The 71,334-nt window shown below is 48.9% G+C and overlaps 1 protein-coding gene across 3 annotated transcripts; it reads right to left on the bottom strand.

Moving 5' to 3' along the window:
* Positions 1-918: 918 nt before the first annotated feature.
* Positions 919-48,114, bottom strand: TBX5 (T-box transcription factor 5). Of its 3 annotated transcripts, none has more exons than XM_077159926.1 (9): positions 47,818-48,114; positions 43,476-43,658; positions 41,636-41,730; positions 39,305-39,424; positions 38,414-38,561; positions 34,886-35,038; positions 27,903-27,994; positions 11,747-11,973; positions 919-3,098 (listed from the first exon to the last, which is right to left on the bottom strand). In XM_077159926.1, the coding sequence occupies exons 2-9, from the start codon at positions 43,620-43,622 to the stop codon at positions 2,524-2,526; spliced, it is 1,557 nt and encodes a 518-aa protein (XP_077016041.1). In that variant the 5' UTR covers positions 43,623-43,658; positions 47,818-48,114; the 3' UTR covers positions 919-2,523. The 3 variants fall into 3 exon arrangements, with proteins under 3 accessions (XP_077016041.1, XP_077016039.1, XP_077016040.1); XM_077159924.1 differs by having other exon boundaries at positions 43,476-43,663; XM_077159925.1 differs by lacking the exon at positions 47,818-48,114 and adding an exon at positions 45,303-45,856 and having other exon boundaries at positions 43,476-43,663.
* Between the last annotated feature and the right edge of the window lie 23,220 nt (positions 48,115-71,334).

Consider the following 71,334-nt stretch of genomic DNA (forward strand, 5'->3'; position numbering starts at 1 on the left):
ATGGGTGATGCCCTTCTGAAAGAATACAACCAACTATCTTGTGTAGCTGGTAAATTCATTTGGAGGGTAATTTCTTCTAAGGCAATTTTTTTTAAAATTGGACCCATCGTAATGCAAACCCATTTAGAGTGCTGTCAGATCCCAGTCAGTTAAACTTCACTAATTCAGTCTCTGTGGAGACAGGAAGGCCATTGGCCTAGTTTCTCCAATGTGTGTGAAAGATGCTGAATTGTCATTTCCTTGTAATTAATTCACACTTCTCAGCGTTCTTTGCCTAGAGAAGGTCCTGCGGGACCTGATTAAGTGAACAATTTGTAATCAATAAGCCGAGTGTTTTGGTTTCAACGGGACATGACATTTTTAAGTGTTCTTGATCATTTGAGGGATGTGGGCATCAAAATGATAAAGACGGGAAAAAACGCAATTTGTGTTTACTTGCCAATTTGCCGCTCTGCTCTGTCGCACATGCATTATACAGGACAGACTCACAAATGCCACATTTGTAGGTCTTAAATAGACATCTGGCCCACTGGTGATCCATACAGCTGTTTGCATCGGGACTCTCAACACACATGATTCCAGCAATTATTTCAGAGAAAGAGACTCTTAAGGAAAACAAGAGCTAGGGCAAGGTATAGTATGGCAGATATCATTTTTCAATCAGTTGGGATTCCTAACCATTTGCCTTTTCAAATGCCAATACAATTTCAATTAAAGCAAATACCTGCATTCCGGAGATGTAAACCGTTGGATAAATATTTTCAGTCCCATCACCCCCAAGTACACTGGATTCTAGACACCCCTAAGAGCAGCAGGGAAAAGCAGATGGGGTGAAAAATTCACATCTAAAACAACCACCCCTTTTGATTTCCTCCACCGAATTTCCCCTCTATTCAGTCAGACAAAAGAATAGGGAAAAATAAAATGGGTGTCCAAGTCCTTGTACTTTTTTAAGCACATGGTATTTATTAGGCATTAATTGGCACACAAATATACGGACCGAGTACTTCATTCTCACCCTCCCCCCACTTAGCAACATAAAAGAGACATAATCACTTAAAGACGCTCATGTACAAACAGACACTCGCTCACATATTTGGACATCCTCAACCTCCCATAATTACCCTGTTCTCTTTATTAGGGTCAGTTTAAAAAAAAAAATTAAAAAAAAAAAAGCAAAGCACATTTGAAAGAAGGAAGGAAAAAAAAAACATACAAACTTGGTTTTGAGTATCAATAAAATTAAAAGCTCTTGGCCAGCTCCCATGCTGGATTTCATTTCATGTTATTACTTAATTAGAACTCCTATTTATAAATAAATAGTACCAGTAAAATATTACATCTGAAGAACCCTGCAATAACGTTTTACTTACACACTCTGTTTTTTAACATTGTTTTCTGCTTCCCATAAATGCAGTTTTGTGTCAGCATTTGGTGTCGGGCTGATTTCTTTGGAGAGGCACCGTTGGTGAGCATGTCTTGCCTCTTGGAATTTTGGAGTTAGCTTTGCATCCAGGTTGAGTCATCAGTGATGGGAGGTTTGGAAGTTGGGGCCGGCTTTGTTTTTTATCGGGACGAATATTTATTTTGGCCTTTTCAGGACTCTTGTCAGCACGGAGCTTGCTCCTGCTTATCACAGTTCTGCCCGCATGTAAACCAGGGCTTTTTAAGTTTTTCAAAGCAAGCTTTCCGGTCGGGAAGCTATAGGCCACGTTCTAACAACAGACGGCTGGAAAAGACAGAGCTGGGAAGACGGTGGTGCTCAGATAGAGACCCAGATGGAGCCAATGTTTTCCCAACGGCTAGGCGGAGGGCACTGAACACCCCCGTAAGGCTGATGGCCTTACGAAGAAGAGAAGCTGGGGCTTAGGGAACCGCTACAGAAACGTGACGATGGCAGAGGTAGGTACTTCTCTTAGTCAAGGGGAGGCTGTGACTGCAGGTTTCGGGAGTAGTTTATTGGCAGGGGGGGAGGGAGAGCCCCACAAGTATATATTTTGAAACACACTCGCCTCGGACCTTCCCAAAATAAGGGACTGGGTCCCGTTAAGAGAATCGGAAGAAAAAAATATATTATTATTTATTATATAACAATGTCAACATTAACACCAGGACGGGAGAAGGTTCCAACTACACGCTGGCAGGAAGCGCTCAATGAGGCAAGACTTTTCGGAGACCAAAGAGAGGAGGTGGGCACTCGGCAGGGGGCAGTGAGAATGGGCCTGGCTGACCAGTGTGGCGTTTGTGGGGGGGGGCGGGAGGCATCTTTTTTTTTTGGTGATTTTTTTTTTTTTGCTCTTTTTTTTTTTTTTAAGTTTTGAGACAAAACAATAAAGTCACATTTTTTGAATTGTGGTTTCAAGCTACTGATTAGATCAGTGTCCAGCAGTCTTGAGTGCAGACGTGAACATTGGGTGAACTCAACAGTCTTGTCCGTGAGGTTCTCTCTGCTCGCTCTTTCTCTCTCTCTTTCTCTTTCTCCCTCTCTCTCCAGCAAACGTCTGTTGCAAAGCAGGCCACCCTTTAGCTGTTCTCACCCCACTCTGGCACCATGCCAACTCCATGCACCGAGTGGTACTGGTGTGGGGAGAGGGTCCTTGGCACCCCGTGAGAATAGAGGAACTCAGGGGGCTGAAGGCCACCGGGGGACTGGAGGCCAGTCTGAGGTCCACACTGCCTGACCACAGGCTGGTGGGCCACGGAGGTCTGGTGCTGGAACATACCCTCTCCGAGCTGTGGGGAGCCATGGTTGGCCACGCCAGCCAGCCGGGGGACCAGGGGCCCCGAGGTGAAGTGAGCGGAGAAGTGCTGATAGGACAGCCTGTCCATGGGCTGCACCGTGGTGACGGTGCAGCTGCTGTAGGAGGGCATGGCGGGCCACGTATTGCAGCTGATGTCCTCCAGGCTGGGCACTGGCTCGCTAGGCGGCGCGGAGCTGGCATACATGCAGGCCTGCCTCTGGGCCGATTCGGTCCTGTAGGAGGCGCTCAGGCCCTGCTGCTGCGGGTAGCTGGGCCGGTAGAAAGGGTCCTCTTCGCTGGGCGACGTCTCCATGTAGGGCTTCTTATAGGGATGCTCTGTGGTGGAACACTCCTCATCTGCTCAGACAGGAAGAGAGAGACCAATGAGGCCTGAGAGGCAGAAGCAGCCACGTGGCCAAAGCACTGCAGAATTATGTCTAGGAGGCCGTGTGCAGCAACCTCCAGGCTGAGCAAAAGGGGTGGACTGTCATGGTGAAGGCCTTGGGCTATGGAGTTCTAGGCAAGCAGTTTGGCCTTTCTGACCTCGGATTCTTCAACTACAAAATGGCAAGGATAATACTAACACTTCCCGCAAAGGAGAGTGTTGAGAATTAAATGACAAAACATATATTAAATGTTTAGCTGGGGGCCTGGCACTCAGAAACACTCAATAAACAGCAATTATTATCATTATCTTCCCTCCTTCTCAGTATGTAAAACCCATGATGGTAGGGCACTGTCTGTCTTATCCGTCACTGTATCTCCAGAACCTGATACACACCTAGTAATAGTTGTCAAAGAAGTAATAATAATTATTATTATTATTATATCAACAACAACAATAAAAACAAAACATTTGTATGGCATTTACTCTGCTTGGTGCTGTTCAAAATGATCTCTATAAAGTAACCCATTTAATCCTCACAACAACCCCATGAGGTGGGTTCATTTATTATCACCACTTTACAGAAGAGAGAAGTAAGGCACAGAGAGGTTAAGAAACTAGCCCAAGGTCTCATATGGCTGATATATAGTGAAGTCAGGATTAGAAGCCAGGTTGTCTGGACACAAAATCCCTGCTCTTCACCACTATACTAGTTAGAGAAGTCACGCAATAAATATGCACAGGATGGATGATGGATGGATGAACAGATGGACAGATGTGTGGACGAATGGATGGGAACCTGAATGAATTCCAAAATCCCTGCCTGATACCTTACAAAAGCAAGGACCCAGTTTATATTTGTTTAGCCCGTACAAAATCACATGTTACTTTTTTTCCTTGCTATGCAAGTCACTTCCTTTCTCTCTGCAGCAGTTACCCCTGCCTAAAACAGCAGTGTTAAGGCAGTGGGGATAGCTCTATCTTTGAAAGAGGGTCTTCTTTAACAACTTTGAGATCATGGAGCCCTTTGGGAACTGGCAAAATCACAGTGCTATCACCTTAAAAAAAAATGCACTGAAGCACAAAGTGTTGGAAACGGCATGCACCTACAAAGTTTTGCATGCAACTTCGAGGCATTCAAGGACGCCCTTACACCCAGACACCATGTGACAAAGCCTAGACACACCTGCGTTTGAGGCTGGCTCTTCTATTTATCATCTCTGTGACACAAGCAGGCTCTCTCTCCTCCTGGAGACTCAGAGTCACAGTTAGTACTTACCTCAGCGGGTGGCTAATAATTAAACAGGATTGTGCATGTAAATTCTCTGCCTTGGAGAAGGCTTTCTACCATTGAAATCTGCTATTGTTACAGTCACCTTCATGGCCAGCCCAATCCATTTAAACCACATCTCCAGCTCTTTCCTTCAGAGGAAACAACACTTGGGAATTCCTACCAAGGTGTAGACCTCAACACGGATTCATTCCTTAGCTGGAATTTTACCCTCCAATCTGGAAATTTTCTTTCCTCATCTTCCAATCTCTTTCTAATCAAAAAAAAAAAAAAAGTTAAGGAATTAAGATTATCTCTGCAGGCAGTGAGAAAAACAACACACTGGGGCGTGCATGCAATTCCTAATGATGGCCAGTGCCGGGAGGGAAGGGACAGGACTAAGCACCGGGAGGAGATAGTAGCTGTTCTGCATTGAGCACCTACTAAGTGATCTTACTCTAACCTCGCAGTAATCCTTAAGGTTGCTGCTCTCATTCCCATTTCCTAGGTAGAAACTGAGGTTCGGGGAGGTGACTTGCCCAAACCATCCAGCCGGGAAGGAGCAGAGGCTGGAATGGGGGTCTGACTGCCTCTGCCTTCGAAACCTTGCTTCCGGCTCTCTCAGTTTCTTCCCTCCACCTCTCCCATCCAATCTTCCCACGGATATTTACTGAGCACCTCCCGTGGGCCAGGCACTGTGCAGGTGCTGGGACAGAACATCAAACAAGGCAGACAGGGCCCTGACCTCTGTGTTCCCCTCCACCCGGCTCCACCCCCCTGAGCAGCGAGTGAGGGTGGCTGGCACCCTGTGCCTGGAAGGCACCCTTGGGTGCAGAGCTGCAACTGAGCCATTCCGCCCACAGTAAATCCTGTGGCTTTGGACTGGAATATAGAACAGCTCCCCGGCCCAGGGAGGGTTAGCTTGGGGTTGGATTCCACCAAACACCTCCTCTTGCATCATTCTCCAAGTCCTTACAGGGAAGTCAAAAGTGTTTCCTGAACAGAACATGCCTATACTACCCGCTTAAGAATAAGCGAACTTATTTTTAGTTATTCTTTCTGGGACACATCTGGGACCCATAGGGGGCCCAAACGTCTGAATAACAGCAACAAAAAAAGTGAAAGATGCAGTCACTCCCCCAGGTGTTTTATCTATATCATGCCAACCATCCAGACACTTGAAAAACATCCAGATGATCCAGTGGCCCCATTTTCACCTGCAACTGGGCAGGGTTTTTTTTTTCTTTTTGGCATCTTGGAGTCACTGCTACAGCCGACTTGTTTTTGTCTTCACCACCTCCTCCCTTGATTCCTTCCCTTCCATTCCTCCTCCCACCCCCCAGATCCATAAATCTGAATGTTTTCCATTGTTGCTGGAATCACAACCTTTGGGTTTTCCATTTCACCAGGGCGTCCCTTTCTCAATAATAATAATAATAGAAAGTACAGCTGGAGGGTACCCTTGGCAAAAGACAAAAAAAAAAGATGAAGAAGGCAAACTAACAATTCCCAAGTTTCTGATCCCCTTCCAGATTTGTTACAAGGAAAAAAGGAAGAATAATATGAAAAAAAAGGCTGGAGCACATTTTGGAAAATTGTTAAATTATACATTCCGGCCTTTAATACCCCCAAGATCTGCTGCAGAGCCCTGAGGAAAACTGGATGTTGGCTTATTGATGAAAGCGAGCCCTGAGCATTCTCAAATTCCTCTCGGGCCTCATCACATTGTAAAGAAATTCCGAAGCAAGGATCCAAATTTCAGGTCAGTCATGATAAATGCTCTGGATGTAATCTCGGTGGTGTTTATTTTGGTTATGCTTTGGTTCCCTTCTTTTCATTGGGAGCCCAATAGCTGCTGAATTGCAAAGGCTTCTCCACAGCCAAGTCACGTTCAACTTCCATGGTTGGGGAATGGGCTGGAGTGGAGGGGCAAGTCTTGACACAGCATATGCACAACTCGTTTTCAGAAAGCAGTATATTAAAAGCGGTTATTTGTACACCAGCTCTTTTGAACCCAATGGAGTCTCTGATGACCAAAAACTCTTCCGATTCTGACCATCAATCACTGCAGGGCATTGTGGGAAAACTCTGGTTCCTGGCATTTTTCTAGATACTTTTGATTCTAGATAAAGTGGTTCGGGTGACAAGGTCAGAGCTCAGGTTTTGGGGCACAGCGACGGCTCTGAAGCCCCCTAGCTATGTGCCCTTGGGCAGCTGACTGAGCTGTTTCAACCTCAGTTTTCTGGACTGTAAATGGAGATACTATCTAAATTTCTTTGTTCACTTGACCGTAAATGAGGATAATATCTAAATTTCTTGTGAGAATTAAATGAGATAATTATAAGAATGGTCTAGTTTCCTTCCATCCTCCCTTCCTAGCACATAAAGTAAAAGATTATCTGCCCAATTATCCCTCTACTGTCCTTTCCTTCTTCTTTCTCTTGGAAGGTTTCACTGATTGCTCTGTGAAGGTCGGCCAATACTCAGAGGTATTTGGGTGGATTCCAGAGCTGGAAAGCACACAGAGTCACTTTCAAATCACTAATCCCATTAAGCAAATGTTTTCACATTTCCAAAATGGGTCATTTCCCTTGCCCTTGAGTTCATTCAGACCAAAGCTTGACAATCAGCCTCTCCACAGACCCTGGGATCCGGAGTGAAGAACTGCCACCCCCTGGCTGAGGGAACTTCAGCACGTCGGCCCTGCTGACGCCCCAAACGGTGCTCTTCCTGACAGACACCCCAACCTTCCATCTTCCAACCCATTAGGTTGAGGACATGAGAAGGTGATGACCTTTGACCCTTATGAGTTGACTGATTTTTCGGGTGTCTCTCCATGCTCTTAGCTTAAGTGGAAATGAGAAGGACTCACATGGTATTGCAGGAAGATCTCCAACTGGGAATGAAAAGATCCAGGTTCACATTTCACTTAACCACAATCTGAAATAATTACATCTATTTGCTCAGAATTTTGCATCTCCCTCTGTTAGAATACAGGTTTCAAGAGAACAGGGGCCTGTTCCCTCTTGTACTGCACTGTATCCCGAGCACCCATCACAGTTCCCAGGACACAGCAAATTCCCACTCAATATCTACATGATGAATGAGCCTCCCACCCTGCCACCCACCAGCCACATTACCTTGGGAGTCTAACCCAAACTCTTAGTCTCTGCTTGCTCCCTGCAAAATGGGGGTGGTGGGTATCTCTGCTAGTACAAAGATCGCAGTGAGGATCCAGTGAAGGAAAGGATGTGCAACAGCTCTTAAAGACATACAGCACCAAGTACATGCCCCCTGCAAAACCCCTTACAACATCCAATTTCCCCATCCCTCCCAACCTCTGACTGCCCTTTGAATATCCAGTTCGGAAAATGGCTTTGCCCCAAAAAACTTTATTTGGGTTGCCTTTGGTTTAAAAGGGGGAAAGTCAGTGTGGGAGGGGAGAAAGAAAGGCAGGCGAGTGCTCTCCCAGACTCCCCGGGGTCCTAGATTTGATTGAGTGGCATTGATAAAAGACCTTCCCGGCTTTCTTGGCTCAATCCGTCGGGAGAGATAGTTTGGAGACAGCCAGGTCCAAACACAAGGGAGCCCCCTGCCCTGCCTGGCCCTTTGACATTTCAGGGGACCTCGGCCTCCCTCCTGGACTCATTGGAGAGGAGACAGACAATGAGGGGAAGTCAGATAGTGGGGCCGGCAGGGGCCAGGGGGGAAACCACCCATGCACTTATCACTTAGTGGGAATCCTAAACTGGAAGGAAACCTCCACCGATGCCTTATCGCTTTACAATGTGGAGGCTGATGATGAATTGCTTTTTGTTGTCTCTGAGGCAGGACAGACAGAGCTCAGTTGGAATGTTCCTGTCACTGGGAGCCCGCGCTTGGGGGTGAGGGGGTAAGTGAGAAGGGCAGAGGTTTCTGGAAAGGTGAAAGGAGTTCCGCAGGGGGTCCGGCCCTCGGTGTGAATTCCAGGTCCCAAATTACTCAATCTCCCCGAGCCTCAGTTTCCGCATCTGCGAAGGAGGGGTAGTTCTTCACCTCGTTATCTGCAAACAGTCACCAGGTGCCGCTTCCACCAGCAGCTGATCCCTGCCCCCGACACCCCAGCCTGAGCCACTGTCATCTCCACCTCAGACACCGCCAGGGCCTCAACAGATTCTCCGACATCCAATCCTAGTCCCCTCCACTCACGGCAGAGCCACCGCTTAAAAGTGAAAACCTAATCATGTCCCTCAGGGGTCCAAAACCCTCCAGCGAAGTCCACTGGTGTCAGGGTAAAGAAGCCCTGAGGAACTGACGAGGGGTGGTCTCTGCCTTTCTCTCCAGCCTCTTTCCCACCGCTTTCCCCCTCACTCTGTGCTCCAGCCACACCAGACTTTCTCCACTCTCCAAAGCTGGGCAGGCTCTCCTACATACAAGGCGCTTCACGCACACTTCTCGCTCCCCTTGTCCCCTCCTCTTCTCCCATCCAACTCTTGCTCTTCTTGGATCTCAGCCTAAATGCTTCCCTGATGCCCTACCCTAGTCTGATACCCTAGTTTCATGTTCGTCAGCACTTTGACTTTGCCTTTATAACATCAGATCAGGATTTTAATTAAAAACAAGTATATAACTAGTTGTATCATGTCCGGCCTGCTTGCAACAGTGTGAGCCTCCTAAAGACAGGCTGGTGGCTGGATAATGGTCAGTGAACGTTTAAATGTATCGGGCACTGTTCTAGGTGCTTTACCAGCATTATCTCATTTCATACATACCATCCCTACAGGGTAGGTGCTATTGTTATCTCCATCTTGCCGAAAAGGTAGTTAAAGCCCAGAAAGGTGTAGCAACCTGCCCATGGTCACACAGCTGGAAAATGTCAGCTATGGTGATTGTTGCAGCAACGGAGCCATCCTCCCCTCTACCACCTGCTCCACTTTCCCCAGTGGCCACCCTGATCCGATCTTGGGTTTGCCAGAGGACCCAGTCAAGCACTCTCTGTAAGTAACTGCTGACATCATCTAAAGAGATTCACTAGCCTTGCAATCAAAGCCTTCCCTCTGCATCCTTCAGGAATGCATTTACAAGGATGCTGTAAATATTGGATGTAAAAAGCGCCTTGATTCTTTTTAACTTCTTCCTCCCCTTCTTTTGGTCTGGCATTAATTTAATCGATAGAACGCTCTAATTCAAACCTCCTGAGCTCCTAATCAACGTGTTTGACCCAGCCTCAAAGCAGAATCTCTAGTGGAGGATGAGATTTGGAGATAGAAGCTGGTCAGCAAAGGAAACAGAGGCAGCATAGACTAGTGGTCCTTAGGCTCGGGAGTCTGCAGACCAGGCCTGGGTTCGAATCCCACCTTCAAGAGCTACCGGCAAAGTTATTTCATCATTCTGTGGGCCTCAGTTTCCCCATGTATGAAGTGGGTTAATAATAGCACCTCCTGAATGCAGTGGTCGGGAGGGCTGCGGTCTGGACTCTAGGATGTGCACCTTAAATATAAATGCACTGTGCATGCAGGGACCAGTGTCACATGGAGCATTGCTAAGGGCCTGCCCCGAACAGGAGACACACTTGCAGGCATCTGGTTGCCAGCCCCTCCAGCGGCAGACGTGCTGGGAGTCGGGCCAGGGGGCCTGCTTGGGGCATGCTGCTGAGGCTCACGAGGGCCAGGGAGTTTGCATGGGTTTCAGGTAAGTCTGGAAACCTCAGCTTCGCCCAGGTCAGGTCCTACCTCCATGCCTGGACACATGACAGTAGTTCCATCCTCCAAAAGGCAAGATCGGTACTGTCAGTCGGTCAAATTGTGTTACTGTGGCCCCAGAGGAAGCCACCTTAGCAACCCTTTCCATTGGATTTTATGAGTGAAGTGTCTGTTTGGTGAAAGAAGGTCAAGGACTGGGTGCTGGCCTTGAGAAGGCATCGCATGGGCTCCTGATGCCGTGAAGTACCACAGGCCACTGCAGAGGTTAAGAGTTGGTCCTTCAGCACAATCACAGCTACTACTTAAGGAGGCAGCCCCGTGCTATTGGGACCTGCATGATCATGGCATCTTCACACTAAGTCTACAGGACAGGGTCCCACATGAGCCCCAACTTACTGAAGGAAAAAAAAACTGAGACTTGGAGAGGTTAAGTAATTCACCCCTATTCACAAAAATTTGCAAATGGCAACGGAAGGCTTCGGTCCTCTCGTCTGGCTCCAAAGACCATGGCTGCAAGTATCAGACTACACCAACCCACCCGTATCCAAATTCCCCAGCCCTCACCTGGGTAAGTGACCTTCCCTTCACATCTTCCCAAGGCTAGCTTGCTGGAGTCACATCTGCCACTTATCCAGTCATAGCTGCCACTTATCAGGAGCCGACCAAGTCGCAGGGACTCTAGGAACTTCTCACCACTTATAAAACCGAGGCTCTGAGAGGCCAAGGACACCTTCCCGATGTCACACAAGAGGCCAGGGGTAGCAGAGTCAGACTTTAAAGCCATGTGCGCCTGGCCCCGCTGCCCACGCTCCCCCATGCTGTGCCAGTTTGCAGCTCACACAGAGCCACTGCTCTTGTGAGCTCTCAATCACACATCCCACGGCAATGGCTTTGACTCCAACTGGCTAAATGTTCCATCAGAAATTTCCTTTTTTTAATGTAGCCCCTTTGGACTCAGACAGCTTAGGGAAAAAGTCACCCATCCCTTATTTGGCCCAGAAAATCATGGTGTGCCTCAGACACCAGCCTTGCAGCTTCAAAGAGAGGATGAGAGGGGGAAATATTCAGTTGTGCTTTTTTTTCATTGTGGTTTGATCTGGGAAGGAAAAAAGAGCTCAGGATATACCTGGGAAAACACTGTGCATGTGCCAAGGAAGCAGGTACAATTACAAGAGCGGCCCGGCAGCAAAGCCAGGGAACACTGAACACACAACCTCCCTCTCCGCTAATGGGGGACGGCAAACTCAGCGTCATCCTTTCCAAGCAATACTCAGTCTGCAGCAGTTAAAAAAGAATGAGCTAGGTCTCAGGTCATGAAAAGATATCTAAAGCATATTCTAAAGTGAAAAGAAAGCAGGTTGCAAAATACATGAAGTGTGGTGCCATTTATGTCGGAATTTAAAACAAAACTATGTGCGTGCATGTGCCTGTGTATGCATGTACACATGTGTGTGTCTGTGTGTGTGTGTGCATGTAAATACAATAGGTCTAGATAGTTCAAATACATTTCCTCTAAGGAAGAGGCTGTGATTGGGGCAGACATGCCCAGGGAGACTCTCCTTTCCCTCATGGTTTGTATTTCTTATAACTGGTTTGTTTTCTTGTGTTACTTGCATTTAAGGAAAGGAAAGCTAGGAGGCGGCAGGATGGGCAGGGCTGTCACACTCACCTTTCCTCTTGGAGCAGTGGTAAATCTGGCTGTGGTCCTGGGATAGTGGGTATGGGTTGGGTGGCGGCAGAAGGTCCTGGGAGGGGCCGGAGACGCCATTCTCACACTGGTACTGGGACCCCAAGTTGGAAGAGGTGGAGAGGGCCCGAGGCTCGCTGCTGAAAGGACTGTGGTTGGATGCCACCTTTTGCCTCACTGTGCTCCTGGGAACCACGGGATATTCCTTACTGGAAGGAAAGAAGATGGGAAATAATGTTTATCATGCCCTGGGATAGATCCACCCACCAGCCAAACCACAGGTCAAAGAACTGACCAGAAAAGTCACAGAATAAGAAACAAAGGGGTCTTTGATGAGGGAAGAGATACAGTTATAATTATGTGCTTGCATGACTATATGCCATGGACATATTTATCTGGGCTCTAGCTTTTCATGTCTTATACATCAGGTAAGTAGGTTTATAAATTTTTCCACACATATGCAGAAACACAAATGAGTACCCCCAGATATAAACCCCTCTTGGTGAGCAATAAACACACCTGGAAATGTGGGGCATTTTAACTATTCCCTATGCCTTGGACTCCCTAGTTGCCTTTCACCTGGAAGGGCTGGGCACTTAGTTAGCCTTGACCCCTGTGTCTCCATCTTTAAAATGGGGCCGAGCTGTTTGCCCAACATTTTTAGCCAAGAATGGTCGCTGATTGCCCAGGACAGCCAGGCGTGACCCCGGATTGCTCTGACCTCGCTGGTTTCCTGCGTGTGCACTAGACTTTCCTTTTGAGCTAACAGAACTAACATGATACGTAACTTCTCCATGACTTCTTCTCCCCATCCGTAAAATATGGGTAATAAAAGTACCCACTTTGAAGGGCTGTCAAGAGAAGAAATGCTTTAATATGCATAAAAGGCTTAGAATAGTACTTGGCACATAGTAAATCCTCAGGAAATGGTATTAATTGTCATTATTGTTGTTACTTTGGGGAGAGGGAGTACAGAGAGGGAAAGAGAGAAAGGGTAGGGAGAAGAGAGAAAAGCAAAGGAGATAGAGAAGAAGTGCATGGGTCTACAATTAGGCAGATTTGTGCTCTAGTCCCTTGTCCATCACTTATGGACTGTGTGGCCCTCGGGGAAAATCCACAATGTTTCCAAGGCTTGGCTACTGCATGAGCGAACTGAGCGTAATAAAAATTCAGTGACAGCGTTTGTACAGCATTGTCCCAAGTGCTCAAAATCTGATGCCTTAGCCCCCCCCCCCCAATTTGGATGAGCATCCCCACATTCCCTAACCATCAATTATGTATCAAGTATTCCAAGTTTCCTCCTTCTGAGGGCTTGGGAACTTCAAGAGAACCCTCCCCTGGGAAGGAGGGTGCACCAGGAGCCCCAAAGGAAGCTGGGTGGGTGGGGGCCACGGTGTATGCGGGAACGTTCTGTACTATCATCTCGATTTTTGTATGAATCTGAAACTGTTCAGAAACAAGGTATATTTTTAAATAAGCTTAAAATGAGTAAAAATAATAATAATAATAACACCAGCAATGAAGAGAATCATCCAGGTCTGGCCTATGAGACTACTGAAGGGTGAGAAGAGAGGAGGAGGCCTGGAGAAGGAAATGGCTGTTGCAGCGTGCATGCCTGCTGCAGGGTGACAGTACCTCCTCTTCTGGAATGCAATTTGATAGCGTCGACTTTTTTAAATACACAAGAATTTGGACCCAGCAATCTGATTACTATGAATTTTCCTAAGAAGCAGTTCAAGTCATTGTGCCAAGACTTAGGGTGAGGATTTTCTCAGCCACACTTTTTTTAAAAGCAGGGAATGACTAAAAATGACCTAATTGTCCTCATTAATGAATAAGGAAACTTTGATAGGACTAAATGGGGAAATATTATGCAGGCTTAAAAAAGAATGAAGAGGAGGGGTGCACAGGTGGTCTGGAGGTAGAATGCTCGCCTTCTGTGCGGGAGACCCGGGTTGGATTCCTGGACCATGTACTGAAAAAAAATAGAAATCCTTCAAAAAAGAATGACGAGTCTATAAATGCACTGATAGCAGAAAGCCGTGCAAGAGAAAGTAAGTGAAAGAGGCAGGACACATAACATGATCCACCAGCGTTTCCCTCTTGGAAGTGGGATTATGGAAAATTTTTAGGCCACTTACTGTTTTGTGAATGTCTGTGTTGCTTGACTTTTTTTTTTTTTTACAGTGAGCATTTATGAAGCTAATAATAATATTTCCATATTGAAAAACAACAATAATGAAGATGGAACTGGAGGATTAGGAGTATGGGGGCTGCACTCACAGGTACAGGAAATAATGGCAGAATCCTGCAGCGCCAGGGACCCCTCCAAGTTCCCCATTTATCCCCCCCGTGTCCCACCCCCATGCCATCCTGAGTGAAAAAGGCAAGGCAGATAGAACTGAAGGCCTCCCTGCTCGGGAGAAATACAAAAGAGAAATGAAAATGAAGACACGCAAAGCACCCCTCCCTTTCCCCAAGGTGAGGGCGTGCAGAATGGGATTTGAGCCTCCTGTCAGGTCATCTGCAGATCCAGGGAAGCTGCTACTGCTGGGAAAATGTTCGTTCTTCATCAGAACCCCAGAAATGAGTCCTCAATTCCCGTCAAGCCCATGGCACGTACAGCCCAATGTCCTGGCTAACTCTGTGAGCTCACATAAGGCAGACCACCCAGCTGAGCCTCAGTATCCTCATCTATAAAATGGGGGAAATACAGAGTCGGTTTGAGGAAGCCATAGCATTTTGCCCTGAGTCACCCAGATGCCCTCTCATTCCTGAATAGTCCAAGGGACTCTGGTATCCATTTAAGTATACAAGAATCAGGGGTTAGTGGAAAGAATAAAAGTGTTGAAGTCAGATGGGTTCTATATCAGGTCTGCCATCTACAAGCTGTGTGACCTTGGAAAAGGCACTTAACCACACTGAGCCTTAGATTTCTCATCTGTGAACTGGGACACTCACAAGGTGGCTTTCCAACCGCATGCTTTAGAAAGTGCCTGGTACGTGGTAGCAACTACTGTTACTGCCTTTGCAAAATGATTTGTGGCTTCAGCTAAAAAAGCTTCTCAGGAGGGAACCCTGTCTCCTTAGCCCAGAGGTCAGAACTCAGGGGAACTGAGGAGTACGACCTCAACTTTTTAAAATGACAACTTCGTTTTCACTCACCTCTAACTGAAGTTTCGTGTTTCCCTCCATCATGGAGGTAGGCAACAAGCCACAGTTATTTTAGCAGCGCCACTGACTACCCCAAATAGAAACCAAATAATTTCATGTCACATTGCAGTTGCTGCCTGGGTCTCAAAGTACCGTTTACACTTCTCACAACTTCAAAACTGTGCAGCAGTTTAAGGTCTGCCATTCCACCTTGTTACTCATGGCATTTATAAAGTGCACATACTCCTGTTATGCCATTTTAAAATGTATTTTGAAAATCATATGTCAAGCTAATCACTTTCCTTTGTAATATATGTATTTTATTTTATGCATTTAATCATATTAGTCTGTGGTTTTACCAGATTGCCAGAAAGAGAGGCCCACGGCACAAAACAGGTTAAGAATTCCTACCCTAGAACTAATGTGTATCAATAAACCCCAAACCTCAGCCAGACACAATAACTTCCATAACCCAGAATCACTTATGCTTTAACTCATTAGATTCTTAAAATTAACTTTTTATCAAAATAAGTTTAACATCTCTCTAAACACATCTGTGAAATAGTGGGCTTGGCTGCTAATTCTAGTTTTCCTCATGCAATACACATAACACACATTGAAAGGCGCTGCCTTTGCCCATTTCATCCTCTCCCTGACCCTCTGAAGGAGGTACTCCTTTTGTCCCCATTTTGCAGATTAGGGAACTGAGGCCCAGGGAGATTAAACAAGTTGCCCAAAGTCCCAGAGCTAGAGAGAAACGCAACCAGAATCCAGAGACAACAGCCTCCTCATCGCTTCTATATGCCGTCTCCTGACTTCTTCTTTCCATTTTTAAAACTCAGGTGGTTTGGGGGGAGCGGGGGCCCAAGACTCCCTCCCTCCCCACTTCCGCCACCCCTCAGGGGTATAACACACTGCGCCCTGTGGCCCTGCCTTTGTTTGTCGTGTGAAAGCACGTCAGAGCGGCCGGGCAGGGAACGCGGAGTGTCTGCCAAGTTTCCACGACGCTACAGACCCTCCCAACACCCAGGAGTCTCCTGGTGGCACGACATGTGCCATCTCGGAACCCAGCTAGAGCCGAGCCACCCTGAGTGGCCACAGCAGCGAGTCGCTCCACTGGGGCCAGGAGGCTGAAAGGAATGAAATTAAGCTTTCTTGGCGCTCGCTTTGCAGTTTCAGCTACATAATGGGGGGAAAAGAGAAAAAAAAAAATACAACAATACAACATTATAAAAGTTGTCAACCTTGGCTGGAAATTCTATTTAGGTCTGTTTAGTTTCAACACAGGGCCGTGAGTGCTCCAATAGGAAGGGGGAAAGCTCTTTTAGTATGCTGTTTTTAATTGGGTCTTTTTTTTTCTTTTTAATTAAAGAAAATGACTCCCCAAAAACTTTTGGCTGAGAGAACATACAAAAGAATGTATCAATGGACTCCGTGGAATTCTCAGCTCCAGCCCTGCCAAATTGCAAAATTACCCTCTAATAAAGACCAAATCCTGCTTTTGATTACTAACACTCTCAGAAGTGGGAAGGCAATATTATTCTAATAATCACTTGTCTTTTGCAACTCATCTTTCTCTCCAAGGAGCTTGCAACGTCATCCCCACAATGTATCTTTAACATCTCACTTAGTGGCTGAAACGCAACGTCAATAGAGCCATTTGACAGGTGTCAAAATGGAGCAGTGGGATGGTTCTAGAGCAGGGGGAGCAAACCGTGCAAAGAAACAACAGGAGGCTGATTTTTACTGGGACATGGATGGAAGGCAGTGATCAATACAGCCGAGATCTCAAAGGTCTGTGGGATAAGAAGGTAAGAGTTTTCTCCACAACTTTAAGAGCATCAGTGAGGAAACAAGGGCACAAAAGAATTAAAATGAAAGTTGAACAGTCCTTATGTGTCTGGGAAAAGCAGCCACAGCAGAGGGCTACTGCTTCATCATCACCACCACCACCATCATCATCATCACCCATATTCTTCTTTATATGTCCCCTAATATTCCAGGAACTGCCCGAATTGCCTCCTAGTATTTCCCTCATGCGATCCTGGAAGAGCCCCCATTTCATCAGTATGATCAAACTTACTTTACAGAAGAGGAAATTGTGGCTCAGAGAGGCTAAGCAACATACCCCAGATCACACAGCCAAGAAGTGGTAAATCTGAGCATGCGCAGGTAGACCCTGTTCCAAAGCTCTTGCCAACTAACTTACATTTGACTACTCGATAATAGGGGACAAGGTGTCTGCACCCTTCATGACAAGTGCTTGGGCAACACAACCAGCCTTTTGAAAATAAAATATCCCAACGACCACAAATTTAGACATTTCTCAGGCTAGCAAGTCCTGCTGCTGGCAGAACCTTTAATTTACCAATTGTCAAATCCCGCTGCTCTCTACCCAATCACCCACCTGCACCGGCACCCCGTGGACATGCTCAGTTCAGAAGGGGGGTCACCAGACACAGCCGGGGGTCTCTGGTACCTCTGCTCACTGTGGGTCTGAGCGGCAGCCCAGCTTCCCCCGGGCTCGGGCCCTGGTTCACATTCTGTTCCATGTGACCGAGTGCAATGAATGATGCCATTGTCGCCGGGTCTGGGTTGTAAAACGTTACAGGGGAATGTTGAAATCCACGGGCAAACTGCACCCTCAGCCTGCTGCCAGCTAACGAGCGCCCCTGAGAGCCCTTTCAACCTCAGCCGACTGAATTGGCCTTTTCACGGGAGCAGGTGGCAGGGGTGCAGGTGTGTGGGGACTTTTGGGCTTGTTTTCCCCTGACGATGCTTAGCCAATTTCTGGCCGCCTTTTTGAAACAACGAAAGCAGCACGTTGGGGGCAAGGTTAGGGCCTTGCCTGTAAAACCCTGTCCTGGTGGAGCAAATCCCTCCTCTCACTAGCACTTTAATCTGTGATTAAAACTTTAAAAGGGCCCCCACGATCCCTCGAGAGCTTTCCCGATTTATTAACTTTCTAATACGCCTGGGGAAGTTATTCTGATCTAACGGGCGTGGGCACAGCAGGGGCTGGGGAGGGCACGCCCCGGGTGGGATTTGGCCCGGTGCAAATAATAAATAATCACACACTCCTTCGGGTCTACAAAGGGCTTTACAATCATTTTACTGTTCAGTTCACACCACACCAGCAAGCTGGTGAATGCCGTCCATCCGTTCGTTCCATCTCGTTGGTGAGAACACAAGGGGACAAAGAGGCTATGTAAATTTCCCACCGTGGGCCAACCAGGTCTGTATGATGTGAGGGGCACCGAGGAAGCTTACACCTCCCTCCCTGGCCCTGAGCATTCACCATTGTGATACTTTGCTGTGTGACTTTGGGGCCCCTTGTTAAACCACTGGATACTGTAATATTGGGATATCACACTCAGGCTCTGAAGGCAGGCTGTGGGGACGCCCCCCAAGGTCAGTACCCAGCCACGAGCTTGGTTGCTGCAGTGCTAGCTAGGTGCTTCCTTTCTCTGAGCCTCAGTCTCCCGTCTGTAAAATGGGTTGATAAGAGTAATCATGCCATGGGGGCTGTGACATGATACAACGCATGGAAAGAATTAGCATCTATTTGGGGCACACTGTTCCATAGAGACAGCTGCTTATAAATCACACATTATGGTAACTTAGGTCAGAGGTTCTTATCCTGCAAAGGCTTCACATGGTCTGAACTCCCACCATATCAAATGTTTACAGCTTGTCAGTTTGTATATGGAGGGGTCTAGACTTGCCTTGGTTACTCAAAGGAGGTCCATGATCCAAGAAAAGTAAGGACCGACATCGCAGAGGCAGGGGAGTGGGGGACTCTGGACCAGCTGTGCGGACAACTCATGAAATGTCCCTTGGCCTCAGCTCCCCCCATTTGCAGAATGAAAATGCCAAGGCCCACCTCACAGGGTGGCTGCGAGCCCCCCAAGTAAAAGCTGGATGTGTGGCGCTGCTACTGACAACAAAATCAGTTCACGCCAAACTTCTGATGGGTTCGTAGAAACTGTACATCCAGTAGGGTCACCAGGTGTCTAGTAGTGAATTGGATGATTCAGTTCAGTCTAGTAAAACTAGCATTCTTCACCAGTTTTGGTGTCTTGGTTTTCATAATTAATTTTTTTCTTGGTTCTGGAGTGAAGGGGGGGGGCTAGAAGGAACATTCCGAGGCTGGGGCTTCGTCCTTCTGGAAGCAGGAGGGGGGGCCTGGGTCAAACGACCATCCTCAAACTGCCTCCTACGGCTCAACAGGACTGTGTCAAGGCCTTCTTTGTTCGGTGGGAATCACGTGGGGGTTCTTGGTCATGTGGAAATAGGTCAAGTACCGCCTGGTGACCTTCATTTCAAATGATGACCTTGCCAAAGTTGCCCAAATGCAAACACTTCGGAAGAAATGCCAAATATTCTGTTTGCTAATATTATAGTCTGCAACAACCTCTCCCTGCCACCCCAGAAAAAAAGCCCCACCAGGGAATGGGTCTCTAGGAAAATAAAATTTTAATGGGACGTTATTAACTATTGGGATGGGAGGATTGAGAGAGAAGATTTAGGGTGGCGATGTGCAGAGACGGGAGAAGCATCTCAAGGGGAGTGGTTCTCAAACTTGGCTGCACCCTGGAATTACCGGGGAACATTAAAAGATATTCAAGTGCAACACATGGGCCACCATTGTTCCCAAAGGAAGAGCTCTCGAAGCATGGTAATAAATGGCTATAGAATTAATAAAATAAATAATAAATAAAAAAATAAAAGATATTCATGCCTGAGCCCACCTCCCCCCAAAGGACCTGAAACCATGGTTCTGAGGCTCAGAACAGTAAGAAAGAAACCTTCCACAAAAGAAGTCACACTATATGATTCCATTTATGTAATTCTATAACCCAAAAAAGCTAATCCATGTAGCTTTTGATATTGTGGGAGTTCAGACCATTTGAAGCCTTTGCAGGATAAGAACCTCTGACCTAAGCTACCATAATGTGTGATTTATAAGCAGCTGTCTCTATGGAACAGTGTGCCCCAAATAGATGCTAATTCTTTCCATGCGTTGTATCATGTCACAGCCCCCATGGCATGATTACTCTTATCAACCCATTTTACAGACGGGAGACTGAGGCTCAGAGAAAGGAAGCACCTAGCTAGCACTGCAGCAACCAAGCTCGTGGCTGGGTACTGACCTTGGGGGCGTCCCCACAGCCTGCCTTCAGAGCCCGAGTATGATATCCCAATATTATAGTATCCAGTGGTTTAAGAAGGGGCCCCAAAGTCACACAGCAAAGTATCACAAGTGGTGAATGCTCAGGGCCAGGGAGGGAGGTGTAAGCTTCCTCGGTAAGAAAAAAAAATCTTAACATGGATGGCCTCTGGTGGGGAAGTAGAGGCAGAGATTAACCGGGAAGAGATGTAAGGGAACTTTCTGGGGTGATGGGTATGTTCTATATTTTGACAGGGGTTTGGATTTCACAGGTACGTGCCTTTGTGCAAAAACTGACAGCAGCATTATTCACAATTGCCAAAAGGTGAAAAAAAACCCAACTGTCAGTCAACAGAAGAATTGATAAACCTAATATGATATAACCAGATAATGGGATATCATCTGCTATAAAAAGGAATGAAGATCTGTCCGGGCTACAACATGGGTGAACCTTGAAAACACCCCACTGAGTGAAATAAGCCAGACACAAAAGGATAAATACCGTACGGCCCCACTTGTATGAAAGAGCAGGAATAAGCCAATCCGTAGAGACACAAAGTAGATTAGAGATTACCAGGGGCTGGTGGTGGGCAAATGGGGAGTTACTGTTAAATGGGGACAGAGTTTCTGTTTGGGGTGAAGAAAAGGTTTTGGTAATAGATGGTGGTGGTGGCAGCACATCATGAGTGTGAGCAAGGGCACTGAATTGTACACTTAGAAATGTTTAGGGTGAGATATGGTGACTCGGCAGGCAGACTTATCACCTGCCATGCCGGAGACCCGGGTTCAATCCCTGGTGCCTGCCCATGCGAAAAAAAAAAGTTAAAATGGTGAACGTTATGTATAAATAGGTTAACCAAGTAAATTTTTAAAGTGAAAGGTGCAACTTTTAAGATGTGCACATTCTGCTGTATGTTAATTTTACCAGGTTGAAAAAGGTATCATGAACAAAAATCGAATTCTGGTTAACTATGCACATGCTGAATGGTTTAGGGGTGAAATGTACTTGAGGGCAACTGATTGTGAAATGCATCCAAAAAAATAAGATAGACAGATGGATGAATGGATAAAGGGATGGACAGATATATGATAGAGCAAATAGATAACAAAATGTTAATTATAGAACCTAGGGGATGAAGATGTGAGCCTTCGTTCTACAGTTCTTCCAAGTTTTCTGTGTGTCTTAAGATTTTCATAATAAAATATTGGGAGAGTACACCAGGTTATTCTAATGTTCAGCCAGAGTGGGCACTAAGGAGAGAAAGGGGTCTTTTTTATACAAACATCCCAGAATTTGGGCTCTACGTCCAGGAAATAAAGTCAGGCATTGACATGTGTGTGCTTGCTCCCCCTCTGGAGCCAGGGGTGACCAGGGGACACCCCCGTTAGAGTTTCATGAAGGAGCTTATTCAAGGGCAGTTTCTGACCCCTCTCTAGAGCCACCGAAAGAGAGATCCAGAAATCTGCTCTTTTAACAAGCTCCCCCAAGGAACTGTGCAGACTACCAAAAGTTCACGAGACGCTGCTCCAACTTGGGTGAGTGGGTGGCTTGGAAAATGGGTATGCCGAGGCATGAGCGTGGGTGTCGGGGAGGCAGGGTGGCGGACATGTGGGAAGGGGAGAAGGTTCTGAGGATCCTTACCCTGGACACAACCACGACCCAAGACGAAAAAGACGGAGCCCTTCGGACAAACCTCAGATTCACCACATCGCTTAATGCTGGCTGTTTCCCAAATACAACCCCGCGCTTGTTTTAGGTAAATGCATGCACCTATGGAAGAAACCACCTGGGTAGCCCAAATTTCAGCAATAAGTGAGGAATTAACGCCATCTCCGGAAAGTGGCCTTCGAAATTGCTTCTCATTAATTTGGGACTTCCAATTACCTTTAACCACAAGCCTAAGAATCCAAGAGTGCTAAACCTTCAGTCTGAAAAACGATCACTTGAAGTTACGAGCTGAAAAGTAATTTAAAATTAGGAAGGAAGGAATATGGAAAGAGGAAAGGCTCAAATTGAAGGATTATAACCTCCTTAGGGGTCCTGGATTCCATGAATCCCTCAAAATTGTTGGAAATATTTTCGATTTATATATTGTGCCTTTTTTCCAGAGGTGAGAGTCCCCTGCTTTAATGGGATTTTTCAAACGGGGTCTTGGGCTCGGATTCAGAATCCCTGACCTGGCGGAACAAGTGGAGATGGCGATTTCCGGCACCCACAGAGGGGAGTGAGGACGTCCAGTTCCCAAAGCGGGTGTCCAGACACGTCCAGAGACTGGGGCCTTGGTCCAGCTGGGAAGCCCTGGGCCCCAAACCATCCCATCCACTCTCTCGTTGGGTGGGCTGAAGTTCCAGGCCAGACCCGTTGGGGCCTCAGGGTACCCCAGCTCCAGAGACCGCTTCACCCCAGTCCATCAGCAGCTGACTAAAGGGCAGAGAACTTAGAGGCAAACTCAGTCCTTCCAGGAAAAAGCCGGAGGCCGTGACAGTTCTCTGAGTGTGATCCGCCTGCCCCCAGGAACGCGCCATCCCTTCTGCTCGTGGAGAAAAGACCAGGCATTGCTCACTCCCGCCCTGTGTGAGGGAGAGAATAACCAAGGCGGAGCATTTTGCTGCTGTTTGCGGGTATTCTGAGGTTTGTTTATAGTTACAAGGAAACAAGCAGCACGCTGGTGGGGCGGAAAGGCGATTCTCTCCATCCTGAAGAAACCAAGCTTGCAGCCAGCTCTCTGTACCTCAACTAGCTTGCGTGACCCCAGACAGGTCAACCTGGCTTCCAGCTTCATGAAGGCAACAGGTTACACCTCAACACCTAACGGTGATCAGGTGTCACTCTGGGTCAGACACCGTGCTATGGCTTTCATACATACATGCAGTTTTCAAATATATCCACAAATTCTCTGACATCCATCTATGTAGAGGTGGCATCCTTATCTGTTCTCCTTGAACCTGAACTGACCTTAGTACGTCACGATTAACCAATAGAAAGCGGAAGGCACACCTTCCAAGGCTGCATGAGGAAAGGCCATGCAGCTTCCGCCAAGGTAAGCTGGACTACCCTGAGCCCACTTCACTGGACAGGTCAGGTGAGGCTCCAGCCCAAAGGCAGCAGCATCCACTGCCCACCACGTGAGTGAGCCATCCTGGACGTCCAGCCTGGTGCCTTCAGAGACCTGCGGCCCCAGCCAACATCTGGGACCCCACGCAAGAACTGCCCAGCTGAGCCCTTCCCAAATCCCTGGCCCACAAAATTGTAAATAAAAGTGCTTCTTGCTTCACCTCCTACAGAGTGACAGCGAGCGATGCCTGGTCTTTTCTCCATGAGCAGTACTTCTAGAGAGTTACTGAGAGCTAGCAGACTGCCACCGACGCAAACCTAGGGGATTCTGATGGCCTCGGAAATCTTCACAGAAGGATAAAGTCTTCCTGGACTCCCTCGTCTCCTCAGTGGGCCGCTGATGCATTAGGGGGAAGTGTTCTCTGGAGCTGGGGCGCCCCGAAGCCCCGCTTTTGGCCGGCCTGGATTTTGAGTCACACATAGAGAGCGGATGGGGTAGTTTGGAGCCCAGGGCCTCCCAGCCGGACTGTTTTGGAGTAATTCATTATGCCTCAGTAGTAGTCAGACACAGAGGTTACCTCATTTCATCCATGCAACAAGGCAGGAAGTAAATTCTATAATTATCCCCCTTTTTACAAATGAGGAAACAGAGGCTCAGTGAGGGAGGAGAGCCTCCGAGTTACTTGGGGCAGCAGCCCGGACCCAAATTCCAGAACCTGCTTTTCCACTGGTAGTTCTGCTCCTCTGTGTTTACTCGTCAATATGCCCAGCATAGAGCAAGCATTTGACCAATGTGTTAGTTGAATAAACAAATCAACAGATCAGAAAATGAAAAACAGATAAATAATAAATGAACCTTTGGGCCTCAGTTTCCCCTTCTGCAAAATGAGACACTTGAACCGGATGCTGCCCCCTGTGGCCCCTTCAACCTCTAGAATTCCATGCAGAACCAGCTCTACACATCGGTGATCCCCTGTCAGAGCACCACTCCAGCTGGTCTGCAGGCCTTCAAAATCTGACCCCTATTCTGGACCCCTGGACTTCCAGAACTTTCCACTCCTTCCCCGTTCCAACCCAGAAAATCCTTTTTCCCAACTCTCTCAAATCCCATTCTTTCTGTGAGGTCTACTCCCCCAGCCCCAAGCCCTTTGACTCCTAGAAAGTTCAGAGCTTGTTTGAATACATCTTCAAAATTGAAGCAAAGTTCAAAGAAGGCAACGTCCCTTGAAAAACTGTCAGACAGCTGTGAAGCTCCCAAACCATTCTTATTAGAATGAGCTTTCATGTGAATTTCTCAACTTCTGTCTCTGGAATATCTTCACATTGATGATATTCACAAATCTTTATACCAGCTCTGATATTTTGTTATATTTTCCCTTAAATCTCCCTTCCTTCCTTCCTTTCTCCCTCCCTCCATTCCAACCTAGTTTATACTAAGCAGTCACATCTATGAAATCCCAGGTCTGATGTGACCATGTGTCTATAAAACCAATTCCATTTGTCACCAGTGTAGGAGCATTGCAATTCAGGAAACATTGGTTTAGGGGATAAGATTATTTAAAGCCACAGATTAACGCTTCTAGGTAACCTTAGCACATACTTTAATCAGTCTGCTAGAGGCAGGGTTTTAAAATCATTTTATTTTATTTTATTTTATTTTATAAGCAATAGAGGGCTTATCTATTGCTCTCCTGGTTATACCATAAACAGTTGCTGCTTTTGAAACTAGAAGCCAAAAATGAGTATTGGAAAACAATTCAAGTATCATCCACCTTCTCCAAACCTGGAGAGCTGGGTGAAGAGAATTAGTGGAGCAGGTGCCCAAACTTGGGCAAACTAATCCATATGTCATTTAAGTGGGCTGTGAGTTAACGCTCAGCCCTCCAAAATCCCACCTCTCTCCCCTTCTTCTAACTGTTGAACTAGAGGAAATTTCATCCCCCTTGCCTTTTCCCCTGGGCTAGTTGTCACCGGGTGTGTGCAGGCCAAGATTACCAAAGAATCTGCCATCCCAGCCTGGCTATATCATAGCAGTCTCCTGAGAGCCACATTCCCCACCTGTCTCTGTGTGCTGCAACCTGGGGTCAGGCCCATACCCCAGGATAAGTTCTGAACAAGAGCACAACTGGGAGTAGCAGGGAGTTTTCCCCCAAATGAGGTAAAATTTCATTGAGCGTGCACTAGGATCCAAACATTCTACAGGCAATTTCTCCTAAAATTCTTAGGAGGATCCTAGAAAGTGGAGGCTACTTTTATGCCCATTCTATAGATAAGGATACTGAGGATTCATGAGCTTAAGCATGGATATCCAGGCAGCACTGTTATTCGGGACCACGTGGACTCGGGTCCCCTGAGGTAGGAGTTGTCAAACACTGCACTTTCCCAGCCTTCCCTCCTCTGATGTCTACCACCTGTCCCATCACACTCCAAAGTGTGAGGCCCTGGCCTGATGCAGGATAGCAGTGAGGGGGGCTGGGAGTGAAGACACCCTGTCCGTGGCCAGGAGAAGCCCACCCATCAATGATGGACAGATGACAAGGGACACCGTGAGGAGAAGGGCCACAGGAGAGGGCATCGTCAGCCACGCCAAGGACTCTGCGCCCTGGACAGGGGGTAACGGGAGGCACCCAAGCGCTGCAGGGTGAGGTGCATCCTCATCCAATTTGTGTTTTGCAAAGCTCTCTTTGGCTGCTGCCTGAAGAACGTACTTGGAGGAGAACAAGACTGGACTTGAGGCCTTAAATAAGGTGCCATCCTCACCTGGCGCAGGCTGAAATCAGCAGCCCAGCCGGAGATGGGATCTACCAAGGAGGTAGAATCAACAGGACATGGTGACTGACAGGTTTGATTTAAAGTGATTTGCAACCCATTAAATCCATTATTCCCACCTGCTCTTGACCTTATAGGAAGGAGGAGAGGGAAGAAGGGGAGATGGGCCATAAAATTAAATAAAGCACTGATCCACGCTAGAACACAGGTGAAACTTATATCAGACTACGTGAAAGGAGCCCCTCACAAAAGACCACACAATATACAATCCCATTCACATGGAAGTTCAGAATACAGACATCTATAGAGGCCAAAAGTAGATTCGTGGTTTCTTAGGACAGGGCAGAAGGGAAGACAGAGTAGTAATAGCTAAAGCATACAGAGTTTCCTTTTAAGGTGATAAAGATATTCTAAAATTGAGGATGGAGATGGTTGCTCCCATCTGTGAACATACTAAAAACCATTGGATTGTATACTTCAAATGGGTGAATTTTAGGGTCATGAATTATATCTCAATAAAACTGTCTTGTTTCTTAAAAAAGAAATGGGGATGCATAAACCCTTGGGTGGCAGGCTTAATAGGAGTGGGTGCCCTCCAGCCTCCACCTGGAGAGACTGAGCCTTCTCCCGCAGGACTAGCCATGACTCTGCCCAGCAGTGGCTACGCTGACTTCGTGATAACAGCCATCGGGATGGAATGGCATTTTGAACACTGTAGGACTAAAAGCCTGGCACCCGAGCCAGGGGCCACAAATCATTTGACCCCTCTCAGCTGAGATGTGAGCTTTGCTGTCAGCTCTTCCACTGATTAAATCAAATGCCGATTTCAAAATGCAGAGGCCAGTGACCTTAAAGCCAAAGACTTTTAAAAATAATAATTTTAGAAGTTCGGTTGTTTTAGCCACAAAAGCACGACACTAACCCACAACCGTGAAGGGAACCAATTTGAACACCAATTAGGAACACAGGGATGCACCTGAGTGGGTGTACGTGTGCACACCTCAAGATAATATCACATTTGTTTTTTAAAAGCACGCCAAACGAGACCTGGTAAGCCTGCTATTTAAAAACAATTTTCATGTGTTTCTAAATCCTTTATTAAAGCCATAGAGCCGCTGCCTTTCTCTCTTTCTCTTTCTTAGGACTCTTGTCTGTCTTTGAATGAGTGTTGGTCCATCTGCCTTACAGAAAGAATAAAGGAAAACATCCTAAATAGTCTCTATTTTGAAACGTTAAACCCAAAAGGGGAGGGGGGGAGCCTTCCTGGTCAAAGGGATCAAAATGGATTCCTAATTCCCTCACCATATGGTAAGTTATTTTGGAAGCATATCAAGAGGTAGAGAATATGTTAGACAAAATTGGCAATGCTTATCCAGTCCTCTCAAATCAAACCAAATTCCCACTCTGTACATTAGCTACAGCCCCTTCTATTCATCATATCAGCGACTGTGACCACAGGATATGTAAAAATACCAAGCAATTTTTAGCACCAGCTTCCAATCCCCCAGTGCCCTGGACACCACATGGTGTCAAATGTGTCTGTATTCCACCCCCAGGAAATCAAGGCATTAGCTTCCCTTTCGTTTACCAAGAGCTGTTGCCAAAATAAAATTATTCATCGGCTGTGACGGATGGGAAGAGAGAGAGGACTCGGCGGAAGGCAGATGAGAGAAAGCAAAGAAAGAGGAGAGAGTGGGAGCTTTTGTTCCAGAGACAGATGGGGGATGCCAAACTCCCTCATGCCTTCTCATTCCAAGAAGATTCTCGCTTGAGGTTTCCCCCATAGGGCAAAACACAGGTGAGGATTATCAGGAAGTGGGCTTGGAAGAGAATCCTGCCTCCCCTTTCTCGGTGGATAGCAGGGCCTGGCTCTCTACGGGCGGGAAGGCTGGGGGCGGAAAGTCCTAGATCTCTGCGGGGCCACCTGGGCCCCTGGCTGAAAGGGGTAGGTCGGACACGTGGAGAGGGAGCCGGGGACTCCACTTTCTTACCTCTGCATTCTTGACATTCTGTGTAGCTCCATATCATCACTGCCCCGGAATCCTTTGGCAAAGGGATTATTCTCAATCTTTAATTGGGTGATCTGAAGGAAGGAAAGAGAGCGAGCGCTAGTTTTCACTTAAGTGCCATGAGCTAATGATCACGTCAAGGGAAACATGGAAACGCAGCCTCTGGCAACCGAAAGAAGTAAATTAAGCCAGTCACGTCAACGGGGCCCACCATTTCATTTGCGTGGAGGTTTTGAAAAATGTCCTAGATCAGACTGCTTTTAAAGGGGGAAAAAAACCTGGATTTGGTTTGCCCATTAATTGGATTCATGCACCCTGTACCATTCCAGCCATGTTTTGTTGTTTTTTAAAAAAAAAAAAATCTTGGCATGTCGTCTTTCAAACACAATCGAGGCCTCGACACGTGATCCCCGTCCACTTTGGAAAGTTGTACGTGTTGGCATACTTGTTCCAGATCAGGCAGTGCAGCAATCTCCAATTGGAAGGGGAGGGCCACTCGCGTGTTTCTGGAGAGAACACGTCTTTACTATTGCTTTCAAAAGTCCTCCCATGCCTCATAGCTCATCTCATAGTTTTGCAGACAGAGTTTGCTAGCTCGGTTGGAAAAATGGTGCCTAACAAAATAAACACCGACTTATATAATTACAAAACATACGATAGTTATTGCACAGCTCCAAACTTCAAGTTCCTAGGCAAGGAAGAGAGAGGCTTCTCCTTGGGAGATCTGGGTTGCAGAGAATAAAGCACGGTAATAGAATAGGGTCTTGTTAGACATCTTGGTTCGAGGCCCGGAACTTTAATGTAAAGCCATCAACACATTTTATATTAGTGTGCACACACAGTAGCACAGCCAGGTGACAGAATGCATCCATATGGAATCTGTACATCATACGTGGGCCGTAAAATTCATGTGCTCGCTAGAAGTATTTCCTAAAAGTTAGGTGTAAATTGAATTTTTGTCTGTTGGATCACTTCCTAAGCACCAGAAGAGCATTACTCAAAACTTCAGGCTAAAGTGCGTCTTTACAATCGTTGTCATATCCATATATCACAGGTACGCTGATTTGCTGAATACTTTTATTTGCATCAAATATATCCCACGCAAAAATATGATAATGCTTCTCTATTTATGATACTAAAAATATTTGCTATTCAATGAAAAAGAAAACCGTGTTATCAAATTCTCTCTACTGGTACCTGGAGAAATCCAAGAACTGCCTCCTCTTTGTTGCAAAGGGAGATTAGAAACTTTTCAGGAGACGTTTAATACAAATGAGTACCAAACGCAGACTCTGCCCCGGATGGAAGACTGGAAAGATAATTGAAAAGAGAACAGCTTTCTCTATGTGTTTCCATCCTATTCAAGCACCCCACCTGCCAAAATCATCTCGGGTGCCCCCAGGAGTACAGCTCTAGACTCTGAGACACTCTTTATAGGGAGAGTTAATGAATGGCACTGTAATTTGTTCGTTTGTGAGGAGGCATTGGTATGTTCTATTTTCTGGAAGAAATGACCTATTAGGTTTTCTTCTAATTCCAAAACTCTACAATGAACACAAACTTATATATATGTATATATATGTTTATGTGTGTTCATGCACAATAAAAACACATGTATAACTACCATTTTTAAGATGCATGTGTGTGTATATATATACAAGTATATGTATGTATATATTTACTCTATCCATTCTTACAGGTTTTTTATTCTGCCTTGGTGCTTCAGAATGGGTAGAAAAGTCTTTAAAATCCTTTGGGAAAACAGTCTTGAAAATGTGTGTCCCTGAATCCAATTCTCTTTTTACAAGTCTAAAAACCCATCATCTCACGGAAACGGCCATCCCCACTCAAGGTTTGTCATGATAATATGCAACCCAGTTGACCATAAATCATTTTTTAAAGGAGTTTCAAAAAGTTTAGTAAAAGTTAGATCATTTAAGGTGGATGGAAGGACATCTGGCCTCCCCCGAAGCCACGGAAGGCCGTCCCTGGAAATGGGGAGAGCAATGAGGATGCACCATCAGGAAAGCATTAGGACTTGTCCCACCAAGGGCTCATGACAAAATATTGCCCTGAGAAAAAGAAAGGCGTGGGTTTTAATTGGTGTTTTCTCAGCAAAACTTCTTGCTCAAAGCTATTCCTTGAACCTCAGACAGGTTTCCTATTACCTCCCTAATTCTTGAGCTTATTCACCCTTGGTTACAAAAATATGATTGTAAATGATAAGCATGATTTGCTAGATATACACTTAGGTACATTGATCTTGGATATGTCTTATTATATAGGCCAAACCTATGCATCTATCGGCCGTAACAATTACCCTTGAGAAATGTTAATATACGAGCTCATCTGCAGGTGAAAATTTCTTCTTTTGAAAATGCCAATTCACCTGCTATTAGGAACTCCCTCCCTAATGTGCTGTGTGATCACTCATGAGTCTGTGAACTGATACTCCTGAGTGTCCAAGTTCTGTAAAAGGGCTCCACTGGAACTAATGTCTATTCACCACACAAATGTACTCCATCTCCCCTGCCAATCAGCATAAAACCGGATATCCGGGGGGAGGGTTGGAGGTTGGGGGGAGGGGGGAAATATAAATACCAGCTCCAACCGGTGAAACAGAGGTTGTAAAAATTAATGAGAATAATTGTTGAGAATTCTGCTATTGAAAAAAAAATCTCACGAAGGCCAAAAATCTTAATTATTTCTCTCTATTAAGGCTTCATTTCCTGGTCCCAACCAGAAAACTCATACCTCATAAATATAGGCTCCCTACGCAATGATTTAAGCAGGAGGAAAATGCCTTTTAATGGCAAAGTAAGTTAATATTGAGGGGTAGACATGGCTGCATTCACAACCATTGTTGCAAGAGCAAGGAAACGGAATGCCCATGCGACCTTTTTTTAACACCTAAATATTTCTAGAGATTGCAATGGGAGCTGCTGACAACTGCAGTGAAAACCTTACAGAAACATGTTTCACCGAGTGAACGTCACTGGGGAAGATTCAGGTTTTTAAATATCTTTTTCAAGCTGTCAGCCATCTGGGGAAATAACTCCCAAATCCAGCTTGGGATCACAGCTGGGCTGAGGAAATACATCGCGCCACTAGGAGATCTGCAGTATACGGAGTATGACTGCAGGGGAAGGAACGAACTCTGCCACATACCTGCCTTCACCTGGTACCTGTACCCCAGAAACGTACCCCAAAGAGAACGAGAAAGATAAGCCTCAGGCACTGAGCCCTTTCAACCAAAAACAGCTGGCTGGTGTTTTCCCCAAATCGTCCTGGCAAGATCATTGCATCATCTGCTTTGCTCGTCTTTCCCTCTCATTTGTCCAGAGCATAAGGCTAGGCAAACAGGGCTGCTTGAATTGATGAGTTGATCAGGGAACAGACTAACTAAACCACAAAGACTGGTGTGTGTAGTGATTTTTCAACCACAGTAATAAGAACTTTTTTTTTTAATTGCAGCTTTCCAGAGTCTCAAATAGTCAGGGAGTTCATTCGATAGGCAAAGAGTCTTCAGACAGCTGCGTTTTTAATGATCAATAAATTGATCAGTTATGCAGTCGATTGATAAAATCATCACTAAAAGCCCCTGGGCTTCTCTTGCCAGGCGCTGCACTGTGCATTCGACACAGATGATCTCATTTAATCCTCTCAATGACCCTGTAAGAGGGCTTCTATCATCATCCCCATTTTACAGATAGGCAAACTGAGATAAGTAATTTGCCCAAAGTCAAATGGATGCAAACCCAGGCAGTCTGCCAGAGCTCCATTCTCTGAACGCTAAGCGCCGGCTAAGAGCTCGGCTGGCTTCTCCCCATGAAGTCATCAGTCTCTGCACCCGGACCAGGTGGAGCAATAAAATAATAATCCTGATTCCACAAACCACATAGCCTGGTCTGCTGGTTTGTATCGCACATCAGATATCCACGAGGGGAGGGTCTGCAGGGGCCTTTACCTTACTGCAAGCAGGCACTACTCTAGACTTGCTCCTGACAAAGAAACAGGGTCTTTTTGGTACTCCACAAATAAGAAATGGGGTAGGGCGGGCCACGGGGGCTCCGTGGCAGAGTTCTTGCCTGCTGTGCTGGAGACCTGGGTTCCATTCCCAGTGGCTGCCCATGCAAAAAAAAGAAAAGAAGTGGGGTAAACCCCATAAGAGGAGAAGATGACAGAAAGTTGTCTTCCATGTCTCTGCCCCATCTGGATTCCAAAGAATCTGTCAGGCTGGCTGAAAATACCTTTCTGTCCAGCTAGCTGGGGACACTGGCTCAACCAAGAAAAAAACTTTAAAAAGAATTCCTATGGTGGATACAAGGGTAGTTCTGCAGTAGAATTCTCTACTGCCATGCAGGGGACCCGGGTTTGATTCCTGATCCATGCACTCCCCACCCCATCCCCCTAAAATAATTCAACAATTGGTGCTGCAATAACGGGATAGACACACGGAAAAAGAATGAAATGTGACCCCCCCATACAGCATACAAAAAAAAAAAAGGAATTCCTGTGTGCAACCCTTTATGTGCTCAACAAATACCCAAATGTACATTTGGAGACACAATTTTAGACCCATGAGCATTTAGACACGCAGTCCCCTAGACTGTGCTCAAAACTCACAAGCACACACCACACGGGGCAAGCACACCTTTACACGCATAGATCACTAAAGGTGTTGATTGGGTAAGAACGTTTTTAAATAGAGGGCTGGGGAGACCGACTATGCTCTCCACGTAATTGTGGCGATGGTTTCACAGGTACATACACACGTCAAACTTTTCAAATTGTGCACTTCGAATATGTATAGTTTCTTGGGTGTCCTTTATACCTAAGTAAAGCTATGAACAAAGAGAGAGCTAAGTGCTGTACTCCCCCAAATTTACTCACACCTGGCTGGACCCTAAAACCAAGAGAACACAGAACTCAGGGACTGACTCCAAAGGACCTGGGCACCCACCCCACACATCTCTTTGGCAAGTCACTTTCATATTTCCACCCCTCCCTGTCCTTCCTGTATAAACCTGGGCTTTCTTGGGGAAAAAAAAAAGATCTGACATATTTTTGGACACTCTGTCAGGTCTGGGAGCCTCTAAGCATATATATATATACATATATATATAAATGAGGGGGGGTGAGCTTCCTTATTGCTATTTTTCCTTTTTTTTTTTCCTGTGACCATCACCACAAAGTTAAATATAGGTTTACAGCAGCCACAGGGGAAACAGGTTTCTAGCAGCCAGACTCAAATTGTCCTGAAATAGTTTTGCAACAAGGACATTCGACCTAAGCTTTTTTGCTCTCGCTGGTTCAACAAGTGAGAGGAACTCAGAAAAATGCTCCTTCCCCTTCAGCAAGCAATTGTGTTCTGGGGGGAGGAGGGGTGCTTCTGAAGAGAAGCTGTCTCAAGACCTGGGACCCCAGACAGGGCGTGTGGCCTGGACAGGACCATCTGTCACCCGCTTGGTTTGGTCCCTGACAACACGAATTTGGAGATTACCCATAGCATTTTGCAATAGTCTCCATCACAATGGGGACGTTATCTGCTGTGCAGGCTGCACTGGAATGACTCTGGCGGGGTGACAAGCAGCTTTGGGGTGCTGAGCCTGCCTCTCGCCCTTTTCTGGCCTCTCCTGCCTGACTCCAGAGGGCACCCAGTTCCCCCCACCCTTTCCTTGCAGGTGGGATATCCAGCAGTGGGGGAAGGGCACCACCATCCCCACATCCATCTCCGTAAATAGCCCACGTGACCTGCCCTCACTGACCCCATATGGGCCCCCTCCTCTCCCCTCCCACAGCCGTCCAACCCCCAATCACTGCTTAATACTCCTAATAGTCTCTAAACTCACAGTGGCGGCAGCCCCTCCCAGCCCCTATTTCTTGCCTTTCCAGATTTAGATTGTTTCATAACAAGACCTAGGAATCATTAAATGCGTACCCTCCCACCCCCAATAAAATGAATCCACATGCGCTCAAGTTTCTGAAGGTCAGAAATGAACAGAGACAAGGCAAGGCAAGCCCTTTCTCCTGCAGAAAAGGAGAAGCTCTCCCTACAAGGAGAAGCTCTCCCTACAAGGAGAAGCTCTCCCTACCTGCAGTCATGGACGTCCCTACCCCAGAGTCATCATCAAGCCCACACTGGGATCCAGACTTTAAGCAGCATGGTCTGACATTTGCAGTCTGTCACCGTTCCACCTCTACACTCAGCTGTACCCATCGTCTTCTCCCCATCGATGCATCTATGCTCCCCCACCTCCATCTTCCCTTCCCCCTCCCCTATTACACAGTTCCGGCCGCCCTCAACTAGCTGTGGATTATAGGGTCTTATTTAAGTCCCAGTGCAAAATCCCAGGCTGCCGGTGGCGCAGGCTGTTCGGTTTTGTTTTGTTTTGTTTTAACAATGCAGACTGCTTTAGCACACGGTCTGGGGTACCGATAGCTGACACAATTAAGGAAGCATCAGGACAGCCTAAGCCCAAGGTTCCCGGCAGCTTATCTACCTGCTCCAATAAGAGTTGAAATGCCATCCGAAAGGTAGGAAGTGGAGAAGAGGAGAAGACTGTGTCCCAACTGGAAAGGGTGGCCCCACGAAGGCCCAGCCAAGGGCATGGAGTCACAAAGTGACCTTTATACTCTCTGATCACTTCCTGAACGCAGTGGCATGCCTTCTCCTTGTGTTTGGGTGTGTGGATGTCTAGATATGGCAAGTTCCTTTCTAACTGGTGGGTGTGGGTTGGTGTGTGTGTGTATGACAGTTATGTTACACCCATTAATATAGTACAAACAGCTACAATCCTTTGGCTACACCCCTGTCCCTCCCAGCCCCAACGTCTTGGGGTAAAGCTTGGTACAGCGGGAATGAAGCTGCCGTTACAGCATAAAGCTTCAGCCAGAAATCCCTGCAGATTCCTGTAAACGAGCAGGCAGCCCAGGACTGGACGCTCCCCGGGTGCTGAGTTTACCTTATGGTTCTGGTAGGAAGTCACCGCGATAAACGCCGTCTCAGGAAAGACGTGGGTGCAGAATGCAGTATTTTTCGAGCCAAATCCATTATTTTCATCAGCTTTCACGATGTGTAATCTGGGCTGGTATTTGTGCATGGAATTTAGAATAATCTAAATAACATAAAAGAAAATGAGATTGTAGGAGAATCAAAACTGCATTTGTTTCCAGATGAAATCCCACTCCCCACCCTCACAACCTGCCTCGTTATAGGCTCTCAGAAATAATCTGACTTTTTTCCTTCTGTTTTGAAAAGGGACCAGTTTGTTTCATTAGAAGGAGACATTTCAAAAATGATCATTTCCAACCGAAATTGCCAGAGTAATATTCCAGGAATCTACCCAAAAGCACACACAGCAGTAAATCAGGATGCTTCATAAAGTTTGCTTAATAAATTAATTCCCTGCATTCGGCACTTCCCGCCCCCGACGGGAGCTGAAGGAGTCTTGAGTGAGCGACGGGTGAAGCCTGGGCAGGGATTTCAGAATGAAAGGGAGGAAGACACAAACAAATAAATAAACACACAAGTAAACTCTGAGGGTTGCAAGAGAAGAGATCCAGTCTTCAAGAGTTTGCAGAGCTGGGCTAAAACCCACAAGCTGGCTGCACAACCTTTCCCTCAGGTTTGGGGTGGGTGAATAGACCCCAAACCTTGGGCTTTTGGAGAATGTGCAAAGCGGATCAATGGGGGAGGGGGGTGCTGGCGGGATAAAGGGGGAGGGGCTCAGCAAACTCACTCACCCTCTAAGGATGATGAGAGGTTGGAAGGGAACAACCCCCACTGCACCCATCAAAGGAGAAGGGGCTGCATGCCATGCAATCATCCCTTCTCCAGCTTGATCAACAACGTTTCAAGATCCACAGATCTAGAATGATCTCCCAGCTTTGGCCCCAGACAGAACTGCCGCATCTGCTCTTTGGGGAATAGTCTCTTTCTCCTTCCTTCCTGTCCTCCCGTGTGAGAGGTGCTCCAGGGAGAAGTGGAGGCTTGACTGCTGCAGCAGTGGGCGCAGCAGGTTCTCCAGGTCCCCCACGTCCTTGCTGGAGCCGGTGCTAGTTACGGGAGAGGCATGTCTTTATAATAAAACCGAATTTGTCCTTCAAATGTCGCCCAGGCTTTGACAGCCCCAGGAGGCTGTTAACGCTAATATTCATTCAGACGCTCTGAAACCTCCCCACCTAATGGGCTAATGGGCGCTTAATGGCCTGGAAATCTGGCCCGCTTTTCTCCAGGACCCCAAAACCGAGCAGCGGAGGCTGTCTCAGTGTCTTTGATTCTGTGCATTGATGACCCTGGAGCAGGATTCTTGGGCGGATTCTTGGGCCAATTCTTGAGACCCGCTGGGGGGACAGGGAGGGGGAGGGGGCCGCAGCCGGACCCTGGGAGGGGCCTCCCGGACCCCGGCCGCGCGGCTCTAATCTCCGGCCGCTGTGGCCCGGCCGCCTCCCTGGCCGATAGCGACGCCGGCCTGGGCAGCGCGGCGACAGAGAGGCTCAGCGGGGCCCCCCGCGGGCGCGGCCATCGTCCCAGCTTAGCCAAATTGCTTTGACGGCCAGGGACAGCGCGAAGGTGATCTAATGGCTCCTAATTTCATTAGACCGGCTCTGGATTCAAAGTCCGGAGTTTGGGGAGAGAATGCGTGGCAGCTGGGGGTGGGGCGGGGATCAGGAGCTGCTCAGAGCTGCCTCTCCCCCTACCCGGTTCTCGGTTAGGCCTGAAATTCGCGGGAAGGTGGGGCTTGGTTGCAGAGCTGTCCTCTCCTGGACATGTCCATCCCAGCACCACCCCAAACGCATACCCAGAGGAGTGGGGGTGGATAAAGCTCAGAGTCGAAAGGGAGCTGGAGGACAGTTCCACTTCCCACACCAAAGCTCTCAGCCTCCTGCCAGAAGAGAAATGCAAGGGGGACCTTTCCAAAAAGGACCCTTAAACCTAAGGTCTACATTCAACACGGGCAGGCACACTGCGCTTGGGGACAGCCAATGCCCAGGCAAGCCCTAAGGTGTTTCTGTGCTGGGCTACCCCAGCCAGAAGAACGCTGCAAGCAAGGTGACTTGGTTTAAACAGAAAGCCCAGTATTTTTTGTGCCTTTGCAGTAGCACAGAAACAGAGTGGGCCTTTTTCCTCTCTTCTCCAGCTAAGCTGCGGCCAGCACATTACATATCGCTATCAACTTCAGAGCAGAGAGTGGCATTGAGGGGAACAGTGGGGACATCCAGACCTCTTCCGCCCCCAGGCCGGGTTCCGTGCTTCAGCAGCCTCAGCAGACTTCTCATTTGGACCTTCACAAACCATCCTCTCTCCTTCTCAAATTCGTTGTCACCCAGCCCCCTCCCCCACCCTGTCTCCAGTCTGGGGAACATGTGTCACTTCTCTATGCTGAGACAGCCTGGCAGGTTGTGAAACCACATTGGGAATCAGAGAGACCTAGCATAACTGCGTCCGCTGCCTATCTGTATGACCTCGTGTAAGTCACCTCCCCTCCCGGCGACCCCCATTTGCAAAAGCTGCATGTTTCTGTCCCACTCTCTAAGCTGCCCTGGGGATCAAGTGGCAGAAGACGTGTGACCATACTTGTATTGCGGAATCGTCAAACTAAGCGTCTAGACTCTGAATTCTAAGACACAGTCCTAGAATTTTTTCAAGGAAGAAATTTGGGGGCACTTTTCAAAAGTAAAACAGATCCAAAATTTGATTTGAGGGCCCTGTTCCAGGTATGAGGAGAGGGGAGGCTGGAAGCTGGACAAAACAGATTTGTCCAAGGGCTTCAAGCTAAAAAGGGCCCTGCATGGAAGTTCTTTCATGGGCTGGTTTCTCCACCTGTAAAACAGGGGGAATGTGACCTACAGTGTCCCTCTCAGCTGGAGATAGGCAAGGTATGTGACATCCATTGTGGTCAGCCTCCGTGCTGGACACCCCTTGGCCTAGAGGGTCCACGTTTTCTGCAGTTCTGGAATACAGCCCTTCCCCACCCACCCCCACTCCCATTACAGATGGAACTAAAGCACAGGTGGGGTTCGCAGGTCCCAGCGCCCAGGCCTGGAGTAGACTTCCACAGTCAAGCCACGAGTCACGTGCAGGGTGAGGACACGGTCAGGAGAAACAAGCACGCTAGGTCCAGCCACCAGGGGAGGAGAGACCCAGAGTCACTGAGGATGGGAAAACGGTCGTTGTCAGAGTAGAAGAGAGATGGAGACACAGAAGACGCAGGGCGAGAAAAGGAAAAGGAAGAGGAAGCTGAATGAGAAAGGCGGGAGAAATAAGAGAAAAGGAAAGAGAGAAGAGATGAAAACAGGAGGAGAAAGGAAGGCCAGATGAAGAAAGAGATAAAGACCAAGGAGAGAGAAATGGAAGCAAGGAAACAGAAGGGCGCATGCAGGGAGCACAAAAAAAGAGAGAGAAGGCCGGTGACAAGGGAGAGAGAGAGAGGCAAGAGAGAGAAGGCAAGAATCCCAAACCTCAGGGGCAGGCTGCTAGCGGCACTTACATGCCCAAAAGGGTCCAGGTGATTGTTGGTGAGCTTAAGTTTCTGGAAGGAGACGAGTTGCCGCATCCAATGCGCCCCAGTGGCCGGGGAGTCTGGGTGTACATAGAGGCGGCCGGGCATGGCAGGCTCTGCTTTACCGGTCACAGACCTAGACCAAGGAGAAACACCCCGCGGGCTTCTGAGCATGGACCAGGAATGATCCAGAAACAGACTGACCCTGGGATCTCGCTTGGGCATGGGCCTGCCCCCGCCTGGAGTCCGTGTCCAGGCGGCCAGCAGCCTGGCTCTTCTTCCCCTAGCGCCACTGACGCCGCAGGGCACCGCCGCTGCTCACTGCCCAGGAACAATCGTTGCGTTCTGGAAGCCTGGATGGGCAAAAAGTCTTGGAAAACTCCTTAAGGGCTTTCAAAGGGGGCTTTCCCTCCAAGCCTTCTGCACTCTTGGCAGTGGTGGTGCAATATAACGGAGAAATGGGCCTCTCCTTTTTTTCTCCTGTTTAACTGAAATACCACTGGCCGATTTGGCAATTTCATAAAAAGGCATGTTCAAAGCAGGTAACTCATAAAAAATAACTGTAAATGGTTTATGCCCCCAGAAATACCTCCAGCGCTTGGTAACAATAACCCCCTTTTTAAAAAATTCCAGAAGGCGTGAGTATAGCAATACTTGTAGGCACCTCACTTTCTCTGAGCCTCCATTTTCTCATCTATAAAATGGGGATAATGACTGCTCTTTTTTCACTTCAGAAATGTCAGGAGAATGCAATGGAATAAGCACAAAAGCCTCTAGCACCCAGTACGAGCTTTAAAATAGGTATATCGGGTGGATAGGAAGGGGGAGTTTAATTCCCACTTTGCTCCCTGCCCTCCCCGCTGTCACCCCCAGACCTACCACTTGTTATCTGCGAACTTGTATCGGTGGTCATCTGCAGGCACGATATCCATGAGAAGAATGTACTTCGTTTTGGGATTAAGGCCAGTTACCTTCACTTTGTAACTGGGAAACATCCGTCTAGGGGAGGGAAAGGGGGAGAGAGGCCGAAAAGTGGTGATAATGCCAATATTTTGAAGAGCATGGCAACAAATTTTAACGGAAGAAGCAATGTCTTGAGATACACGGAAGAGAAAACCGGCCCCGCTCCGCTCTCTCCAAAATCCATCTCGGGTTTCCTAGAAGTTAAGGCCAGTAGGAAGGCGACGGGATGAGAAAGGAGGAGAGACAGACTGGGGGCTGTTTGTATCTGGGAGGAATATAGAAACCAGGAGCTGTGCTCTTTCAGAGAACTAGCTTTGGAAAAGGCCTGAAAGGGACCCCCATTTTAACTCTTGCTAAATGCTCTTTGCGGAACCACGCATCTAGTTTTTTGGGGGGGATGGGGATGGGGGTGGGGGTGGGAGGAGGTTCATCAGGCACAAAGCTGGCCTCCTCCTCTCTCCTGCCAGGTGCTTCCACCCCTCGTGCAGCGCTGTGGTGTCACGTGGACACCAAGGTGTATGCGCCCTGGGGATACACGTGGTTTCCCGCGCGTGGGGGCGCACACGCCGCGTGTCTTGGCTTCCGTCCCAGCTCCCCAGAGGTGGAGGGAAGCCGTGGTTCCCAGTCTAGCTCCGTGGCTGACCTCTGACACAAGCCTCCGACTGGAGTTCACTCCTAAAAGCTGCCACGACTTCTCCAGGCGCCTGGCACTCTCCCTTGGAGAGGCGAAATTCCTCGGCCCTCAGCAAAGAAATCCAGAACCCATCCGGATTTGATTTCAGACAGAGCCGGAGCCTGAACTAGGATCTGGTGGTTGAAAGCCGGAGGCGCGGGACGTGGCTGTGCGCGGCTGCCTCTCCGCGCCCCGGCGCGCTGCGAATTCCTATCCCGCCTCCGGAGGACGGCGCCCCGGGAAGCAAGGATTCCGGAGGCCAGACCGGGGCGACAGGACAGATTGCTGGGTCTAGGCTCGCTCGGGGCTGGCGGGAAGGGGTGAGTGGAGGCCTCTCCTTTCCAGCCACGGAGCGGGAGCCTCGCGGTGTTTATCTGCCGGGGCGCGCCTGGAGGCGGAGGCCCGGGAGGAACGGCTTGGCCTTTTATAGTCGGATCCTCTCGGCTTAGGCTGGTGGGGGAAAGGGGAGGCATCCTCCGGGTCTCTCCTTCCTCGGCGGAATGGAAGGCCCCAGTTCGTTGGTGTAAACAGAACGCGCGTCCTAGTTCACTCGGGCCTTGGGCGGAGTGGGGGAGCAGACATTGTTTAATTTCAAATAATAATAAATGTCACTGTTGCCTGTTTATTGCCCGAGCCTTCGGCTGGAGAACGAGGGGCGTCTGACAAGGCGGCTCCACCTTCGCCCTTCACACGCCCGGCGCCTGGAGCCTACCGGCCTGGGTCTGCTCGCACGCCTGCTCTGGGCGCGCGCAGGGCTTTCTGTCCTTGGGGTCGCCGAGGGCCAAACCAGGACCGGTGCCGATGTGGGCAAGAGTGTCCCCAGCGCGCGCACTCGCACGCTAGGACACAAAGCGGCGCGGCTCTCCCGCCCCCTCCCCCATCGGTTTAGCATTTCTAGCTAAGACTCTTGGAGCTTTTAAGAGGAACTCGGGGGCGAGTGTCTTGGCGAAGCTGCCGTGTTTATCGGTGTCTGTATATAGAGCCCGGCCGAGCCCCGGTTCAGTTTCAAAGGCTTCGCCTGCTTTTTATAAACAATGGAAGAGGTAGCGAATACATTCAACGATTCAGAGTTTGGCAATCGGGTGGGACCCTGGAACCACTCCAAGGTCACCGAGGGTGGGAAGTGGGGGTGGGGGCGAGGAATCAAGTCCGAGACCCAATGAAAACCAAAGCCATGCTCAGCTCCGTGTCTTCTCCGTGCCTCTGTTTTCCCTATTTCTCTCTTCCCTCTTCTCTCTTTCTCCCATTATTAATCCATCCAGATAGCACAGCCTCCTGAGCTCTTTATTCTTCCTATATACGAGGTAGAACAAATGCCTAGTTTCTGGAGTTGCACACTTCAGGGTACTTCCCATAGCTCCTGCTCGAGATCAGTGGAGGAATTCTCCCTATGCCTCTTTGAAAAGGACTGGGTTGAGCCAAATGATCTCTGTCTTTGACTGTCTTTATCTTCTCTTCTCTCTGTTCCCTCTCTTCTCTCCCCTCTCCCTTCTCTCTTCTCTCCCCATCCACCTTTTCTTCTGCTTCCTCTGTCCTAGTTTCCCTGTGCCCCTTCCCGGAAGTGACTGCCTCACCTTCCAGCCTTGGTTATGATCATTTCCGTGCCCACTTCATGGAATTTCAGCCACAGCTCTCTTTCGTGGAGAAACACCTTGATCCCTTCCATGCCCTGCAGGAAGGAGAGAAAGGTCAGACCCAGACAAGCCATTGGGGCGGCAATGGGCCTTCCCTCCGGAGCCCCAAACTCCCTGGAAAACCAGAGACACCTCTCTTTCACTCTGGAGTCCTGGGGATGTGAAGGCAGCAAACTGCCCCAGCCAGCTGCAAGGCTGACCCGGCTCTGGAGCAACCGGCAGTCTCTACCCAGGAACCCCAAGGTTCTAAGCCCAGAGTGGGTGTGCAATAACCGCTACCCCCAGGAGTGCCCTCTCCTTCTAACGCCACCAACACAACACTAGGGAATAATACCCAGCCTTTCCAGGGAGCTCCGAAATGTCCACAGGGAGGATGGGGCGGAGGGAAAAGAAAAGAGGGCAATTCCAATCTGCTTTAGCAGAGAAGCTAAGGGGAGGGGCAGGGGAGAAAATTTTCAATCTAGAAAAGCCCGCTCAAAGATACTCTTATATAGACACCTATGTGCCCAAACATAAAACATAGAGATGCGCAAATACTGTCTATGTGAGTGTTTATTTATTCTCAACCACAGCGGGTGCAGATACAAACATCCGGGAAACTTAAAATTTAAAAAAAAGTTTATATATTATAATATCTTCCTACAGCTCCGAACAAAAATTAATTCTGTACACCTCTATATCAATAAACTTTCAAAGGCTTTGTTCCCCATCCAGCTCCCTTCACCCTGGGCATCAGGCAAAGGCATCTAACAATTCCTCTTTCAACTAAAAGTTGTTTTACAAAACCACTGCAAAAAATACATACAAAGTCTCCGTTTTGAAATCATTTGTAACCGCCCCAAAAGTGGCTCTACTTTATCTTTTTCTTTTTTTCTCTCTTTTTTTCTTTTTAACTCTGTGAGTTTCCCGAACTATGTGCACAGGCTCTCTCTGTTCCCATACAAATATACACACACCTTCCCGGGGCGTGAAGGGCAAAGGAGACAGGCGGTGAAACAGGAAGAACACCGAATTCCCTCCCAGGAAGGGTTTCACCTCCGTGTAAGTCTCTCTCCTGCCCAGTTCGCCCCGTTTCACGCCATCCGAGACCCTATCGAGAAATCCGCAGGGTCTGCAAAGGCCCGACCACCGAGTGCGCCTGGGTGGCGCCCGGGAGCGCGCGGCGAGGCTCCACGCTCTGCTCGGGCCCAGCTTCCAGCCCGCGGGCCCGCAGCGCCGTGCGCCCTCCCGACCCAGCCCTGCGCCCTCCCCGCCGCTGGGGCGCGCCAGCCCTCCCCAGACCCCAACCAAAAGACAAATGGTGCGCCGTGCGGGTCTCCGAGGCCGCGGCGGCGCGGGGCAGGCGGGCGGAGGCGAAGGCTACACAACATCTGAAGCGGGGTCAAGCCATCGCTCATGCCATCCTGAAGCCGCCGCGGACCCGGCCCTTAATGAGGAGATCCGGGCCGGGTCTACACCGGTGCAGCGGAAAAGGAATTATCTGGGCCTTTGTTGGCGCCCTCATAGAGCTGGATAATTGAGACTTCTTTTGCAAACGAAATATATTTCAAAATTCCTCTCGCCATAAAGATAAGCGTCACAATAAGGTGGGTTAGAATCTACACGGATTTGGCCAGAGAAAGGTGGAACTGAGTGGGAATCAAAAGAAAAGGGCTAATCATGGGCCACGGGTTTGGTTTTATTATTATTATTTTCTTTCGGGAAGCTGGGCGCCGAGCCTGCCTGCTCCACGGGATTTGGGTTCTCGCAGAGGACCCCCAAGCGCGCGCGGTCTTCTTACCTGCTGGGTGAAGGCGGCCTGCGGGGACGACGGGGACTTGCTAGGAACCCCTAGCACGCTCTCGGGTTTCGAGTCGCAGGGCAAGTCCTTCGGGTCTGGCTCCAGAGGCGTGTGCGCCAGGCCAAAGCCCTCGTCTGCGTCGGCCATGGTGCGCCCGGGGCCCTGTGCCCGCGCCGCCGGCTTCTGCTCTGAGCACAGAAGCAGGGGAGGGAGGGGGACGGCAATTAAAGAGAGAAGTTTGGAGAGAGCAGTTCTAAAGACGGAAGGGTGCAGTTAAGCCCCCGGTTTCCAGGGACCAGCACCCGGCTTTCCCCAGCTGCAGGAAAAGCGGAAGAGCCTGCTATTCTTACCATTACTATTATTTTATTAGCACGCACAACCTCTTGCGAAAGCCCCGCGTCACCCCCGGAGGAGGAGAGGCCCGCATCAGCGAGCTGCCCGTCAAATTTGTCTGGACTTCTGGAAGAGCCAATAAAGATAAGGAGTCGGTATTTTTGGAAGCCACTGGGTACGAATCCAAAACAAAACAAAACAAAAACCCAGTGTCCTCTGAGAATTTTTTTTTCTCCGCGGAATTACCGCAGGCCGTCAGAACTCTCTGTTAAACCCTGCAAGAGGATATTTTCTCTGCAAGAACCAATGTCTGCGACTACCCGCCTCTTGCAAAACCAAACACACATACAGAAGGAAAGGCTGTGCGGGTTGAGAAACCAGGTCCCAGGAATTCATGCTCATCGTTTATCAGTCACAGGTCTTAAAATTCAAAGGCCTTCAAAGTGAAAAGCTTTTTTCTCTTTCCCTCAACCTTAAACAAGAAACTTAGCCGGGCGAAGGAAATGGGGCCGCGGCAGTGAGGAGGGAGGCGCGCCGCTGGGTGCCCGGGCTCTGCTGCCGGCGGGGGTGCGCGTTTTCCGGCTTTCTCTGCCCTCCAGCCTCGGGCGGGCATTTTGTCGAGCCGTGAGGCCGAGGAAAGCTCCTCGGAGTTTCCGACCCGGCCTGGCCCCGCGGGGGACTGCAGGACCCATTTCGCAGTTGGCGAGGCCAAAATCTCGCGGTTGGCGGGTCTCAGATGAACCCCAGACTATCGGCGTTGAAGCCGCCGCCTCGGCCCGACGCAAAGCATAGGCGAGCCTGGGTTTGCAGATGCTGAGGGCTGGAAAATGCCAACTACCTGCAGCAGAAATGCTCAAGTCCGGAGGCTGCCTCCTGCCCTCTCGGATCTCCTCCCAGTCCCCTCCACCTTCCCCACTAGTGGCGTTCCCTCTCAAAGACCGGGAAGATTGGAAAGAGGGTGCAAAAGATGGTCTCCCAAATCTTAGCAGCTGCTTGGGCGACAGCCTGGGTCCCACCCGGGATCTGCAGAAACTGCGGCCGAAGAGGACAGCTTCCGCGGCCCGACTTGCAAGCAGTTTCCCTCACCTCGCCCTTGGGGTTTGGGGAGGCGGTGACCCGAGCCCCGCTGCCTACTCAACACAAAAGAAAGCGGGACTGGCGCCCCCACATACGCTCCCATTCACTGCTGGCTCCGGAGAGACTCCCACCCCGCTCCCTCGCCAGGGACTCGGGCAGCTCCGAGCTGGCGGGATCGAACGAGATGTGGTTTGACAGAACCAGGCCGCGCGTCCTGCAAACCTCAACGTCGCTCCGCCAGCAGCGACCGCCTCCATCGCTCAGCGTGCGGGGGAGCTCCTGGCCGCCCGAAACCGCCGCAAGCCGGACGCCCTGGAATCCCGGGCCAGGCTAGAACCCCACATTCGCGCCGCCCGGAGCCGACTCGGCCGGCGGGCTCCCTCCCGAGCCTCCCGGGCCATCCGCGGGGACCGTTACCTCGCTCGGTGTCGCCGCTGCATTCACCGCATCCCCTCTTGCTCCTAGCAGAGAAGCCAGCGGCGAGGCGGAGGTGCGGGCATGGTGGCTCCCGGGCTTATGCCGGGGACTGCTTGCCCACACTAGCAGCTACTGCTGCCTACAAAGGAACACCCACCGCTGGAGCCTCCGCGGCGACTGCCCACCTCCAACACACACCTCCTCCACTCTTGCTCTCCCCAAACACTTCCAAGTTGTCAGGCGCCAGAAGGGCTCCAAAAGGACGCAAAGCAGCAGCCTCCGGGGGCACCCGCGGCGCTGGAGTCTTGGTGCTCCCCTCTTCCTTTGCAAGCCCAGGGAGGGAAAGTTGAGAGTAAGAGGGAGTCGTGGGAATGGTCCAAGCCGTTTCAGAAAGCCGCTTTAGGGTTAAAGTTCTGGAATCCGAGGTAAGACACTCTCCCGCTCACCCCCCTCTCAATACAAACAGACTCAGCTGAGCTCGGTGACGCTGGGCTGCCTGATGCTTACAAAGTACTGAAATTGCCTATCCAACTAGCTGGGACCTCACGCCGCCTTCTCTTTCTCTCTCTCTCTCTCTCTCTCTCTCTCTCTCTCTCTCTCTCTCTCTCTCTCTCTCTCTCTCTCTCTCTCTCTCTCTCTCTCTCTCTCCCTCTCTCTCGCTCTCTCTCTCTCTCTCTCTCTCTCGCTCTCGCTCTCTCTTTCTCTCTCTCTCTCTCTCTCTTTCGGTCTCTCGCTCTCTCGCTCTCTCTCTCTCGCTCTCCCTGCTTCCCTCGCTCGCTCGCTCTCCCTCTCCCCCCTCCCTTTCCTCTCCTCTCCCCCACCATCTTTTCCACCAGATTTCCCGAACACACAAACCACAACAGTGACTCCCAAACCCAGACCTCGCATTCACCCCCCTCCTCTTCGCCCCCTTCCCAACCTCCATCCATCTCAGCTTCCCTGAGCCCGCGGCGGCTGCAAAAATTCCTGCACAAATCATTGCAAACCCGCTCGACTTCTGCCCGGGAAGTAATCCCGGCGGCGCGGGCCGTGCAGGGAACGGAGTCTGAACGCACTCTGAGTGCACACGCACACAAGCACACACGCACACACGCCGCGCGCCTCTGCGGCTGGCCCGCATTCTCTCTCCTACGCTGACCTCCAGGCAGAGCGTTGCGTGACCCCACCTGGGCCAGCCGAGCCGAGCCGCGCACCCCGCCGGCGCTGGTCGCACTATCTCCCCACCCCCTCCCCACTCATCACCCCGACTCTCGGCAACTCCGGGGTGAAGGCGGGGTGAAGGTGCGTCTGGATGGGGGCCGAGATCAAAGATATCAAGAAATCGCCCGCGAGCCTCACCCCCCCACACCCACCTCCCCACCAGGTCGGGCCTCCAGACCTCCCTGGCTCGAGGTGTACACAAGGCAATGCCCAGTTATATTAAAATAATCAAACAGTCCTTGGGGTCTGGCCGGGGTTTTCATCTCCACTCGGCCCCTCTCCGGGCCCTCCTCTCTCTGAAATGTATTATTTTGAGGGTCGAGTTGAAGAGGTCAGTAGAAGCGTAAACACGCGGTCTGCTGCTCTCCGCCTGAGCAGAACCAGATTGGAGCAATGCGCACCCGGGAAGAGGCTTGCAAATAATGTCCCGGTCCCGTTCTGCGGCCCACCCTCGCCTCCTGTACCCTCTCTCCCTGTTATTTTCTGTGATTCCTCAAAGACTCGGGCCTGCCAGCCAAGGTCTGGGGAGAAGGATGCAAGGGAGAGAAACGCCCCGGGGATCGGTAACCGCCTCTGGGCAACCCTGTTGACCATCCCGCTAAAATCCCAGGCCAGGCCTGGCGCATCACTGTAAAATTCCGAAGTGGATTGTCCAGCTCTGAACTCCGGACAACCACGGAGAAAGTCACCCCGGGTTTGCTGTGGTTCTCACTCCACCTTCCAGGTTTGTTTCCAAACAGACCTTTGCTGAGGCGGCTTATTTATTTTTAAAGACACCCTCACCCTTCCAGAGCGTCAGCTCAGCGGCCTTGGGACTTGCTATGGAGGCAGATCCGCAGCCGGAAACAGAAAACAAATATGACTTCAGAATCAGCCTGAACTGCGGTCTTCAGAAGAGGGAGGGGAAATCCAGAAAAACTTCTCCAATCCCTTTAAATTTCGCAGAGATTTGCGGATAAAATAAATTTCCATAAATAATCTGTAGGCCCCTCCCGAGAGGGAAAATCTGGACTCCCCCAAGTAATTGTCTGGCCAGACTCACTTAGTTTGGGGACCGGCCACCGGGCGGGACACCAGGCGCGCTGGGGATTTTTTTCATCTTCATGGGGGAATCCATTCTTGCCAGGTGATGCGCCAAGGCAAAGCCCAAGAGAATGCATTCTGATTTCGATCGAGGGGTGGGGTAGGGTGGGGTAAGGTGGGGGGGGGAGGGGGGGATTCAATAGGGCCGAGTTGGGGGAGGGCAGGGCGGCAGACAGGCGAAGTGCAGAGAAAAACCTCTTACACCCCCTTAGCTCGCTGGGTTGACACTCACCTCCAAAAATCCCACCTCTTCTTTCCAGCGCAGAAGCCAGGAATGGCGCCTCGCTGGGGAGGAGGGAGGTTTCAGGTGAAAAGTTTGGAAAGGACCCCCAAAAGAGAAGTCTCCCGGCCCAGGCCTCCTTCCAGGGTCTATCAAGATGAGCACGTACCGCCCAGCTCGAAGTCGGTTTGTGGTCTCCGACAAATTAAATATTACTGTTTATTACCAGGCATACCCCAATAAAATAAAGAGGCAACCAGGCGATACCGACTATCTCACGAGCCGCTGCACCTATAGGACTTGGAGACGTCACGAGTCACGCAACCGGCCCGCGTGCTGTCACGCTTGGCTGGGGGGCAGCGGCAGGAGGTTAATTTCTCTGCGTCTTCGCCCAGCATTCCCCGGACTGTGCAGCCACAAGCCCCGGACACCTCGGCCCCGAGAAATAAATAAAGAAATAAACAAATCCAACGCTCTCGAGGGAAATGGGGGTGGCACACATCAGACACCATGAGAGATCGATTTTCTCAGGGAGGAGAAGAGGTTTGGGGGGAAAAGGAGGTGGGAGTTCACCTCAGCACCCGATTGGAACGAAATCAAATTTTGGGGTGGGAAGGGGGAAGGGGACTGAGGTCTCTTGCAGGAGGCAAGGAATCCTTTTTGTTATTTAAACGTTTTTTTTTTTCCGACGCGGAGCTCTTGGCAAATGAATTTTGGGACGTAATAACTGAGTCCTCACAGATAGACTAGCGTAGAAATAACTACTGGGTTATCGCCGAGGGGAAATGAGACCGAGACGCTCGGACCGGGTTGTCCGCAGTGTTTCTTGCTAACAGAAAGGCCATACTTTCTGCAAATACTCCCTTAGCTCAGTCCAGATTACGACTCGTCGCTGCGTGGCCCGGCAGGGGCGGGGTGCCAGTGGGTGGCGGGGTGGGGGGTTGGAGAGGGGTGATTTCTACAGAGAAAAATTACAGCGCGGAGGCCCACAGAGGGACAAGGGTCTCTATTTTGTTTGGTAATGACGATGATCCGTGTTTTTAGACTGATCAATGGGCATAATTATAAGCAGTGGGACGGCGGAAGCGTGCAGACTTTTGCGCGCAGCTGGCAACCGGCTAGGTTCCGTTGCGAAAGTCTCGCGTAGACGCCCCCGGCGGTGCCGAGAGAAAGAGCCCTGCCCGGCCCCGGGAGACGAGCGCGGGGCCTTCCGGAAGGGTAAGTCCCCCCAGGCGCATCGAGGGGGCCAGACGCCGGGAGTCTGGGCTCGCCCCAGCTTTGGGGTTCCAGCCCCGGTTTCGCGACCCCTGCCCCAGCCTCCAGGGCTTCCCGCAGCCTGGCCAGGCACCAGTCCACCCGGGGCAGGAAGATCGGCGAAGTCTGCGGGGACGCACTCGGCCGAGCAGCCTGGGGAGTCCAGGTCAGGCCCGCGGGGACAGCGAGCGGTGGCTTCCAGCGCCGGCCGCGCGCAGACCCTGCGGCTTCCAGCCGAGCGGAGCCCGCGTCCGTCCTTCTTGGCCGGGCGGCGCTGGGTTCGCGAGACTCGCTTTCGTTTCCCAAGTTGTTAATAATGATCTTTTCCCCAAATCGAGGCCCGATCGGGGCAGCGTCTGCTCCCAGAAGCCGAGAGCACAACCCTAAATCCTTCGCCCAGAGCCTCGAGATGAGGTCCTGTTTGACCTCTGGGCCGAGGTGGGCGGAAACCGAGGCCGGGGCCCAGCCAGCCGGGGCTGGAAGGGGAAGGCGGACTCCGCTCTGGGCGAGCTCCTTTCTGCTTGGCTCGTCTCTAGCAACCTCGGCACCCGTCCACAGACCCGCTTCCCCCAGACGCTCCGGGTCCGGACCAGGGACGAAATAAAGACCTCAACTACATTTGAGTATCCCCACTTTTTTTTCCTTCCCCTAGTCATTTAGGCAGTAAACTCAAGAGCCAACTGTAGCACGCAATTTCCCTCCTTTCTTGGGGATACTGATGCTTGCCCGGATCTCATCCCAGCTCGATTTTCTCCCGAAAAGTATTTCTCTCCCTTTGGATTTTACTACTTGCAATACCCTGATTTTAACAAAAATACATAGGAGAACAGAGGTTCCTATTTAAAAAGTAGAAAGAAAAAAAAAACAAGGGCCGATTGCTGTTGATCTTTTTCTTTCACTTGTTCCTTTTGTTTTTAAGAAACTCATCCAAATCTACAGTGTTTTTCTCTCAAAAGAGAACTCACTTAGAATTATGTCCCTATTCCGTTTCTCTCTGATGTGTCCCTATCTGACTTGGGTCTCAACTGGGGGTGAAGAGGAGGAGTGTGGATTGTGCTGGGGAAATCAGCAAAAATTACAATAAACAATAGAAATGACAAAAATGAAATTCGACCAACTCGTTTTGCAAAAGAGTCAATCTGATTCTGAGGGTGGGAAAGTCTCAGGAAGTCACTCTCCTTATTGCCTAGTTAAGTCTGGCTCAATTTTTTTTTTCCAGGATCGCAGTATCTCCCTTCCCAATATTTTATTTGGCTACTAATTTTTCCACTTTCAGCTGAAAATATCTAGGAAGAGTACTAGCTGATGTTATTTTTCAATGTTCTCTCCCAGCATTTTCACTAAGAATTCATGCTAGTGTCATTTGGTGTTATTTTGTATGCTCAGGAAATGTCCCCCTCCCTGTCCCCAAGTTTAGTGAATGAGATGTTTTTCCTGGGTAATAATGAAATGAGAAATGGAAGAGGGAACATGGGTCTAGAGGCCCAGCCAAGAGGGCACCATCTTGGGAACCTGCAAACTCCAAAAGAGGAGAGAAGGTGGAGGCAGCTAGAGGCATTTGGGAGACACAGGGAACACTGTTAGTGCCCCCTCCAATTTGTGGGTTCCCCAAGAAGGAGGAGGGTGAGGATGTCAGGCTGAGAAATCCAAGAGCCAAATCCTGCAACATGGGCTGTGCCAAGGCAGCCAACGCCAACCGTACCTGCATCTCGGAACTGCTCAAAGGCCTGGGGTTGTAGACACCGCGTCTACACCGTCAGCTTTTGTCCCTCAGCCCCAGATGGTGTGGGAAAAAATATATACTGAATCCCACAACTCTGCGCCTGTAAGATACAGACTTAAGCTAATAGCTCCAGGTCTGGGATACAGGCAGGGGCCTGTCTGGACACCCCCTCCCCCGCCTCAACCAGGTATGGTGGAAACTTGGGAGCCCCGCCGCTCTCCAGGGCTCTGGAAAGACAAATTTTCTTTGGCAAACGGAATGGTGTCGCGCTGTCGACACGGCAGACTATTTTTCTTGTTCCCTCCAACGGTGGGGAGCTGGAGGAGGCAGAAAAGAAAGCAAGAGAGAAAGGGAAATTAAATCCACACGTGTTAAGCTCGCTCAAAGAGCCGGATTCAATACCAGGGACAAAAGTGAGACCCCAGTCTGTTTGCGCAGGCCCCTCTTTCCAGCCTGCACGGGTCTCTCCGAGGAAGGCGTCCCCATCGGGAGAGAATTCGATCCAATGTTTCATAAAGCGCTTTATTTAAGCGGGGAGGGGTGACGCCACCCCTCCCTGAGTCTACACCGCAGAGACCCAGCTCTCCTAGCAGTGAGAGGAGAACAAAGAAGACAGCGATTGTAAGAATAATCGCTCCCTATAGACGAACTCAGGTTCTATCTCCTCAACCAACTGAAGGATTCAGGCAGCTTTCACCCTGTGACCAAAACGAGCTAGGCCAGTGATTTTGGAAATTCCTACGGACTGACCAGGCTCCCAGACTTGGCCCTGTGAGGGTCAAGGGGATGTAAGAAAGCTGTTTTATTGGCATTGGAATAGCCAGATTAATCGATAGGGCCAAACCCCGAGTCCCCTACTCCTCTTCCCGAGACACTGCGGCCGAGAGGGCCACGGTGCTTACGGCTGGGAGTGAAAACTCTAGTCGTGACCTTGAGGGGGTGAAGGGGGGCTGCTGAGGGTGTGCGGGTGGACCAGCGAGCCCAAACCCCAAACTGCAAGGAGCCGCCGCCGGAACGATTGCTTGGTGGAGACCTGTAATGTTTCTTCCACTTCAGCCGGGGCCCCGAGCCCCAGCCGCTCCCCTGTGGCCTCCGGCGCTGGCGCTCTGGCCTTTGGGGTCTGCCCTGACAGAGGGGCCCCGAGGCGGGCACCCCAGCCTCCTCGCCCCCGGCCCCGCCGCCGCGGTCACACCCGGAAAACACTGGGGCGAAAGCGATAGAGGCGCGCCGTGGGGTGACGCCGACAAGAGGTCCGGGGTGGAAAAGTTCCTGGCGATGGTTTCCGCCAGGGCCCTCGATTTCCTCGTCACCATGGCAACAGGGAGTCACGTCGAAGGTTCTCAACAAAGCCCACCCCCCTCCCCCCAGCCCCAGGACGTCCGCGCGCCCTTGTCCGCCGCTCTCGGCTTTCTGGGACCCACTCAGTGGGCTCAGGGCAGTAGGGATATTAATGCTCGGGGCTTTTTAGACAGAGGAGGAGACTGAGGCTTCACAGCCGCTCTGCTGGGCGAGCTCCCGTCTTGAGCAAAGGGCCCCATCTGGGTTCAGAGCGCTGACCCCGGAGCCCCGCCCGCAGGCGGTGGGATATCCCCATCCAATCCCGCACCCCAACAATTCAGCCCGCGATCTGGGACTTCAGGAGTCGCCGACTGTTTTCACGTCTGCTCTCCTCTCTGCCTCAGAGCCTCCCACATCCATCCAAGCAACCCCTTCTCTTGCCTGAAATAACTTCTACTAAATGGAAGGAGGCAATTGTAACGTTGTTTCCCAGACCTTACTGAGGGAAAGAATAAATTGTATTCCTTCTCCTTTTAGAGAGAACAGTGTTTTGATTGTGGTTATATTATTACTTTAAAATACTATTATTTCTTGTTTGCATTGTTTTCTTCTCGAATCTGCAGAGTAGAAAGTGCCCCCTCTCTTTTGGGGCTGGGTAGTGAACAGGGCGGGTGATTTTCCTATTTGCAGTTCAGTGGCGGCAAGCTGGGGCCACAGCTGTTCTCGGGGTAAGAAGCAGGGAGCTGGCCAGATTGGAGTGTTTGACTCTGCGTCCCCCGAAAGGGCCAGAGGAGAGAGGACCTGCTCAGAGAAGGGGGCCAGAGCCAGGTGGTGGGCAGCAGGCTTTGGCCGCAGGACCAGATGGGCAGCATCTCTGGGGTTCTCCAGCCCGCTTCCACTCTCTGCCGCAGTCTTCAGCCCAGCCCAGCCCAAACTGGCCAATTAAGACAAACCTTTGCTCTCTTCCCCCACTTTGGATGGGACATTCAACATCCCACCACCCCCAAAATTCTGGATGGCCGTGCATTTCTCCCAGCCTCCTCTTTTGAGTCTGAGAGTCCAAGGCAGTTTAGGAAGGGCTCCAAGCTCCACTGTCTTCTCCCTGACTCCAAGCATTTTGCATTAATATTTTCGAAAGAGTCCTATTTGTGTCTACACAGCCACAAAGAGAAAATCGTGGGTATTTGGGACTCAAAATCTCTATGCTAGCTTTTGATGTACATTAGTAGCTAACATTTATCACTACTACTCATTTGGTCCTCTGAATAGCTTCATGAGAAGGGGGCTCACAGTTTCTACTTTCCAGAAAAGACCCCTGAGACTCAGAATGACCTAGGCAAGGTCACACACTGATGGAACCCAGGTTTGAATCTAGACAGCCTGACTCCAGAACCCAGCAACTTCTCCTTTACAAGTTAGAGCTTCTCTACCAAGCTGGGGGAGGAGGGAGGGTGCGGCTGGAAGCTGTTGGATTGGGTAAGTGCAAAGAGCTCGTTTTAAGCATCTGAAAGTACATCCAGTCTGACCCTGGAGGCAACTGCTCATTGCGTCATAAGAAAAGCCTTAGATTCTCTCTCTCTCTCTCTCTCTCTCTCTCTCTCTCTCTCTCTCTCTCTGTCTCTCTCTCTCTCTCTCTCTCTCTGTCTCTCTCTCGTCTAGTGTCTCTGCTCCCTGTCCCTGATGCCTGTGAGGAAACACAGGGACTCAGAAAAGTAGTAAACAGTCCCAGATTCACTAGCACTTAGGATGGGAGAGAGGACTAGAAGAGAGTGTTCTCCTTTTCAAACTTCAGTATTCTATTCCCAATCCTATTCTGTTCCCAAATCCTGCCCCATCGTAAAGCCTCAAGCCAGTACACATTGTTTCCTGGAGGGAGCAAGAAGGGCAGGGGCGGGGTGGGGGGGGGGAGGCAAGAAGGAGGGAAGGTGGATGAGAGCCAAAGACAGAGAAGATGTGCCTGGCTCCGTTATGTGAAATAGATACTTAGATTCAGAGAGGGCAAGCATATGTGTGAGGTCACACAGCGCCTGTTGGGAATGCAGCAAGCCCCTTGCAGTTCTCTGGCTCTCGCATCTTCAAGCAGAACCTGAGCAGAAACCTCAGCCACTTCCAGAATGGGCACAAAAGTGGGCAAGCACCGGCTGCTGTTGGCTCAATCTGCTGAGGCCCCTTCTGAGGCACGGAGGTCGCTAGTAGAAGTGGGCGCTTGGCCTGAACTTTGTCTTTTCTCTCCCAGGCACTCCACTCTCAGAGGGGAGAGAGAGCCCCAGGCTTGCCCTGCTCCTGCACCCCCTCGGGATGGAGTGGGCTTTTTGGGACTGTGAAATCCCTCTGCCTCTAGACCTCAGTAGGGGGTCTCAGGAAAGTCCAGACCTCTTAGGGATTCCAAACTCAGGGCCCAGAGGGACCTGTGCTGGCACAAGCCTGCAGCCTGGCCCGGCCGCCCCCCACTTTCCCGCTTTGAGACAACCCCCATCCCTCTGCCGCCTGTTCCCCCCAGCACCAGCCTCTCCCACTCAGGCTCCTGGGGTAGTTAAGACAGAATGGATCTCTTTAGAGGTTAGGCAACTCTGAAGAGGGGTGCCCAAAGGGAAGTGCAAAGGATCCCCACTCTCCAAAGTCCTCTCCAATTTCCACCACCAGTGCCCTGCCAGTCCTGAGTGCTTCCAGGGAGGGGTTCTCCCCAGCTCCACGCAAAATGCATTCTTCCTGCAGCTGGCACTTCTCCAGGATTGCCAGGTGCCGCCTACCCTCAACCCTCTAGGACAACCGCAGGGGGGCATCAGGCTGTGTTTTGGGGTTCCTCCAGACGTCACTGAGCTCCTCACATCCACCAACTCCCCTAGGGTTCCAGGCCCCAAGCCAATGGGTCTGGGTGAGTGTGCTGGTCCCAAGTAGCTGAGTACAGGCAACGGCCCTCCCTGCTGGGGCACCCCCACTCCCATCCCAGTCTCCGTCTCCTTCTAACCAGGCAGAGCTGGAGATTCCCCATTTACCCACCTGCAGAGAAGCTGTGCGGATGTGCCTGTTGTCAGTGTGGCTGAATAGGAAATTATCCTCGGCTCTCTCTGGGTGACAGCGTGCCATCTGGAGAGAGACTGTGTGTCTTTCTGCTGTTGTGTTAGTTTGCGTATGTGTTGTCATTTTATGTGCTTCCTTGTAAAAGGGTATATATATATACATATAGTTCTTTGTGAAAACACCTGTGAGCTCAGAGTGCATGGGCCCTGAGTGTGTGTGGCATAAGCTTGTGTGGGTCTGTGTGTCATTGTGGAAGGCCCCGCATGTGGCTAGAGAGGGAACTAGCCTGCAGGGCAGCGGCCACCCAAACGTCCCTGCAGGTCAGATGGTGTCCTGGGCTCATAACCCAGTGCTCAGCTCCCCCTCCTTTTTATTGGCCACTTTTATGACTATTATTTTTACCAACAGCTCTGAGTGGAGGCCTGCGGGCCGGGCCTCCTGGAAGGCGGCTGTCATTCCGCCCGTGAGGCCGGGGGCTGTGCACAGGCCGCCTGGCCCACCAGAGTCTATATTTGGAAACAAATTCCACAGCCACTTCCTGGGAACTGGGCGAAAGGTGCCTGGGAGTGGAGGGGACTGGGTTATAAATGCAACCCCCACCTCCAGTACTCGGGGGGTGGTGTGGGGCCCACACTCAGGCAAGTAGGAAGGATCAGGTGCAAATGTGCTGGAGCACAAACAGGCCCAAATATCCACCTCAAGAGGGGCAGAGGCACAGCTACTTCCTCTTGAGGCAGGGTTTAGGATACGGGGTTGTAAATACACAGGCTTAGGATCAGTGCCCTCCCCCACTAGCCCACAGTGCACACACACACAAATCGAATTGTGCACAAGCTCCCAGCACACATCTCTGGGGCCCTTCCACACCATCCCAAGAGGGCAGGGGAGCTGGCTCAAAACCTAACCACATTTACTTTGGGGAGGTAGCTCCCCAGCAATCCTACACTCAAAGTCACACACAACCTCATATGGGCACATAACCACACATACACACCTTTTCAGTCACATCCTCATACCCTCATATTCATTGACACATGCTCACACATACACACGAACCCAGACACAAACACACACTCATAGTTACACTCAAATGGACACAGGCTTACACCTCCACCTACGTGAACACTAACTCAGTTACACGTACAATCACAAGCACTCACACTTACATTTATGCAGTGTTCCATGCCCACAGGACCGCACACCTGCCCCCCCAAATCAGACACGCCCAATACAAGCCAGGCCATATGCACATGCACCTCCAGTCGCCCCACACTCACTGCCGCTCACACTCACAGTGCACTGCAAGCACCACTGCAGATGTGCACTCACACTCTGTCACCAGTCAGCCATGCACACCTTGCAGTCATTCACACTGAGGCACACACTAACACATGCACATGCATTCGCCCCCACTCATGGCCATGCTTACATCCCCACACTCACTCACACTCACCCACAGCCTTCACGTCCCACACTCTCCTTGGCCCTATGTCCCATCTCCTGAACCACCCACAGAGACACATTCAGCATCCACTGCCTCCAGCCCACAAGGCAGAAACAATTGGGTGGGTGCAATTGGGAATCATTCCCTAGGGGCAGGTGAGGTTTGGCTGGGGAGAACTCTCGATCTGGCAAGTCCCATCCAGACGGGGAAACACCAGCTCAGGGGGAGGGAGAAAGAGTAAGTCTTTGCAGCCAGGGGCTGAGCAGCCGGCGCTGGAAAGCCTGTCTCTGGCTGCCCCTTCAACCCACAGCCCACCTTCCCTGGCCACCTGCCAGCCCCCACAGACACCCCAGGCTTTGATGCAGCCCTGTGCCAGAGGATTGGGCCTAGTGGACTCTTCACGGTAACTTGTCCAACTCTGTAATTTGACACACAAGAAAACTGGCCTGGAGGTGCAGAGATAGGAACCAAAGTTCCCCAGGCTTAGGAACAGGGCAGGGGCTGGGATCCTGTCTTCTGCTACTAGTGGGTATGACACAGCAGCAGCCTCTGTGAGGTCCCTGTGAGGTCCCTGCCCCCACCATTAGCACCCTTCCCTCCAACAGGCCTGGCCCAGCCCCAATGATGCCTGAGCTATTTGCCATTGAGCAAAAGTGAGGCACTAGATCGTGTCCTGGTCCTGCTTATAGCCACCCATGTGGCTTCTCAAAATTATTAGAATATGGGCGGGCCATGGTGGCTCAGCAGGCAGAGTTCTTGCCTGCCATGCCGGAGACCCGGGTTCGATTCCTGGTGCCTGCCCAGGCAAAAAAAAACATTATTAGAATAAAATCGCAGCTCTTTACTGTGCCTATAAGTTCTTGCAGGAGCTGGCGCATGCCTAGCCCTCCAACCTCATCTGCCTCCCTTTCTGCTTGTACGCTCCACACCCCTCTTTCTCTGTTCCTCCTTTGCACCAAGCTTTGTTCCCACCTCAGGGCCTTTACACATGCTGTTCCTTCTGCCTGGCATGCTCGGCTCCCAGCTCTGTTCACAGCTGCACCTCAGAGTGGCCAGCCTGGACCCTTGCCTGTCCAAACTCCTCTCCTTCTATCCCCAATTGCTGTCCATCCAATCCACCTGTATTATATCTTTCTCAACGCTCTCCACTGTCTGAAATGGTTTTGTTCGTGGGTTTGTTTGTTTCCTTCTCTGCAAAACCCTGCTGCACTGCAGTGGCACTGAGTGCAGCAGGGTTTTATAAGGACTAAATGAATTACTTGGTGGGAAGCTCTTGGAACGGCCTCTGGCAAGTAATGAGCACAACATTGCTGCTTGTTTGTTAGTTTATTATCTGCCTCCATCTCCAACTCTGAGAACAGAAATCATGGCTGTCTTGTTAGCCCAGGGCTGGTCCCAAGCACAGGGCCTCTCACATTGTCGACGCTAGATAAAAACTTGCTGAATAAAATATAAGAAGGTATTTAGCTGATGGACGTGACCCGAGGATATGGAAAATATCATATATACAATTATTAAAGTACGTAGGACCACAGAACTCCCCCTTTCATGCAATAAAACTAAGAAGTCGAATGGTGATACATTTGGAAGGGAAAAAAAAATACCTCCCTACAGTATATTTTTGACTTTGTGAGCCTTGAGGCCCTGAACTGCTTCCTCTCTCCACCCCCCACTCAACTCCTCCCGCCCCGACCCATCCCTCCCTTGTGCTTTGGGTCTTTCTTTTGCCCACCCTTCCCCTCTCTTCCGGGGAGTCTGGAGAAGGAGCCGCAGATAAGTGAAAGAGGGATTTTTCTAGGTTGATAAACACTGCACTTATCTGGAAGGCTCTATCCTGTTGCCCCAAGTGCCCCTAATTGGTCATTTTCCGACACCCTGAAGACGGTGACTCAGAGCTGCCCGGCCTGGCCTCGTCGCCCCTGTTGGCTTCCTCTGCTCCTGGTGCCCTCGCTGAGGCTGCCCCGAAGGCCATCCTTGCAGGAAGGACCAGAGGGACCAGGAAGGAAGTGAGAGGACACGGGGGAGAGGGACGGCGGTGAGGGAGGGCTCTGGCTTCCCTGGGTACCACCGTTTCATGATGCCAACGATATTAAATTCTATACTCCGGCAGTCTCTTAAATCCATTTATGGCCCTGAAGCTGTAATAATAACACAAATAAAATAAAGGATTTTTGCACCCAGGCTGTGGGCCCCTCGCTGGCGGAAGAGGTGGCGCCATTTCTAGCCACTCTCGCTGGCTTGTGGCCCAGCCTCTGCCCTCCTGTCCTCCCTGCATGGAGGCTTCGGGAGCAGCGAAGAGAAAAACCGGGTTCGTAGCGGGAAGGGACAATTAAGGGATCTGAGAGAAAAGTCAGCCCCGAAAGAACATCTGCTGGGATTTTCTCAAACCACATTTTCCACACTACAGTCTCCCAATTTCCCTCTCCCGGGCTTATGGAGAGGGACCTGGTGTCCAGCAGGGCCAGAGGAAGGCCCTGGCGATGACAGGGAGAGAGCAAAATCTGGGGTGGGAAACGCCTCGCCAGGAAGCGGGCATGGTGGAGAAGCGCGTACGTGGTGCTGTGGGTTCGAATCCCAACCCCACCCACTTCTTAGTTGTGTGAGTTGAGCAAATCCCTGCATCTCTCCCAGCCTCGGTTTCTCGGTCTGTGCAATGGGTGTCACAGACTACTGGTTTCGGGTGGTATTGTGAAGGAGAAATAAATGGCAACATAGAGGCAATAAAAGCAAAACGCCTGGCAGAGGCTCCGAGAAGGCCTGGATGACTGAAGCTCTCCTGAAGAACCCCGTCGTCTCAAGACAAGTGGGGCAGGTTTCCCCGAAGGCCTGGCCCTTCAGGAAAGAGGAGGGAGAGGCGGGGAGAAGCTGGGCTCAGCAGCCATGGTGGCCCTGGAAAGTATTAGCACCAACCAACCAGTGTCTGGAAGGAGAAACTGGGCCTCCTCTGATGGAGGATTTCTGGGAAATAGGAGACACGGTGAGGACAAAAGGAGGCAGCAAATACCTGTGGCCTGGCATGAAGGGCCAGAGACCCCAGGCCCCAGTTCCAGGGGCAGGAAAGAGGGGTGAGGGTGAGGCGGCAGCTGTGCATTTATACTCTGGCGGCCCCGGGGCAGGGACCACTCTGGGCTCTGCAGCCCTCCTCCCATATTTCTGCTCAGCACTTAGGCCCCAAGTTGCAACCCCTGATTTCCCTAGGAGACACCCTCCTGGGCCAGGAGCTGCACTTGTGGTCTCCCAATAATCAGACAATCAAGAGATGCTCACGGAGTGAGTGGCTGGAAGACTAAATGGTGACGGGGACCTCTGGCCTTGCAGCCCTGGCATGCCGTGTTTCGAGGCCAAAGTTGGACAGTGCTCAATTCTCACTTCATGATGGCCCCCTCATCACACAACTGAAAGAATATATTTTGGGCCCGCAGAAAATGGATTGCACTTAATGACCCAGTTTTGCACATCACCTTACACCCACGTGCTTTGGCTGTCCCTTTCCATACTGCCTCTGCACTTGGCCCTCTTGACTTGCTTCGGCCAGTAGAATAGCAGAAAAAATCGATGCCTTGAAAAAGCACTGGTGCATTTCTACTCTCCCTTACCCCACCCCTGCCTTTGTCTGGTGAGCAAGCCTGGGCTATCCTGTTGGGTGACAAGCACATGGTCATGTCAGCCCCACTGTCCCAGTCAAGGCCCAGGGTAAGTGAGAGAATCCCGCCCAGATCAGCAGAGCACCTCATGGACTGCAGCTGAGCCACGGCTGGCCCCAAACATCAGAGCAAACCCTGACTGACAGAACTGCCCAGCCAACCCACTGTTGGGGAAAAACTAGACGCTCATTGTTGTAAGACACTGGCATAGTCAGTTATTTGTTACACAGTATTATTGTGGCAACAGACAATTCACACAGCACCTGGAGCTGAATCCAACCCCGACTCTCCCCACCTCCCAGTTTTTGCCAAGGAAAGAAGTTTTGGGGATCCAGGTATAAAATTTCAGGCCCTAGATTTAATTCCAAGGGTTGGTTATTCAAAGTACTAGAAATAGATTGGTGCTTCCAGCTTCAAATCACTGGGAACTGGATCTGATAAGCAGTGGGGAGAATTCCTATAAGGCTAGATCTGCACTGAAACCACTTCCTGGTTAATCTAAAACACATAGACATGGGTTTAATGAAGCAAGCTGAGTGGAAATTCCCTCCTGGGAAAACTACAGCAGGTTTTTCTGTAGCAGAGGTTATTATAACAGAGTGGAGAGCACCACTTCCTCCTCTGGTAACAGCCCGCTCATTTTCTCTGGGGAACACAGAAACCTCGTTACCCAGTTGATGTGGCCAATTAGCATAGTCCATCCCCCAGCCATGATGATTGGTCTGGCAGAAGGTATGTGTGTAAATTCCAACCAATTAGAAGCTACCATGGGAATTTTGCTAGAAATGCCTGGAAGAGAAGACCTCTTTTTACTGCACTTGAAGTTTGGAAGAGGGAAACTCCAAGTTCTCCCACTGGCAGCCATCTTGCTGCCACAAGGGGACAGCCTGCCCAAATGGGCAAGTCACCTGATATTCCTGGGAGTCACCTTTCTCACCTGTAAAAAGAGAATAATAACTGTGTCTGCCCCAGAAAGTTATTATGAGGGTTTGAATGAGATAATAAATGAAAAGTGCCAGGCAAGTGTTCCATGAATGTTCACTGCTATGAATTGGGTATCGTCATTAGCCAAGATCAGAATCTGGCATGTAACCTGTAACTAAAAATGAACAAGTCTCTATAGATATCTCTGCAGTACTTCGGATGTGCACATGGGAATAACGACACCCATACTCATGGCACATATTCCCAGAGGCATCAGTGAAAAGTCAGGCTGGTCTTCCCAAGCAGGCATGTTCTCTGACATACTCGAGAGAGGGCAGGTTTGAAAGGCCTCCCTGGTCTCCTGGTTCACCAAAGGCACAGGCTGATGTTGGGCTAAGTTTATTCTCTGAGTCATACCCAGCACCCCCGTCCCTTCCAGGGGGTTCCTGGTTGCACCAGCTGCAGGAGCCTTTGCAGCTCTGCCGGCACATTTCCAGTTTCATGACTGAAATCCACAGCCATAGGTCAGAGGAACCTCAGGACTGTGCTGCCTCCTTAGCAGGCTTTGGGGAACAGGCGGTAGAAGAGAAACAGCAAGGGAGCTGAGGCTTTGAACCTGGAGCTGCTGCTTCTGGTGGGACCCTGGAAGAATCACTTACTCTCTCTGAGCTTCAGCTTTCTCCACTGTGAAATAGGGCTTGATGGAAGAGAGGAAAGAATCAAATGAAGCTGTGCAAGCGAAACTGCCTGGCATGTAGCTGACGACCACTAGAGTGTGTGCAGCGCCCACAAATCCGGGTTCATGTCTCAGCCCCGATGAGCTGTGTGCCCTTGGTAGGTTCCCAAGCTCTCAAAACCTCAGTTTCTTCACATGTTTAAACTTAAAGATATTTACAGGACCTACCTTACCATGTTAGCGCAATAGTTAAGTGGCAAATAATATGAGTGGGGTCCAACGCCTGGGACATAGGGAGAGCTCAATAGATATGACTCCCATTTCTTCCTTGATCCGTACTTTAATCCCAATTTTGAAGAAGAAAATCAGTCCCTGTGCATTGCAGTGTATGTCCTCAGATCTGAGCCTCACTGAGCCACGTAAAAAGGCCAGAATTTCTGCTGCAGCCCACTCAACTCTTGTCTTTAGGGGAAAGGACAGGACATGCTTCTGTGGAAAGAGATGATGTTTGTCCTCACCATCAGCTCATTCTGCAGGCCCAAGGAAGGGACTGTAAAGCAGTAATGGATGAAGCTGGAGACGATAAAATGTCTTCAGCAGCTCAAAATCCCAAACAGGGGTGCTGGTTCAAGCATCTGGAGGTATCTCAGGCACTATTTTATGGCAATGCAGTTGTAGGCTGCCCCTGTCCAGTTTTCCTACCCACCTTCCCCTATAATGATAAGGTAGCCATGCTCTTGATTTATAGGAAGTGATGATGAATGTGCTTTGGCCACCCTCTATGAAATCTCAGTAATTTATGAGGAACAACTTACATTCCTGTCATGGAAGACGTTTCCACAACCTGCATGGAACTCAGGACCACCTTCTCTTCTCCAGGAATACCAGTCTCCATTTATTGATGTCAAAGCCTTGTTTCCCCTTTCATACCTTTGGAAAGGAAGTCAAACAGTGGGGGAGTACAATGTCCCCGGAGACTCAGGGGTTAACAAATAGTAATGAGCGACAGTCCTGCCCAGAGCTGACTTGTAGTTTCTCTCCTACTAGATTGTGAAGGGAGTTCAAAGAGTGGCCTTAAGGCCGAGGTGGTTTGCTTAAAGGATGGGAGATCTCAAATTGAGCCTTTCATCTCTGGGTCCACATTCCAGCTGAAAGCTGGAGCTGGGTGGTGGGAGGGTTGGGCACTTGGTCACTCACACCAACCACAGCTCTGTTTTCCCATCCGAAGAGCTCTACACAGTTTCCTGGAAGGATCCATCCACATGACCATCCAAGCATTCCACAAGCATGTATTTAGAATCCAATATTCTAACACCTCCTGGGCCATGCACTATCAATGATCTCATTCTATTGACATGGAAGAAAATGGGTGGTGAGGCTTTTAGCAGGCTCTAGTGTGATGTGAAAACCCAATTCTTCTTGGCAAATGGCTTTTTTTTGGGGGGTGATGGAGGTGGGCAATAGATGCCTGCTGCAAAAGCACATTTTGGATGAAGCTCTGTGGTTGGGTCCCCTGTGAAGGATACTATTGCGTTACGATGCAGAGCACAGACAGGCCGACTTCGGTAGCCAGGGATAAGTTAGTAAACCTCTCTACGCCTCAGTTCACTGTTCTGTAAAATGGACATAATAGCACCTACCTCCTGGGGTTGCTAAGAGGATTAAAATAAGATGCTGCATATTCAACACTTAGCATACCACTGGTGGAAAGTCATCAGGTGGAGTAAAATTGTTCTTCATTGATGTGATCCATGCACAGAACTGAGAAACCTTGTTCCCTTTGACCCACGGCAAATTATTGCAGGTTTTTAATGGAGGAAAAAGTCAATTCTGGGTAGGCTGTTTCTCAGCCCCGTTGCCTTAACTAAAAAGGTAGGGCTGTGAGCACCCAACATGCAGGGCTTCTGTGAGGATCAGAGAGAAGGTTTGTGGAATTCCTGGTCCAGAGGAGACGCACCATAACAAGAAAGTGGCTGTAACTGCAATCGCAAACCTCAAATCAGCTCAAGCAACCCATGGGACTGAATTTGTGAACCTATTCCTTTCAACACCCACCCTGCCCCTTTTCACCTCAAATATTGGCCCTTTAACGAATACCCCACCGATTAATGGCTGAGAATGTTTTCTTTTTCTGGGCTAAGTGAAGGGCCCTTCAGGAAACCAGAATTGAGCTAAACTGGAATTCCATTAATGCTCTAACCCCTTCTCATTCTGAAATCAATCTCCAGGGCTATCAAACCGGTGCTGGTAATTTAACTAAATATTGGCTGAGCACCTACTATCTGCCTGGAACTCTTCTTGGTGCTGCAGTTCATGGAGTAAAACAAATAAAACCCCCTGCCTTCAGGAAGCTCATATTTTAATATAACGCTGATCAACCCCAAACAAGTAAGTACCTTACACAACTCAATTATCAACTGCATCCTTCCCAGCTTTCTCTCAGCTGTCCTATTCTGGAAAGAACCAAACAAGTCTTTTCATGCAAAGTATAGTGTGAAATGTACCATATTAAGAGATAGACAAAGAAATAAATTCGTGGCTTGAGATATAGAAAACAATTTGGACACCTGATAACGTACCAGGAATTTCACTAACTGCTCTACTTACTTTAACTCCATTTTAATCCTTGCGTCCAGCTATGAAATGGGTACTATTATCATCCCCTGTTGATGGACAAGAAGACTTGGGGTTAAGAGAATAGAAACGACTTGACTTAATAAAGAAGGGCTTGAGAACTCTACCAGTTGATGTGGGTAAGTTCAGTTCTCGGTTAAACCTCAAATCCTGGAATGGATTAGAGGGCATGAAATAAATTCAGACAAGTTGGAGTGTGGAGCCATGGAAATGGTTTGCGTATAAATGATTAAATTGAAGGAAACCAGGGCCCTTATGTTTTTACGGGAAGGTTGCCTTCCTGAACACATCTTAAAAGAGTGGCCCACATCTGTAAGCAGACTGATGGAAACATGTCTCGCTGAAGATGACCTAAAATGTCCTGTGGGCTTTTGGGGTAGCCCCGAATCGTCACTGGGCATTTGAAAACCCAGTGACCTTGAGGGTTTGGGCATGGCGTCTCTGCAGAGGCAACAAGGCGGGCTTCCTCCAAAGCCCGCATCCACGAAGGTTCTGGAAGTCACGGCAGGGAGCAAGGCCACGTCCGGTGTCTGGCGAAACAGTCTCAACCCCAGAGGGCTGAACATTTGTGCTGGCAACAGAGCGCACGGAAACATCAGACAAACCCAAAGAGAGGGACAGTTTCCCAACAACTTGCCTATACAATTCAAAAAATGTCAAGGTCAAGAAAGACACAAAACAAAATTGAGATACTCTTCCAGATTATAGGAGTGAATAACATGTCAACTAAATGTAACTCATAGTCCTGGATTCGATTCAGGACTGGTGGGGATGGAGGCGGTGGGGTGGCTACGAAAGACGTTACTGGGGCAACTGACGGAAATAAAATGTGGACTGTGGATTAGTATTGAATCAATATTGAATTTTCACAATTTTGGTAATTGTGCTGTGAACATCCTTGTACTTAATAAATTCATGCTGTCATATTTAGAGGAAACAGGAACAGTGTCTCACGCTTACTCAGATGGTTCATTAAAATATTATGTATAATCTGTTCTGTAACTACTTGTTGAAGTGTACTTTGAAAATCATTGCTTTTTCTTTCTTTTTTTTTGTATATGTTATATTTAACAATAAAAAACTTTTAAGGTGGGCAACGGTGGCTCAGTGGCAGAATTCTCGCCTGTCATGCTGGAGACCTGGGCTCGATTCCCAGTGCCTGCCCATGTAATTTTAAAAATTTAAAAATTAAAAAAAAATTTAAATATTACATCTATATATATATATAAAGAAAGAGGGGAAAAGAGTGGAAGAGAGAGAAAAAATGGTACAGTAAATGGGAAAATATAATAAGTAAATAAGGCACAGATAGGTAGGTACGTTGGTAGGTAGATACAGACAGATAGAATGACAAAGCAAATGGGACAAAAGGCAAACAATTGGAGAGTCAAGTTTAAAGGTATATGGAAATTCTTTGAACAACATTTGCAATTTTTCTGTGAGCTTACATGATATCAAGATCAGTGTCAGAAAAACAACTGGGTCAGTTTTCCCATCCCTCCCATCCTCTTCACTCAGCTTGAAAAAATAACAAATAAAAAAGAGCAGGCTAAAAGCACATCTGGTAAGATAACATACGCGAACATGTTGTGAGGAGTGGCCAGCATGCTGCACGGGCAAGATTTTATTAATAGAATGGAGACTGCACATTTGCTGAACCAAATGGGCTGAAGATCCCCCAAAAAGAACAGGAGCAGAGATGCATTTATTCACTCCAACCTCCCTTCTATTCCTTAAGTCCTCTGCATTGGAGAAGCCACAGAATTCACACTTCGAGTGCCTCCAAATTTCCTTCCCTGTGAAATGAAGACAAGGATAGTGTCTCTGTCGTGGACTACTATGTGCGTTAAATGCAAAACCCATGTACTATGTTTGAACAGTGCTTGACACGTGGACAGATTTTTAAAATTTGGGATACTCATATCATCATAACCATCATTATTTTTACATAGATTTGTGCCCATCACATTCCCTAGAGCCGATAATGACAATTTCTGGAGGGGAAAAGAGGTGTCTTAGACATGGACTGAGGACTGAAATCCCCAGTGAAACCAGACCAGCTGTGGAGGGGCTGTCTCTGTCAGTACACTCAAAGGAATCCAAGCAGAGAAGCCAAGCCTTGTCCTACCAACTTCGGGGAATAAATGAGAGCATCTAATAAACCAAAATAAACCGACTGGCTCCCAGCTTTGGCATCTGAGGCCCTCTGTATTCCAGCCTCTATCAAAATTCTCTTCCATGGCAATCCATCATGCTACCTCCTTTCTCATCTCTATGGATCCTTCAATAATCAAGGAACACAGCATCTGCAACTTTATTCAGAATACTCATTCAAAAACATATTTACAATCAGCCATGTAACGCACTTCTGCCTAGCCTTCCTTCTTTTGCTGCTGAGACTCCTTTGACCCCTGCTCCATACTCAGTGCTTAGGGTGGAACTGACTCCAAGCCTCTGCTCCAGAGGTGAGCACGGGTGCCTAAGCCTGGTCAAACAGGATGATCTAATGTCATGACCACAGTGGTTGGTGCAGGGATAGGCACGTGATTCGAATGAGTCCAGTGTGTTTCCATCCCAAGACTTCTGTTGGTGACAGTGGCAAACACGACTCCCTTTCCCACCAGGGAGGCTGGGCAGGTAGGATGTAAGCCTGTAGCAGCCAGTACCTCCCGTGGAGGACAGCTCTTGTAGGATGATGGATTCAAAAGCAAGGACAGCAGAGGCAAAAGTTGGAAAGGACTGTTGAGGCTCCCTGACCCAATCATGCCTGAAGCTGACCTGCTTTTACACACCCCAGTTTCATGAACCGACAGCTCCCCAATTTTAATTACTTTGTTTGAGCCTGTTTGAGCTATGTTTCTGTCAGTTGAAGCTGCATGAGTCCTGGCTATGATTGCTAGGTTAGGACTTTACAACCACTCTATGCCAGGCACTTGGTATACAAAGATGAATAAAATCTAGCTCTTACTCTTAGAGTGTTCTCTAGTTTCTCATAAGGAGATGGGTTTACAAACAAGCCATTCAAATCCTAAGCCATTTGATTTTTCTCAACCTATCCCCCTTACTTGAAATATCCCTTTTCTCCGTCTTTCCAAATTTTCATCCTGCAGGCCCAAGCCCAAGTTTACCCTCCTTCACGAGCCTTCACTGAGCACCGTTTCCATGGTGATCAAACTATCAAACACCATCCTATGTGAGTAACAGCAAATAGCCCTGCACGCCCCACCTTTCCACTTGCACTCATAGCTCATTGGGAGGGAAGTCTATTGAGACTGGTGTGTAATGATAATTAGGAAATGCTTTGGAGGGTCATTAAATCTTATAGCAATCTAGTTGGTCATTGGAAGAAAGGCAAGGGTGGCCCCCTGGTAGCAAGGTGTGTGTGTAGGGGGGAGGGGGACTAATCTCTTTGCAAGCAAGAGCAGAAAACAGATTGTTAGATGAACATTAATTTCTCAGGCCTGCCGGACTATTTGGCATCTTCTGACAACAATGGAAGATGGCCACGTTCCCTGAATCTTGAACCACGAATCTGGGCACGATCTTATGCCAGAAACGTCAGTATTTTTTAGTTCCATTACAATGAGTGTGTTTCAGAATCCTAGAAACCTTACCTAAGGTTCACGATGGGTGAAAGTCATTGGGGATTAGTCATTCTCCCTGTGCGGTAACTACATTCCTGGAAGACAACATTTCTGTGCAGGTGCCAGGAAGGCCATAAGGAAGCACTGCTTCATCCCGTCTCTACTATTATTTTCTGTGCTTTGTGCCATCATCTGAGACTTGGATCTCTACATAGAGCTGAGCCTGTGTGTATATGGCCAACTACCAGAAGTATAAACTTGGGCCTCCTCTGGATTCTATATGATTGTACTTGCTCATTGAGCATTCATTATGTGCCAGGCACTGCCATAAACCCTCTACCTGCCTGATGTTATTTAATTCTCTCAATAACCCTGTAAAGACGGCATGACCATTTTCCCCACTTTACTAACAGAGAAACTGAGGTTCAAAGGGGTTAAATAACATGCACAAAGTTATACTGTTGCTAAATGTCAAAGTTGGCATTCAAATCAGGTCTGACTGGCACCAAACCTATGTTCTTAATTATTACCCTACAGTGTTCCATAACTGGCCATCCTCAAGAAGATTTTAAGTGTACCAAGATGAACTTGGGAAAAAAATGTTGAGTTATGTTTGTATTAATGTATATTATAAAAAAAAAATAACCAAGCCAACAAACTTATGTTTGCTTAGGATCAGTAGAAAAGTGAATAAAAAATAATAGTATAGATGGACTATAGATGGTGCCTGGATATGGCAAAAGTTATGAAGTGAGTTAAATAATGACTGAATCCAAAAATATCATGCTTAACTCTAAGCACCTATTCCATAATTCACTGTGCTTTCAATCCATCTCTCTCTCTCTGTTTTTCTGTCCTTCTCTCTCTCTCTCTCTCTCCCTCCCCAGCCCTCTTATTTCCACACCATCAGGCTTTGGAAAAGTAAACCACTCATTATACCATTAGGACTTGGCTGAAAGAGCAGGTTCAAACCACTGCTTTGGTTTAATTCTGATTTTCTCCCCTCTGAGAATATGCTGCATTGTTTCTCTGCAACCAGCTGCAGCCAGCATCTTTCATCAGTTCTTCACCATGGATTCTGGAGCTTTATTAGCAAATGAAAATGGCCCAATTCCAGCTGACATCAATGGGGTCTCAGCTAAGAGCGGGACCGGAGCACTTCCTGTGGCCCCAGCCTCAGACAAACCAGTTTGAAGAGAAGCCAATTGGCTTTACTCACGCCACCAGTAAGCTATTTTTGACATTAAAAAAGAGGCTGAATTTAGCTGATAACTGACTGATGAAATTTTAAATGCAACCAGTTTGAATATCTTGGCAGTAGTGGTGGATAAACAACGGGAAGTTACTGAATTTGGTCAAGCAAGTTGTCGAAAACAACTGAATTCCAGCAGGTAACCATTTGCAAAGCAACTGTTTGATTGAGTTTCATCTGTGTATTTTCTTTTCCCTCCCATCTTCCTACTACCTAAATAAGTTTATGTAGGAAAACAAAGTCTTAATATTTTCACAAACTTCAATCTGACGCAATGAGAAAAATCCCTTAACACACAAACGCAATGTGTTCCTTTCATCTCCTAAGCAGAACTAATTTCAATAGTTAAGATGGCTTTTTTTTTTTAAAGATTTTAAATATGTATCCAACAGAAAAATGGTTTCTGGAATGTCTGGGTAAATTGAAGGTACAAAAAATAAGATCTTTAAATGCACTTTGGATTTTCTGTTTTTATTAATTCAAAAAGTGGATTCACCCATTCCATCCTCTACACTCTGTGTTTCTTCATAGCAACCTTGTGTCTTGTAAGGCAAGAAAATACAATTATGTTTTTCCTTGAGATCTGGAAAGACAGAATAACCTGTCCAGGGTCACAGAACAGCCAGCCAGCAGTTGACCCAGGATGGTCCTGCTCTGTATTTCACATCTCCACTTCATTTCGTCCCCTCTGGGTTGTTTGGGGTGGTTCAGTGTAAACATTTAACAGAAGTTCCTGTTTCTTATTTTCAAGCCTATACAATGAGACAACAACTAAGATGAATTGTTCAGTTCAGTCCTAAAGATCAATTCTCACCTTCCAAATGTCTCTCCTTTGTTAGGGTCTGGTCTGTGCTGTCACGGTAAGTTTGCAATCTCAGTACTCCTATTACTCAATCTAACAGCTATCAGCTACTGAGTACTGACTGTGCCCAGCTGCTTTCATGCCCACCTTAGCCTTTAGGAGCTGCCTCTTACTGCCCCGTCTGACAAAAGCAGCAGCAGAGATCCAGCAAAGGAAGGCAAGATCACACCTGCCAAGGTGACATTGAAAATGCCCAAGGAAAGTCAGTAATGGGTACACCTGAGTCCCTGTGATTCCGCTTTGGAAATGAGAAACAGAATAGCTGGCACACATGGAGAGGCAATTACAAGGGTGTTTGTTGTATCATTGTTTGTAATGGGGTGGGGAGGAAACAATGTAAAAGAGCCATCAACAGAGGAAGTGGCCTGGGGGTAGTTATTAACTCTGTATCCTTCAGTTTTCTTATACGAGTGAGGATTAAGGGCTTTAATTGTACAAAACTCTTAGAACAGTACTTGGCTCAGGGGAAGTGTTATGCATATGTTAGCTATTATTATTATTAATACCTATTGTAATCTACTATATAATAGGTTTTGGCACCACAATTCAAATGAATTAAAAATACTCATATACTACAACATGTGCTGTTATATATTCGATTTATCCATCAAAATTAAACTCATAAATACAAAACATGAAAAAAGCAAACTATAGGACCGTACATATAGTATGAGGTTTACACACATGAAAAATTCCGAACTGACATTTTGTATTACTTAGGGAAGTGCGTGTATTTTATAAAAATATAAACAGGTGGACTGTAGATATTTACCAAAATTATGATAGTGGTTACCTCTGAGGGAAGAAGGAAGAGACAGGGGGATGAGGCTAGAAAAGGAAAAAGCGCTTCCACCTTAAAATGTTTTACTTCTGTGATTGAAAAAAGATTCAAAGCAAACATGACCACATGTTAATATGTGTTTATTTTAGGTGTGGGCACAGAAGTATTTGACATATTAGTCTATGTGCTTTCCTATATTTAAACAATTTTTCCAAGTATAAAGGAAAAGCCCACAAAGTTTATGTTTATGTTGCTATGAGAAGCTCACACCTCAGCAGATTTGTGATCTTGCTATCCTCCTGTTTTTTTGGCTTCTTTCCTGATATAGAGGAAAGAACATTTTATTTGCTATAATGACCAAGAAAGAGAAGTATCGTTTATGATCCAATTGTATCATGACCTTTGTAAAGAACTATGAAATCATTTTCAAGACACATCTCTGGCGGTGCAAA

The sequence above is a fragment of the Tamandua tetradactyla genome, chromosome 5 (genome assembly GCF_023851605.1).
Source record: "Tamandua tetradactyla isolate mTamTet1 chromosome 5, mTamTet1.pri, whole genome shotgun sequence".
NCBI classification, from domain to species: domain Eukaryota; kingdom Metazoa; phylum Chordata; class Mammalia; order Pilosa; family Myrmecophagidae; genus Tamandua; species Tamandua tetradactyla.

Bases quoted from the DNA above. Each gene is read 5' to 3' on its own strand.
- TBX5 (XM_077159926.1), bottom strand. From the start codon at position 43,622: ATGGCCGACGCAGACGAGGGCTTTGGCCTGGCGCACACGCCTCTGGAG. The intron at 41,731-43,475 runs GTAAGAAGACCG...TCCTTCCTGCAG, and splicing joins AGGCCGCCTTCACCCAGCAG to GGCATGGAAGGGATCAAGGT. The intron at 38,562-39,304 runs GTAGGTCTGGGG...TCCTTGGTCTAG, and splicing joins AAGTTCGCAGATAACAAGTG to GTCTGTGACCGGTAAAGCAG.